The 72,089-nt window shown below is 40.3% G+C and overlaps 4 protein-coding genes across 5 annotated transcripts in view; 3 read left to right on the plus strand and 1 right to left on the minus strand.

Moving 5' to 3' along the window:
- The first annotated feature begins 2,202 nt into the window (after window positions 1–2,202).
- pparab (peroxisome proliferator-activated receptor alpha b) lies at window positions 2,203–36,737 on the plus strand. Of its 2 annotated transcripts, XM_017701190.2 has the most exons (8): window positions 2,203–2,380; window positions 17,136–17,384; window positions 18,689–18,846; window positions 24,601–24,739; window positions 29,072–29,271; window positions 31,159–31,368; window positions 31,689–31,932; window positions 32,521–32,765. In XM_017701190.2, exons 2-8 carry the CDS (start codon window positions 17,177–17,179, stop codon window positions 32,763–32,765), a joined length of 1,404 nt encoding a protein of 467 aa, XP_017556679.1. In that variant the 5' UTR covers window positions 2,203–2,380; window positions 17,136–17,176. The 2 variants fall into 2 exon arrangements, with proteins under 2 accessions (XP_017556679.1, XP_037398589.1); XM_037542692.1 differs by lacking the exon at window positions 2,203–2,380 and having other exon boundaries at window positions 17,177–17,384; window positions 32,521–36,737.
- A 7,442-nt stretch (window positions 36,738–44,179) lies between these two features.
- Window positions 44,180–50,196, plus strand: yars2 (tyrosyl-tRNA synthetase 2, mitochondrial). The gene is made up of 5 exons (XM_017701191.2): window positions 44,180–45,053; window positions 45,498–45,665; window positions 46,200–46,355; window positions 47,779–47,949; window positions 49,578–50,196. Exons 1-5 carry the CDS (start codon window positions 44,266–44,268, stop codon window positions 49,735–49,737), a joined length of 1,443 nt encoding a protein of 480 aa, XP_017556680.1. The 5' UTR covers window positions 44,180–44,265; the 3' UTR covers window positions 49,738–50,196.
- A 1,358-nt stretch (window positions 50,197–51,554) lies between these two features.
- Window positions 51,555–55,520, plus strand: cdkn1bb (cyclin-dependent kinase inhibitor 1Bb). The gene is made up of 3 exons (XM_017701192.1): window positions 51,555–52,326; window positions 52,807–52,945; window positions 54,135–55,520. Exons 1-2 carry the CDS (start codon window positions 51,927–51,929, stop codon window positions 52,932–52,934), a joined length of 528 nt encoding a protein of 175 aa, XP_017556681.1. The 5' UTR covers window positions 51,555–51,926; the 3' UTR covers window positions 52,935–52,945; window positions 54,135–55,520.
- Window positions 55,521–65,187: 9,667 nt separating this feature from the next.
- Window positions 65,188–72,089, minus strand: part of kcnq1.2 (potassium voltage-gated channel, KQT-like subfamily, member 1.2) — a 154,567-nt gene continuing 147,665 nt past the window's right edge. The window contains exon 20 of the mRNA XM_037542579.1: window positions 65,188–66,735. Coding sequence (XP_037398476.1) covers window positions 66,583–66,735 — 153 coding nt within the window. The 3' untranslated portion in view covers window positions 65,188–66,582. The remainder of the gene's footprint in view (window positions 66,736–72,089) is intronic.

Consider the following 72,089-nt stretch of genomic DNA (forward strand, 5'->3'; position numbering starts at 1 on the left):
CTATATCATTACACCTTCGCCTCTGTTAACATAATAATGTGTTTTATGTTTAAGGAGTTGCAATGAAAGTACCACAATCACACCTGTAGACACAGCTATGTAGCCATTTATCTACATAATGAATCTTGAATTCTACTGATTTTTCAAGTTTTCTGTTTAATACAGTTATTGAGATGTAAATGCAGTCAGAGTATTCTGATATGAGATTTTGGAGAGAAACTTGTGTCTGCAACACAAATATAGCCATTTTTCTTGCTATCCTAAACAACCAATCAATCTACATGTACATTACTATTATACATAAACTATGGCAAAATAGTGGTAAATATAAAAAAGTATGTTTCCTATTTAAGACCTTTTGTTGGGATTTTAATTATTAATGATTTTGCTGAAGTTTTGTAGAATTCACCTTAAAATTATGAGAAAGTTTTTAGTCATAAAGGTTATTAAACTTTGTAGTAGTAGTAAGTCATAAAGGTAGGGCTATATTATCATTAATCCAGTCACCTTGACAGGGCAATATTTCACTGTTTTGTATGCAAGAAAAACATAATAATACAATAATTAACAATATGCAGCCTTTAGATGACATAATTGTTTCAAGGAACAAATAATACATTAAATATTATTAACAGCATTTGGCTGACGCTCTTATCCAGAGCGAGTTACAATTTGATCATTTTACACAATTGGCCTAACTGCATGTCTTTTGGAGGAAACCCACGCAGACACGGGGAGAACATGCAAACTTCACACAGAGAGGACCCCGGTCGCCCGCCGGGGAATCGAACCCAGGCCCTCCTTGCTGTGAGGCGACAGCACTACCCACCACGCCACCGTGCCGCATCATACACAATGTGTGTTTGTGTGTGTGCATCATTTCAGCTTTCTTAATTGTTTTAAGTAAAAAATCATATACAATATCTTCATAAGGTTTTGCCAATATCATGATGGACAAACCAAAAAACAAATAAATAAAGGCATGCTTACAGAGCCCCTTGTGGCTTTGGGCATTTTAAGCGACTACTTTTTCCACTTATACCAAGATAGATAGAGACCTTCTGGTTACAGGTCCAATTTCCCTAATCTCCAGCCCATGACTGATAACTCAAATAAAAGTACCCGTAGAGAAAACAACGCAGAAGTACAAAAATAACAGTTCATGGGTGCTGAGTGTTTTATTGAAGTGCACTCTTTTAGCCTAGAATAAGACAATAAATTCTCCAAAGTGAGACATGTAATGCCAGAACATGCTGTCAGTACATGCTGTCATCAACGTAACATAATAAAATCAAACCGAGAAAGGCTTAGTAACTAAAAGCTAGAGTAACCCCTTAAATGGCCATGGGCCCACGGGCAGCCCCAAAGTTTTACTACACAATTCTATTACCTAGGAAAAGCTCAGCCAGTTTGCACTGGTGTCCTGTAGTTACTGAATAATAAGGCTTAGTATGTAATAAGACTTTAAGGGGTCAAAATGCAAATGGGCAGTAGATCACCTTTAACTCTAATACGTGAAAATATTACCATGTGAAAGCACAAACTTGTTCAAATCTATTAAGTGCCTGTAACTGAGTAAATGGAAAAAGCCCTACCAGCCACTGATCTGACCTGTGCATAAAAGGTGATTTAGATGAAACACTAGAGCAGTAAAATACAGGAAAAGTGAGAGTTAACAGTTTTTACCCACAGGCTGTCAGGCTGTGGGTCCTTTGTCAATATTATTATTATGTCTTATGTATCACTGCTATGGACAATAGCAGAGTCAGTTTAAATGTATATATTCTTCACAGATTATCACTTGATTAATATGAATATATTTGCACATAGCAGGGAGGTGTTTTACACAGGTCCCTCCTGTCTCTCTGTTTTGATCGTATTTAATGTATTTCAGTTTTAGTGTTTTGTATTTTTAGCGTGTTCACAGTCTGTAGAGTGATTACAGAGACTGTGTGGTCTACACGATCGTAATGAAGCGGGGGTCTCTGCAGTGTAGTCAGGGCTGTGAGCTGACCGCTGTCTGGCGGATCCTCCGGACGCTGCTGCTGCTGGTGGATGAGCTCGCCATGTCTGTGTTAGGGGGCGTCCTGAGCTCGGGAAACACGGAGCGCTCCCATTCGCCCAGACCATAGGTGTGTCAGGGGGTGTGTGATGGAGGCGGTGACGTGTTTCCGGTAGGGGGGGCTGCACTGCTGCGCTGCTGCGGGAGTTTGACAGCGGCGGCCGGAGCTGCGCCACACAAACAAGGACGTGTGAAAGAAAGGAGGCTGTGTTTCTGTCCTCGTCCTGTTTATCCCGGCCGCGCAAAAGCCCAGAGCCCCGCTGACCGGCGCCGCTCCTCCCGCCATGCTCACACTGCAGTGGCTCCTGCACGACAAAGGTAAAGTAAAGCTCCTCAGTCGGAGCCTTCAGAGCCCGAGAGTCTGAATTCAGCCGCACGAGTCGAGCAACAGCACAGCAGCGCTAGCCGCCGCAGGCCTGTGTACTCCGCGACCTCACTGACTCCCCACGGCAGCTCCGCAGGACGAGCGGTGTGATTTGAGCTCTGTGTCTGGGCTGGACTGTCGGAGCTGCTGTCTTAGCCAACATGGAGCTCTTCCCGCTGAACCGCGTGCGCTTATACACGCAGCCTCGACTGTCCTGAAAGTCCAGCAAGTCCTGTAAGGCTGCTGCCGTTGTTAAAGGGGAGCTCCACCAAATTTTCAAAATGTGTTCGATTAACTTGTTAGCTGGATACGTTATTCGGAGTGATTTGGCGTGAAGTGCTCTCTCGCAGACTCAGAGTTGTCCTCAGAGTGGTGGTGATAGTTACCAGAATTCTGACGAGTTTAATGCTTCTTAAAGCGGCCTGACCGAAAGCTCATACATGAAATGATTATGAACACACTGTCTGCTCTTCTGCTGTTTTGTTCAGGTTTTAGCCTAATATAGTTTTTAGTAAAATACATGTATGGACAAGGGGGTACATGAAGGTTGTTGTAGGGCAAAACAGTACAGTGCCCAGAGGATTTTTTTCCAGATTAAGCACTGTTTTAGCATCAACAACATAATCCACACGTGTGAGTTTCACTGGTTAGTTTGAATAGTGAGTTAAGTGCCTACAGAGCGCAATGCAAAGTTTTAACATTCTGGTCAAACACATGTTTAGAAAAACATCCTCTACAGAGAACACTTAAACGTGTCATTTCTCTGCACATTATAGTGCAATTTCATTTCTTTTGTTTAACTTACTGGAAAAACAAACTATTAAATATGCCATAACTTTTGCATGGAACATATTTTAAGTTTGATTACTTTCTCCAATATGTTAAGTAATTGAATAGTGGTAGTTCATGAATATGTGCAGAGGTGTACTCTGTTGAAGATGTGTTACTTGTTTTCACATAAGTAGCATTATTGTAGTACAGCAATGTAATTTGCACATGGGGAGCCCAGACTGTTACATACGACTGTATATGGACTGTTGGCATCGCAGCCCCTGGTTTCTGTCAGTACCACTGTAAAGAAATCGGCATATTTCTCTACAGCAAACCGTTTCACATCATTCCACCCTGAATGACTGTTTACATCTCAGTGACTGAATTTGGGAAAATCTGTGAAATTCCCCTTTAATTCTCAGCTCTGTAAACGGCAGCCTGGACTTATGTACTTCTGAAAGGCTCTGCTGTGGCCCAAAAATGAAAATTCTCACCAGTGTGTAGGAGTTTGTTTGTGCAGTCTTCCCTAAACCAGCACCTAAGACAGTTTAAAATGAACTTACAATGCCACAGGCTTCCTGCGTCTCAGCTGCCTTCAGCAACTGAAGTGCAGAAACATCAGCTTAGACTCATTGCCTGGAGTCATGTAATGATGCTGTGCAAATAAGAAGGTATTTCAACCTCAAAACTATTCCTGTAACTAGATATGTTTAATGTATAAGCCTATGTGTAATAAACCTATAACACCTATAACATATTAATAAAATAACGATTTACAATATGTTCAAAATGTCAATAATGATTATGAAGTGTATATGAATAGCACCTTTTATATAGAAAGAAAAGAAACAAAAGGTAGTCAAAAATAAACACTAAATAAGTACATAGTAAAAAGGCAAATGAAATGAAATTGTTGGTGCATAGACAAAGTGCTGCTTCACTGCTCTCTTTCATTTTCATACGTGTAGTATGTAGACGGCTGTCAATAGATGGTCTTAAGGGAAGATTTGGAACATAGTTTGTTCAGAGTTGGGGGCGCTGTACAATTAAGAGTATTAAAAACTGGCAATAAAGTAGTCAATTATAAAGGAAAACACAGCAAGTGGAGTGATGCTAAAACTCATGTAATATGGTCTTGTTTTCTTGTATGTGTTAATATTCTTGCTGCTGCATTTTGCACAGATTGTGGTTTGTTTGTTATAGTTGTAAGAAGCCCTGTGGGTAATGCTTCAATAGCTAAGTGAGAGAAGAATTTTGTTTATTTTTCACACATTTTTCAACTGCAGTAGGTTTGCACGTTGCAAATTGTTGGTTTTAGCCCTTACATTGAAAGTAATGCAAAACAAACTGCGCACTGTCTGCTTCATCTCCAGCATACAGTGCTGCTTGAAAGTTTGTGAACCCTTTGTCATTCTGTGAATTTCTACATAGTGTGGCTTAAAGTATGATCAGAACTTCATTTAGTCTTCAAGTCTTAAAATAGACAAAAAGAATCCGTTAAATGCATTTTTTATCAGTTTATTGAACAGAGTGATCCAGCATTAAATGTCTTTGTTGACAAAAGTATGTGAGCCTCTAGAATTATGAGTTTGGTATAGGTGTAATTAGGATCTGGAGGTTCAGTCAGTTGTATGATCAGGAGTGAGTGTGGCTGACCGTACTTTAATTAGAGTCTTCATCAACAAAGTCTGGCCATGCTCATTAGGCTGAAAGAGGTTTCTAAACTATTTCTTCACTGATCCACTGTCAGGCAGATAGTGTACAAATGGAGAAAATTCAACACCTTTGTTACCCTGCCCAAAAGTGGTCACCCAACAAAAATGACTCCAAGAGTAAGGCCTATAATATTCAATATTCTGGGAGATCACAAAGAACCCCAAAGTAATATCTAAGGATCTGCAGGCCTCGCTTACACTGGCTTATATCAGTGTACATGAGTCCACCACCAGGCAAACACTGAACAAGGATAGTATGTGTGGAATGATAGCATAGAGAAAGCCAGTTCTCTCCAGGAACAATTCTGCCTGCTTAAATTCTGAAGACCACCTGGATGAGTCAGAAAACTACTAAATAATGTAATGTGGACAGATAAGGTATGATTTGATATTTATGGCTTAAATTAAGATGCTTTGTTTGGCAAAACTGAACACTACATTGATAAGAACCTTATCCCACCTTTGGCGGCAGTATCACATTTTGGGGCTCTTTTGCTGTTCTTGGACCAGGACAGTCTGTCATCATTTGATGACACTATGAATTGTTGATTATATCAAGAAATTCTACAGGAGAATGGTAGCGCATCCATCCATGAACTGACCTGCAACAGAAGGTGGGCCTGGAGAAAGACAGCACCAAAAACACCAGGTAGTCTACTTATGCTTCGAATGGTCAAAGCAGAAGAAATGTCACATTTTGGAATGGCTACGTCCAAATCTTAATCCAATTGAAATGTTGAGTCAGAACCTAAGATGTGGCATGGTCCAAGAAAGCCCACCAACATAATTGAAGTGGTTCTGTAAGGAGGAGTGAGCCAAGATTCCTCCAAGTCAATGTGCAGGGCTGATCATTGTTGGGACATTGAGGGTCACACCATTTCCTAAGAGCAGAGGTTCACATAATTTTGCCAACAAAGATATTTAATGTTAGATTGCTTATTTCAATAAAGAAATGAAAAATAATATACTTTTAGAGAAAGTTGTATAATTGAGTTCTATTTTTCTATTGTTAGATTCGATCACATTTTAGGTCAAATTTATATAGAAATGCACAAAATTATGAAGGGTTCGCAAACTGCACTGTACATTTACAAAATACTGTAGCTGTATCCACCAGCAATCTTACTTCAAACTGTAGAATGTCACAATTGGCCCCTCCCAGTCCTGTCCATGTGCTTCTTTGTTTTGGTTTTCAGTCCTGCCCTCTTGTTTCGTGACTCCACCCCGATTGTCTCCACCTGTGGTTTCACCTGTCCCTCGTTTATCCTCATGTATTTAAGCCCTGTGTTTTCCCCTGTCTGGTCGCAGGTCTTTGTTTGAATTGTTGTTTGGATGTATGTTTGTTGGATGTACTGTTTGTTCTGTTGGAACTGTTAGTCTGTTTTGCGATTTCGTCAGGTCTGTCCTTCATTCTATCTGTGTTGGATCTATGAACCTGGACTGTCATGACCACAACCCTGGATTTGCCCTCAATAAAAGTCACTTATCTCAGCGTATGCATCCTCCTCCTCACTCTGCGTTACATAGAATTGCTTCTGTGTGAATGCAAAACTGTACAGTTAGCAATACATGAATTATGCTGCAGCTCATTTTGTGTAGTATAAACAAATCTATTGTAAACATTCAATAAAAGAACCAAATGTGCTTCTGTCACTCTGGCTTTAGTTATTGGTTCTGTAGCAACTTTACAAAAGTGACATTCCAGCACAACACTCCTCAAATGAATTAAATATAGGGTAGTGTGTTTCTTCTTTTGTTTGTCATAAACTCCACAAGTGCACTGACTAAATGTTAAAAGGTGATATTATAACCTCTAACATCCAATTACTGTGACTTATTAACCACAATAGCAGACGCTGCAAAGTCCTAAATGGATCATAATGCACTTTTAAAGTTTGGTTAATGTGAAACGTGTTGTTTACAACACAGTTTTATAGTCCATGTTCACCGCATAGTTTCATATTTTTCCTACTTAATTTACCTGATTCAGCTCAAGAACAGTTTGATCATTAGCTACCGATGCAGTAGGATAAAAATACGGGCCTGTTCAGTGAAAGTGGGTCTGGAGTTTGGAAACACTGGTTTGGAACTGGTTTAGCGCCTGACCCTGACAATATCAGGTTCTACAGGTCTGCTTTCTATTGAGACACTTTCTCTATAGTACTTTTCTGCATAGCACGCTGCAGTATGACACACCTGCAGTGCGTAATAACAACAAAAGTTAGATTTTTTTAGGGGGTTCTAAGAGTTTTGTATTTAAAGTAAATTTTAGTTCATTTTCTGAATACATAAGGCTTCATTTCTGAACATGCGGATGTGCACAATTGAAATATGCTAAGACACAGGAACTAGTATTCTCAACAAAGAGGCAAAATGTAGAAACAGAACTGCATCAAGTGTCCACAGTGGAATTAAACTCAACATTTTGAGGTCAACATTCTCAACATTTTCAGTACATTTGAGTAATTTATAAAATAATCCATAAATGTAGAAATGATGAAGCAGCTGTAAAAATGCTTTCATTACACAACCCTGAAGTTGGCTTATTTGCCAGCTTCTTATTCAAAATTTCCACTCCACCTTAAATGGTACAGCAGATACATTACAGAATGTAATTGCTGCACCATTTAAGGTGGAGTGGACAATTCAAATAAGTTGATGAGTAGGACGCCATCTTTATCACCATTCCAAATACTTGAATAAGAGTAGTGCTCAAGCTCACTCTGTTCTTTACCTGCACAGTGAACATGTGTACGTTGAGGTTATCAGGTGCAGTTGTGTTGTGGTATGAATGTCACTGTGATTCTTGTCTCGAAGGCTGGATGATCTTAAATGTTAATCTTCAGCCTGTGGAGCTCAATCAGTATACGGTATATACTCAGATAAAAAGCTGTATGTTTTTTGGTTGTTTGTGTTAATTATAGAGGTATAGAGCAGATCCCAGCTCTGTTGTTCTAGTGAGGGTAAAGTGAAGGAGTAAAGTAATCTGGACATGAAGCAGACATTTTCTCAGTGGGGTTCTGCTATTTAAATAGCCTGAACAGACATGCATTGCTCAGAGCCCTTACACTTGCATAAGCAGGTTCTTTCTGAATGCCTGGCAGTTCATCTCCGTCTTGACATTGTTATGTTGACATGTCTGTTGCTATCCACTCGTCCTTCTACGCGTTAGCTGTGTCCTCTTTTAAATCACTTAATAATTTGAAATGCTGTAACATTTGTCTTAATTACATGCATATAAAGTTTTTAAGTGTTTCAAAAGTCAGAGCACACCCTTCTTTCATTTAATTTCCAGTCAAAGCATGTACAATTATTCATTTTTCAGGAGATGTTTCTGAAGAGATTACATAATCCAAAGCAGGAGTTTCCAACTTGGAGTTCAACAGGTGATTAAAAGATTTAGAAAATGGGATTCCTAACAACTGCCTAAGAACTGGTAGACCACCAAAACTGACCATCAGATAAACAGCACTTAAAGCTTTCATCTTTAACAGAGAGAACTAAATCAAGCTCTACTCTTACTTCAGAGCTGAAAACATCCACAAGTGTTTCTGTCCCATCTTTCCTCTGTGAGAAGACAACTCAGCGCTGTGAGTCTGAAAGGTTGTGTGGCTAACAAGAAGCCCTTACTGAGGAAAAGAAGGAAAATTTTGCTGGTGGTCTTCTCAGAACAGTGGACTGATGCCCCAGAGTCCAGACCTCAACATCACTGAATGTGTTTGGTATTGTGAAAAGCAGAAAATGCAACCAACTTTTAAGAGTAAACTTTGGAAATGGGAAAAAATTATTTAATCTGCCTGAAAAAAACGTCATATTTTCTAACTCTGAAATTTTAGCTATATGGAGGTTAGGACAGTCATGTGAGTGTTCCATGGTAGAGTCTTTTCTGTAAAGTCCTGTATCCATTTGAACTCTTTACACTCACTTTACCTACAGTGTAATTAGAGACTGTACTTTGCTTGTGATATGACCACAGTGAACTGTAACAGAAGGAGAAGTAATCTGGTAATCTGGGAAAGCTGAGAAAAACACTTGCTGCAGTGAGACTGTGACAGTCATGATAAACGAAGATTTTCCCTAATAGAGCATAAAAATCTAAATAATCTGCATTTCCACTATTTTTAGCAAACTCTTTAAACAGATTTTCAGTAAACACACATCTTTACTCATTTACTCATGCCAGAACATGCACACTGTTTTTTTAGGACACCCTGTAATAGCGTGTTTACTCTCTCTCTCTCTCTCTCTCTTTCTCTCTCTCTCTCTCTCTCTGTCACATTCTCTTTCTCTCGGGCTCTTTCATTCTTTTGCTCTTTGTGAGACTTTGCTCTGGCAGGCGTGAGAGAGGGTGCTTCAGTGTGGAATCTGAGCTGTCTAATCAGGCACTGCTTTCTTAGCTCCCAACACCCCCCCCCCCAACGAGAGTACTTACTTGGTCTTTACTTTTTCTCCAAACAGGACTTTCAGGTTCTTCGAACTGCTTCTGTGCTTCAAATTTATTGCTGCTCTGTGTCTCTATAAACATGCATGTCAAACTCAAATTAGATGTTTCTTTTTGAAAATAGAGCAACATAATGCTCACATAATTGTACTCATAGTTGTACTTCGAATGCTGTCCCTGTTCCTCAACATGGCCAACTAAATGCTTGTTTGGTTGCGTTTATAATGAGAGATTTCTAAATTCACATATATTCAAGCATTGTTGGTCTCCTTCTGTCCTCTTTCTAAGAAAATCATTAGATTTAATAGATGTGATGTACATTTTAAACATAACTGACAGATGTTGCTCAGCCAAACATGCTGTATGACCTACTGAAATAAATTAGGTTATGGCAACAAATTGAGTCTGGGAACTCACTTTGTGCAAATCATTTGTGTAAACTAAGCTAATCAGGTTTTACAGTCTCAGACTGACATTACGCATCACTCTGAGTGTGTCAGAGGCGGACTAATTCTAAGCAGCTCTGGAAAGATTGTGAGTGAATGTTTAAAAGTGACACAAGTCGTTGGCTGAGCATCTTTGGCTCATGTCAGGAGTTATGAGTCTCCATAACTAGTAATAGGGTTTTAATTCTGATCCACAAGCTGCTGAATATTTTTTTTCTTTCTTTTCTTCAGAGAATATTAACATTTTCTGAAACCTTTCAGCAAATTCAGAAGGAATTTCCAGCTGAACACTACAAGTAGAACATTTAGAATAATCGTTAATCATAAATCAAGCATTAATATATATACTATATACTATATATATATTATACTGTGCTAGAACTGTTTATATGTAGATTCTGACAGTGGTAATAATCTTTTATGACGTTTGACTGAAGGCTGATAATGGAACAGTGTGCTTTTAAAAGCTTCTGCAAGTTACTGATTGTCTGGTTAAATGATACATTATATTGAAAGTGTGGGCTGATGCTGATATTCTATACTTTTCATCTACATATGCAGTGATTTCATGCACATTGATTAGCATTACAAAGAACATTTATTTCGGTCTTGTTCACGAGTGACGGGAAGAGGGATCGTGAGATGGCAACAGTAATGTGGTCACCGTACCGGACTGTAGTGGTGAAGAGGGAGCTGAGCCAAAAGGCAAAGCTCTCTGTTTACCGTACGGTCTACATCCTGACCCTCACCTATGGTCATGAGCTGTGGGTAATGACCAAAAGAACAAGATCGAAGATCGTAAATACAAGCGGCACAAATCAGCTTTCTTCATAGGGTGGCACTCTATTTGATAGAGTGAGGAGCTTTGTCATCCGGGAGGAGCTCAGAGTAGAGCCGCTACTCTTCTGTATTGAGAGGAGCTAGCTGAGGTGGTTCGGGTATCTGATCCATATGCCCCCTGGACGCCTCCCGGGGGGGGTGTACCAGGCACGTCCTACCGGGACAAGACCCGGGGTCATCCTAGGACCCGCTGGAGAGATTATATCTCCAAGTTGGCCTGGGACCGGCTTGGGGTCCCCGGGATTGAGTTCAGTGAACACATTATCAAATAATAGTTTGAAATAGCAGTTGAGTGTAAACATCGTTCTAATACCGTTTTATTGTTTTTAAAGGAAATATGTGCTGATACTTACATGTTTCCAATGTCATGTGCATCTGTTTGATTGTTCTACCAAGCAATGACCTCCATTTCCAGATCTGGTGTACTTCACTACTGCCCACTTTAGTGTACTTGATGCAACGACCTACAAAGTACTTGATAGCTAAAAAGTTTGGTGTGACAAGGCATGGTGGACATTAAACTGTGGCCCTTCAGGACTGCTTTAGATGGCCAATGAGCTTTAAAGAATGTGTTTTGGCCCCTTGTCTCACATGTGAGCAAGCACAGAATGTTCAAGTGACCAGTAGAGCCGTCTAAATCTCATCTACATTCAGAATTCACAATCAAACCTCTAGGTAGATCTATAAATGTTAATAATGATAAGTAATAATAATAATAATAATAATAGTAATAATAAAGCATGCATAGAAGGCAAAAGATGTATACACACTGATTACTAACATATGCATGCTCTTAAAATGTATAGGGTTTAGTGCAGATTGTCACTGTACCACAGCAAAGTAGCTCCAGAGTGCATTAGTGATGTCCCCAACACTGGATGATGACACCCCCTTCCCAAGCATGGTGTTGCAGTTGAGTAGTGCATTGGAAAATGTAACAGGACCCTCACAGCTGTCAACAGTCCACAGCACTTGCCACTACACTTTGCCCTTGTGATCGTTTTCATCACAGAACCAGGCAAATATAAATGAAATCACATGAGAGAGCAATGCCTGTATTTTGGCAGGTTTATGTTTTGTTTTGACCCTGCCCTCATCAGGCTAATCCAGCTAGGAGGAAAGCTTTTCTGGTTTGTTTGCTATTGTTTTTCCAGATAACCAGACTCTAGTGACGAACAAGCCTAAAAAAAGTTAATGGGTGTGAAATGGTGCTGGTGTCCTTCAAAGAAAGGACAATGTATGCAAACAGTCATTATCATAAACTCCACTTCATGAGTTTAATCTGTCTCAGCTATTCACAGTAGAAAGCACTGCTAGGAACAGAGAACTGAAGCCTTAGAAGTGATCCAATAATCTTAAAGCTAATGGCTACATTATTAAAAATAAGGGTGTCAGAAGTGTCTTTGGAGCAATTCTGTAAAGGAACCACTTTTAGTTCTCTAAAGTACCTTTCAGCTGGGCTTTCTAAATACCTAAATATATGAGTTATAACTGCTTTCTAACTTTTTTATACAGCAACTGAGGCTAACAGCCCAATCATTTATCCAGCTTAATTGATCTTAACAAAATGTATCTAAGTAATTAAGGCTTATACAAGAAATAGAAAGTGTTACTAGATTTACATTAGTAAGTTCAACAAATAAATGCAGTAAACCAAAAAAGTAAGTTGTTCTGTAAAACAGAATTCAATTCAGTTGTAAAGAAACATTGAACTGAGCAGCTCTTTAAGGAATCAAAAGTGGCACAGCCCTGTAACATCTTAGCTTTTTTAAATTTCTGTATTGTTCTTGACATGTAAGCTGTCATTATTTGGTCTTAATGTTTTCTCTTTCTAAACATTTGCTCTCTTGGTGACTAACTGGCAAAACAGGTGAAAGCTTTGCACAGGCTGTAAGTCTGCAGTCACTGACTGTCCTCTGTGCTGATGAATCCATAGTGCATATGAAACGTGCCAGAGCCAAGCCCCTGGACTGACGGTGTAGAAGAGCAGCTGTCTGATCTTAGTTGCTCCATATAGCATGTTTGAGTGCTGTATGTCCGTCAGCACAGGAAGTACTGAGGCGTCAGGTATGGAGAATGTCACACTCAACATGGTGGCCAGGCTTGTGTTGTGGTGCTCTGCTTGCACACATTCAGAGTTACATCATACATCACGTGTGATAGGTCTGCTCAGTTTTTCAGGGCAATATCTGTGTCCTGTGTATTGTTTGTTAATCATTACTGCAATAGCTTCAGCAGTTGCAATACACAAATGAGCACTCTGACAGATCACTGTGCCGTTTTCCCCTGTGCTGAGATTGTGACATTCACAGGGTTTAACAGCTGTACATGCTTTTTGTCAAGACCGTGCACTTTGTAATGTCATATCAAGTGTTCATTTGTTTTCTTTATGTTGCAAGTCATCTTGCAACACAACCACAATATGAGCAAATCGCAATATTTAGCAATATATCGAACACTGTAATCGCAGTATGATCTGTGGTCTTACAGGAAGGTGAATAAAAGTGGAGTCTGCTATAAATGACCTTATAAAAATACAGGTTGTGAGACCAACACTTCTGTCTTCTGCCTTTTCTGTCACATTTTTCCTATATGACAAACTAGTTCCCTAAATTCTGTCCACCACTCTCCAGTCATATGACCCAACATGCTGGAAAAGATTGCTGAATGGTCACCTTAACACAGTTTAGAGATTGGACTGCAGTCTTTCAGAACACGCTGCTCTCTCCGGTCAGTCCACCCTCCTTACAATATCAACTGGTTTACAGTAATTTACAAGACTCTAATTGGCCATCACTACAACCTATAACACCAGGCCTTCTGTCCGCGTTCTGTTATTGTTATTCTGATTAATGGAGAATGTGCTGTGGATGCTTCTATATAAAACCTTTTTGAATATAGCACCAAAAAGGGGGTTCTGTTGTTGTTGTAAGCTTGTAAAACAGTTTGATGTAGTGTGTAAAGTATGTTAAAGTTTCAAAATGTTTCATTCACTCAATAGTCCATACAGTCCATAAAAAACAGTATTCACTGTTTCTGTGATGGCACAGAAACACATTTACATCTATCCACCTCTTCACCCTACAGCATTTTAGCTCCATGCATTCACACTGAAGTTATAAGGAGTGCTTAAGCCTGAAATTTTTAAACAAGGCTCAATACAGGACAGCCAGTCAGAGCAGAGCTTATTTGCATATGTCTGTTATAAAGCCACAGTTTCATTTTCAATAGATAAAGAGAGGACATGCACACTGAATTATGACTATTATTGGTATGTAAAATGGCACAAATGTAAAGAAAATAGAAAAAAGAATATTTGACTAAAGTGGAATATTTTTTAATAAAACTGGAGCCATTTATCTCAGTTTCAAGAATGATATAAAGGACATTTCTACTGGTATATATACCTGCTTCTGTATGAACTGATTATATTACACCCCTCATTTGTCTGTTGCGGTTGTGTTAAGATTTGGTGTTATTTGTTTTTGTTTTTTTCAGCTTATCCAAACTATTCCTCTTTTATGTTTCTGTTCCTAAAATAGCTTCTGCCGCCTGCTTGACCACCATTATAAATAAGATTATATTCTTAATGACTGGTTAAATAAATAAGGTTGTGGTCGAAAGAGGTTTGGAAACAGTTGACTGTATTGCATTCTGTTGATTTCTCAATAAGTCCAGTCGCTTAATTACTTATATTCCCGGGCTTACAGTTATTATTATTAAAATCAACCTGAATTCTTTTTTTGCCTCATTAATTCATGTCCCATATTACCCAATCATTTAAAAGAAATAATTTTTGTTTTCCTGTAATCTTTTATTGATATGTAGTGACTTTTTACCTGTCTCTAAACTTTTGGAATGGAAAACAATTCACTTATTATTATCAAGTTATAGAAGTGAGGCAGGGAAGCCTGGACCCACCTGCAGATTCTGAGCATGTAAGTGGGTTTATAGAGGAAACAGAATGAGACTCTGGTCTCACAGATGGGTTTTTTTGTACTTTTGTATGTTTCTTGTTGCTTAAGAAAATATTTATTTTAATCTTCAGAAGACAAGAAATGGGACTGAGAGGTTGAATTAGGAAAGTGTCTTCATGAGGGTGTGTGTGGAGTTGTAGCATGCTCCCCCCTGTGTAACGTCTGCCAGCATTACATTTGACTGTGCAATTTAGGAAGATTGAAATCATTTACAAAACTAAGCTAATGTTTAAATACGGTCATTACTCATTTGCTGTACCAGTCGCCTGTTAGCAGAGGTGAGCCACTTGTCATCTGTGGAGATTAAGGTTAAGGTTTAAAGCTGGTTGTATACAGAAGATTCATCTTCTGTATACATTTTAATGGAATTTTAAGAATGTGTTAAAGGGGCAAATATTACTGATTGATCTGGAATCTCTTTATAAAGGAACTTAGATTTGAAGTTTAGGTGGATGTATTCCTTGGAGACTGATAAGCTATCAGCAAAACCAGAGTTGAGTCTAAAGTCCAATGAAGATAATGCATTTACACTGTATGTATTACAAAACAGAATAGGTCAATATGGAATACTACGTCTTGCTTATGTAACTGAGTTGAAGACTGTAAGTAGTGGGTGAAATGTCAGCTGTGATGTGAGTCTACTGAATAATACTGTAGTCCGCTAATTTCATTTCATCAACGTAAGGAAAGGAATAATAAAAGAAAGTCAGTAAAAGTGGTGTACTAGATGATCAGGTTGGCAATATGTGGGCCTGACTGTCATGCCAGTTTTCATTATGTTCATGTGAAGACTAAAATGACATAGGAGCATGTTTCCATGACGTGTTTGTACAAGTCAAGCTAGGCCTGGGTTCAGCAAGTTTATTCACCGTCTGTCAAGCTCAGTAAATCAAAGTAGACCATAAAAATCAGGCATTCACATCGCCTTTATTAATTTCGTGCAATGAGAAAAAAAGCATAAAAAATCGTTTGTTTCCTTTGGAGACAAATCTTACATTACCTTTGATTATGAAACGTATTGTTGTACATGTCCAAAAGTTCATTAACATCTCTGATGTTATCTCTGAATTCAAGCGATGTATAGAACAGAACCTCATATCTCCAGAACATTAACTTTTTCTAACTAAGTTTCCTAATTGGTCAATCTTCTATTAGACGTTCTATTTTATGTATGTGTTATGTATTATGTATATGTGGTTTTTGCACCACGATACAATACATTGAAGAATAATAATTTTAAAGAATCAAAAATCATTTAGCTTATTATTTGCTTCTATTTTAATTGATCAACATACCACAGTTTTTATTGAATAGAATCTGAATGTATTTGATTCAAAGTGAGTATGTCTCACAAACCCCAATTTCAGAAAAAAAAGAATATTAATAAGCATATTATAACACCACTAATATGTTCCAGAATATAAGTAGATTTGAATGTATGGCTCTATTCACTTCTTCTCAGTCTGTGCCCTTGCTGCCTGAGTTGATGACATTGTCTATGCCTGGCTTGGAGTGTTGTATCCTACTGAGTCACTTTGACCCCTGGGACAAACAAAGCTCTGTTGTCTTCGCTGGAGACCCTGAATCCCCTCCCCACGCTCCCCTATGCTTTTATTATATGTCTCTTTCTGAACCCATCTCTCTCTCCACATTCTTTTACTCTGTATGCCTGCTGCTCTTTCTCTTGCTCCCTCTTTCTCTTTCTGAAAGTAGCAAAAATAATAGTACTTTACTGCTGTTATGTTATTTGGCCTTGCATTGTTCCAGTTCCTTCGCACCCAATTTCCCTGCCTCCTCCATCTTTGCACCTGTGCTGTTAAAGTACCTCTGGTATACAAAGCTTGTGTTATGCTCATGCCGTTCGCGTGTGACCTACTGCTCTACTCGTGAACTATTTATGATGTTTTGTTGGCACTCTTCAGTAGTGTAACACTTACAGAAATGTCTTGTGTGCATATGCTTCTTATAAATAGACTGGATGCCAGATGTAAATCTAGCTTACAGCTACAGGCAAGTAGGCTGGATATGTCATGTTGGGGCCCATAAACTTCTCCTTTAAGTGCATATTGACTATTGATAGCTCTGTTGGCCTCATTTGCTTTGTGTGCTTAACCCCCCCCCATCAGGCAGACACAACACAGACACTTAGATAAGGCTATTTTTGAGTGATCCCATCCCTGTTTGATACTGATAAGAATGGGAGTAAACGAATAAAACTCAACACGCTTAATGGGTCACCAGTTTTGAACATCAGTGTGATTAACAATTGCTGCTGTTATTATCAAGGCTTTGCTGAGTAATGCATAGATATATCAGATTTGATTAATGTGTTAAAGAGAAGGAGGCTTCTTCTAAAAAAAATACTGTGTGTACTCTGAAGATCCCACTCTTGCCTCCTCTAAAAGTGTCCTAGTGGCTATTTATACATGAACTGTAGTGGTTCTGGACTCTGCTTAATTTCATAACAAATGTCAAAATCTAACAGCCACATCTCTTGCTGCTTCTTTCTCTGTGTCCAGTCTGATGCGTATGTTGGTCTCAGGCCCTGTCCACCATCATCATGGTAGACATGGAGAGCCCATACAGCCCTCCTTCCCCTCTGGAGCACCCGGTGCTGGACAGCCCGCTCTGCAGGGACTTCATGGGCGGTGTGGCGGATATGCAGGACATCTCGCAGTCCATTGACGAAGAGGCACTCAGCAGCCTGGACATGCCTGAGTACCAGTCATCCAGCATGTGCTCCAGCTCTGAGAGCTCCACTGTGATAGGTAAGCCAGCACTGACATTACGCTACACTGTTTAATACTATTTATGGACTCATTAAAAATCAGACAGTCACTGTGGTCAGAAAATCTCCAGAACAGCATCTTTACATTTTTGCAAACTTGAAAAAGGTTTAAAAGAAAAAAGTGTTTTGTGTCTCTGTAGTTTTTTTTTTGTTGTTGTTTTGTTTTGTCTCTTGTGCTGGATTTTGTGTCTTTTGGCAGATTTTTTCTAGTCAGAGTTCATTTGAAGTGATTTGTAAACCAAGGTCAGGTGCAAAGCTTGTGAAATTGTGAATGTGTTTATAATCCATTACATGACTGTTACCATGACTTTGTTTAGTGGGGATGTCCCGAAAGCCAAGCTGTTTTGAGTTTCCAGAATGTGAAATTTCTTGTGATCTTAGGGGATTTTATTATAGTAAAAGTGAAATACAGTGAGGGGAAGCAAATATTCAGATATGTTTGTTTTTTTATAATTTAATATACTTCCAGGGTATATGTCCACCGCAAAAGTACACAGACAGTGTCTTTTGACTTTTTGTATGTGTTCAAAAGCATATATAAAGACCAAGAAAGAAAAACAAAATTAACAGATGAAAAGTATTCCACAGATTATTTACATTAATATTTACTTGCAGAGCTGTTGACATTGTCTTGCATCTACAGTAAGAAGTAATTTGCTTTTTGGAAACATTTAAATATAAAATTTAAATATAAAAAAACATTTATATAATATAAAACATTTAAATATAAAAAAACAAACCTCAGCAATAATCAGCAATAATAAACAGTAATTGTGCATAAAAATGTGCAGAGATGTGTTATTAATAGAGATTGACAACATATTTTTACTTATTTTTACTTATTTTTCACATTTTGGCTGGTGACAAAATGCCCAGAGCCCAGTCCTCAGACACTGTGCCATCACAGTGAGAGTAACACAATTACTAACAACTCATAGCTGTGAATGTTTAACTGATGAATCTCTGTGAGTGTCTAACTAATCCTGTTCTATCTTGTCTTTCCTGATTCATTTCCCTTTACCATTGTAATGAAATCCAGCACTGTGTGATTTCTTTTTGCCCATTATTAGACTAATTAGTTGGATTTCACTCTGCGGTAATACAATTTTAAATTCCAGCTTAAATCTGTGTGGTTGGTATTATTGTAATTTTTACATTTTATTCTTATGCTAGACCTAAATAAAACTACCCCTGGGGTATCTGCACCCACATGAACACATTGATCTTTTTGCCGCAGCTAAAACTGCCTGGGTATAAAAGTTCCTTTGCTTTATTTGTGTGTAGATGCCCTGACTCCAGCGTCAAGCCCATCATCAGGTGTGTGTGGGGCTGGAGCGGGTCAGGAGGAGTTCACCTCTGCCTCTCTGAATCTGGAGTGCCGTGTTTGTGCAGATCGAGCCTCAGGTTATCACTACGGGGTCCACGCCTGTGAGGGCTGCAAGGTGAGCTTAGACAAGCATCACATGAGGGCTGCACGATGAATTTAACTTTAGTTATGACGCAATTTGGCTTCCTCACTTATAAAGTTTGGGCGGCCCTGGTTAAATGACGTTTTGTTGATTTTCTATGTGAGAATATATTAACACGTTCCTTTAGAGAACACATCTGCACTTTCAATACACAGTTATTGTTTATTTACTGAATTTAAAATATGGAAAAAAACTAAATGTGGTCTGTACATGTTTTATTTTTTTCTGATGTGTTTAACTCAGCAGATAAATAGAAGTTGTACACTAACATTTGCCGAAACAGTTTTAAGTTTGTTCTGTGTAGATTTGTGTTCATTTATTTTCCCTTCATCAAGTCATATCATTTGACCAGGGGTATCCACACTCTTACATTCGAGTGCATATAGCATTTTTTAACTATTCCTTGTTGCTTACACTTACTCCTACTTATATTTAGTAACTAAGGACAGATCTTTTTTTCAAAGGTTTATACATTTAGAAAGACAAGGGGTTATAATTTACAGTGTAAAAATGGTTAGCTGTATTATCCTTCAATTGGCTCTGCAGTTGTGAATACAATATTGAGCTAAATAATTGTTATTATGAATTAATCCATCATAATCCAACCCTAGGTCTGTATGTTGTCATATTACTTTTAATTTAATTTGCCTCTTTTCACATATAACAAACCCCATTTATTTTGTTTTGAAAGTAGTTGTTTGAATGAAAGTAGGAAAAACTGAAAGTTAATATGCATAATGAACATGTTAGTCAGTAAGAGCTTACAGGAAATTTCATGACAGCTAATTTTCCAGATAATTTTCTAAAATTAAAGTCACACTTCCAGTTAAATGCCATTAAATGGATTCCATCCATCTCAGGGCTGAATGGAATCATCATTTAGTTCACCTCTTAGGTGTAGTTAATTATGCTTAGCTAGCACATCATGCCATTAGTGTGTTTTTGCTGAGTGTGTACTTCGTCCCTGTCTGGCATATGGCCTCTGGCCTAATATAGACCCCATATGGAAGACTAAGTGGGCAGCCACTCATACACAGGCAGTACAGTAGCGTGTATGGAGAGTGTTTTACTGTAATGCTGAAAGAGAACTTCACTCTCTCCTCCCTTCTGCTGTTCCTCCTGCCTGTATTTCAAGTTGTGTTTGGAAAGCTGTTGGCTGTCAAGTAGTCACAGTTTTCATAATTTTAACACTTCATTTCTGGTGATTTAAGGCACTCCTAAATTTAAAAGGCTTTACTACTCAGAACTCCTCAGCTCGTCTCCCTAAATGCCTTCTAGCACAGACCACAGTGTAAGCACGCCACCACTGTCAACTGATACAAGGTCAGAGTCAGCTTTATTGTCATTCCTTCTTACAGATGTGTTGAGTGAGGAACAAAATATAGTTTCTCCAGGACATGGTACAACATTAAACACAGCAGCAGACAACAGTACAAACAGATACAAAATACAGCACAAATAGACAATAAGCTGTGCAAAACACTATGATAAACTTTGCAATAGACAATAAAGCATAGACCATTAAAGACAGGAGAGTAGAGACTACGCAGCAGACAATGGTACAAGCAATTCTTGCTTGGACTTAAGTAACTTACACACACATTATACACAGCTTCATTCTTTTCCATTAGAGCAGGCTCTCACTGTAGCCTACCCTGCTGTCAAAACAACACAGTGTGCTCTCAGAATCCTATAATAGTTTGTAGCCACTTGCAGGTCTAACTGGTTAAATTCAAATCAATTAATTAAAAATTTCAAACTATGTAAATTAAATTTAAATTCAAATCAGTTCAGTTAAGTTTATTTTTATTACACTAGTCGTGATCAAATGTACACTGCTCAAAAAAAATAAAGGGAACACTCAAATAACACATCCTAGATCTGAATGAATGAAATATTCTCATTGAATACTTTGTTCTGTACAAAGTTGAATGTGCTGACAACAAAATCACACAAAAATCATCAATGGAAATCAAATTTATTAACCAATGGAGGCCTGGATTTGGAGTCACACACAAAATTAAAGTGGAAAAACACACTACAGGCTGATCCAACTTTGATGTGATGTCCTTAAAACAAGTCAAAATGAGGCTCAGTATTGTGTGTGGCCTCCACGTGCCTGTATGACCTCCCTACTACGCCTGTGCATGCTCCTGATGAGGTGGCGCATGGTCTCCTGAGGGATCTCCTCCCAGACCTGGACTAAAGCATCCGCCAACTCCTGGACAGTCTGTGGTGCAATGTGGCATTGGTGGATGGAGCGAGACATGATGTCCCAGATGTGCTCAATCGGATTCAAGTCTGGGGAACGGGTGGGCCAGTCCATAGCTTCAATGCCTTCATCTTGCAGGAACTGCTGACACACTCCAGCCACATGAGGTCTAGCATTGTCCTGCATTAGGAGGAACCCAGGGCCAACCGCACCAGCATATGGTCTCACAAGGGGTCTGAGGATCTCATCTCGGTACCTAATGGCAGTCAGGCTACCTCTGGCTAGCATATGGAGGGCTGTGCGGCCCTCCAAAGAAATGCCACCCCACACCATTACTGACCCACTGCCAAACCGGTCATGCTGAAGGATGTTGCAGGCAGCAGATCACGCTCCACGGCGTCTAAAGACTCTGTCACATCTATCACATGTGCTCAGTGTGAACCTGCTTTCATCTGTGAAGAGCACAGGGCGCCAGTGGCAAATTTGCCAATCCTAGTGTTCTCTGGCAAATGCCAAGCGTCCTGCGTGGTGTTGGGCTGTGAGCACAACCCCCATCTGTGGACATCGGGCCCCCATACCATCCTCATGGAGTCGGTTTCTAACCGTTTGTGCAGACACATGCACATTTGTGGCCTACTTGAGGTCATTTTGCAGGGCTCTGGCAGTGCTCCTCCTTTTCCTCCTTGCACAAAGGCAGAGGTAGCGGTCCTGCTGCTGGGTTTTTGCCCTCCTACGGCCTCCTCCATGTCTCTTGGTGTACTGGCCTGTCTCCTGGTAGCGCCTGCAGCCTTTTCACGAGTGTGAAAGCACCACCAACATTCAAAAGTGACCAAAACATCAGCCAAAAAGCATAGGAACTGAGAAGTGGTCTGTGGTCCCCACCTGCAGAACCAATCCTTTATTGAGTGTGTCTTGCTAATTGCCAATAATTTCCACCTGTTGTCTTATCCATTTGCACAACAGCATGTGAAATTGATTGTCAATCAGTGTTGCTTCCTAAGTGGACAGTTTGATTTCACAGAAGTTTGATTTACTTGGAGTTATATTGTGTTGTTTAAGTGTTCCCTTTATTTTTTTGAGCAGTGTATATGTCTATGTATCTGTACAGTGAAGAACTAACAATTTGCCCAGTGTGTTTCCTGTCTTCTGCGTAATGACCGCTGGGATAGGCTGTAAATTGTATACATCCATCCATCCATTTTCCAAGCCGCTTCTCCGTCAGGGTCGCAGGCGGGGGGTGCTGAAGCCTATCCCAGCAGTCATCGGGCGGAAGGCAGGATACACCCTGGACAGGTCGCCAGTCCATCGCAGTAAATAAAGTAAAAAAACTAAATTGTATACAGGGTTGGCAAAATGGGGAAATAATGTTCTGAAATGAATTCTTGCTTGAATGCTTTGTAAACTATACTTACACATGCAGGAATAGCTGCCCCAAACTCATATATAGAGAAACTGAACAGGACTTTTGCTAATTTGAGTTATACTTGGGTCAGTTGGCACTGAGGCCAGCTGTGTGTGAGGCCTGTTAGAACAGCACCTGACTCACAGGCGACAGACATAGTTCTGTCTAGTCCAAGCACAGGTTATGTGACTGAGCCAAGGGACAAAGCAAAGCCATGAAGGCAACAAATGACCTCTAACTCATGGGTTTCCAATGTCAAAGATTACAGACATTAAGTTAGAGTGAAAAGTGAAGTGAATACTTTGATTTTTTAAATTAAGTTTAAGTTTAAAAAGTTCTGTTGTCTCACAATAATGTACACATATGTGCTGCAGATAACATTGTGGTACGGATAGTTCTGATTGACTGAGTCATGTTTGCACCCGTTTTAAAATACTCTGCATACACGCATGCATGACAGTGCATATCAACCATGAAAAAATCATGTGAAAAAAATGTCACTGTTGCACTGCTTCACTAACATCACCCCTTTTCACTGGTAAACTGCTATAACTGCTTGTGGATTGTTTAGTATTAAGGCATTAATGTAAGTATGTAATGACAGTCTCTCAGAGATGACAGAAAGACATACTGTTTTAATGCCATTTCACACACACACACACACACACACACACACACACACACACACACACACACACACACACACACACTTTCATGCACAATCTCAGACACACTCTGTCCCTCCCTGTTTCAGCTGGACAGTCATGCCCGAGGATCATGATTAGGCCTTTCCAGCCACGTGGCTCTGTTCGTGGCTGACGGCACGCTGTCTCCCTGGACTCACACCCCCAACCCCTCTGTCCTCAAATCAACCCACCCCCTCCCACTCCTCCTGCTGTCCCCCATGGAGCTTCTGCCCTCACCATAATCTGCCTTTCGTAACTTTGTGGAAGAGTCTCAGGACAGAATGGCTAAATAGAAATGAAGCAATTCGTGTTTAATGGCCCCTCATCTCACTGCCAGCCTCCCTTTGAGTGTCCACACTGCTGGCACTGCTCATTGCTGATTGACTCTACTGTTTATCCAGATTGTGCAAGTTAACTGATTTCAGGTTCGGTACATCTTTAGGATCATGTGGTCTGATAACTTGCACTTGTCTTAGTTGTGGATACAACATGAAAATACAGTTTTGTCATTGATGCTCTGCGTAAAATCCCAGTCAAGAATCTCTGCATATTATTTTCAATTATTGTTAGAAATGCTCACATTTATTATATAGTGGCTTGCACATGAATGTCTGCAGTTTATTTTTCCTGGCACAGGAAACATATACTGTTCCCGTTTACTATGTAAAGTCTTTTTCAGTGTACAAGAATGCAGAATTCTTTAGATGATTTTTAAAGAGGAAACCTAAGGCAGGGACAAGCTGGGACAGATACTGCTCTGTATGTTATTCCTACTGTTAAAACTTTAAAACTACTGAGATTTCATTGTGGTCACACACATAGTTATGATTGCTGTCAGGATATAAAATATGCCTAATTATCAAAATATTGTTTTATATATACAAACAATAAACTAAACCAACAACCACAGTTGTTTATTATACATATAAAAATATATAAAAAGGTGCCAAAAAGGTATCTTGGAGCAATGTCTTAGAAGAACCACTATGGGTTCCCTAAAGAACCTTTCAGTGTATGTTGTTTGGGGAAACTTTTTTGTAAATGAGATGTGTGAATGTGTGAATGTGAAGAACATAATGTGAAGGTTTTCAGAAGAACCTTTAAATTGGTTATATATGTTATATTAAGGCTCTTCAAACCTTTCAGAAGGTTTTTACACTCACAAGTCTTCTTCATGGTTCTTAAGGAAACCAAAAGTGTTATCCAAAAAACTCTTTGGAATGCTATATTTGGAATGTGAAAAGATAAATAAAATAATTAATGAAGTATATCCAAGTATATAAAAGCATTTAGTTTTGTGAACATCCTCCATTCCCCGTTATGGTGTTTATCAAGGATGAAGGTGTTTGCTGGCACAAATATTATGTTTACAGGTGTTCTGTGTGTTGTCTTTTTTTCTCACAAGCTTCTACTTCTGTCACCTGTAGGGCTTCTTCAGACGAACCATTCGCCTCAAGCTAGAATATGACAAGTGTGAACGCCACTGCAAAATCCAAAAGAAGAACCGGAACAAGTGCCAATACTGCCGCTTTCAGAAGTGCCTGTCCGTGGGCATGTCCCACAACGGTGAGTGTTATGGTATCAACATAATCCCACACACATACAAGCAGGTAACAACAGATTAAGCTGTTGCTGTTCATGGGCCCTGTTAAAGTTTAATGATCTATAAAGAATAGAGCCTGTGTGGATAAGTCTGTGAGGTGTAGTTTGGCCGGTAACTCATGATTTGATAGGATAAACTGTGTACCATGTTGGCCACTGCCTGTCACGAGTAGTAGACAACCATTCACTCTGGTTTTCCTCATTGAAATGGATGATTCTACTACTATACATGTTTTATTTATATCTACTACAGTGGGTAAGGTGAGATTTACTGGGCCTGCTTGCCACCATTTTATCAAATGACCATTAGTGGTCTTCTGTTACCATAGAAACAATGTTAACATCATTCAAGTTATCTCAGCCCTGCAGTGCAAGCATAATAATGTATCCAAGATACATAAACTGTGTAAAGCTTCTACTCCTGAAGATGAGTTATCAGCTTCTCAGCTGAATGATTGTCTTATTACAGTGTCTACCAAGTTAATCCTCAATGATGATGTCACAAAGCACATTTAGCGGAGTTTGCTATCCAAAGAGTGACCCTTTCATAGTTCTTGATCATATGTCAGTTTCCATATAGTCCACATCTGTATGTAGAGCTCTCTGTCCACATGCTCAGCATTCAGAGAACGCATGCTTCTAGTCATGTCCAGCTCAAAGTCCATGACCCAAAATGGTTTCTGTGTACCAATCTCTCTTTTTATGTACACTTACAGCATGGCATGCTGACCGTCAACCTGCCTCTGCAGAGCATCGACCAATCTCTCTTTTTATGTACACTTACAGCATGGCATGCTGACCGTCAACCTGCCTCTGCAGAGCATCGACGGTTCCGCACTAAAAATAGCAGAGAGGGCAATGGTAGTCTAAATGACATCATGGAACAGTGTCAACACAGGGTTCAGGAAACATGCGTTAGGTCAGACTGCCAGATGGACAACCTGAGCTTAGCAGCAGATACGTTAAAAAGAGAAACGATTTAGCTAAAAGCAAAGACGTGGGGTTGATTATGTTGAGGTTGCCATAGATATAGTGACTTTAATTTAGACTGATTCTAAATGAATTATTAGGGCTGTTGATTATATTAGTATCTGGAAAATGAATTAATCTAATGATTATTTTGACAATTACTTGATTAAAATGGGCTTTTGCAAAATTAGATAATGACAGTTTTACTTTAATAATGTGTTAAAGTTTTCAAAGCTGAAAACGTTTTTTTCCTTCTCCTAAGGAGCTGCCATTTTGGACATATGAGGTTTTGTTGTGAGAGTGATTTATAAGCTTTATAAATGGATGTGTAAATCAAGCTCTATTTCTTACTATGAGAGATGCCAATAGGAGTAATTAAATATACATTATCATCATGCAACTTTCCAACCAGACATTTGCAATTCATTGAGAAGTTATCATGACAGCCATATTACTTATCAAAGCAATTTAATTAGATCTTTCACAGTAGATTCAAGAATTGATTAGTGTAACACTGGTTTGTTTGCATGTACTTCATCTATGTTTTAGTGATCGCAATTGAAAACACAATTTCTTCAATTTTTGTAGTGCTCTCCAACTATTCTCTGAGCTGCTTTTGGCTGCCACGGTTATAACAGGTTTAGAGTTGGAGTAAGGACATGCTATTCCCATATACTAACGTAGTCTGGCAGAAGTGCAGTGGTCACAGGATTGAAACTATACCTCCACTTCTTCATTAGGTCACTCCATCTGTTCTCTGTGCTTCAGCCAGCAAGGCATTACTTTAATCTGTTCCTCAATACAGCACGTGGGCATAGAGACTACCCAGTGTTACCAGTATGCATTTTTTCAATGTGTTTTCAAAAATCTCAACATTTCAAGGCATGTCAAGACTAGAGTGTAAAAGGTGTTAACAGATTTCTTATATACATTAAAAGATTTCTGTGTGTTTTCAAAAATATTTCTACATTGTCCCAAGCTTAACAAGCTGTAAAAAGTTCTACACTGAGAATTCAAAGATGATGATTTCTGGTGCAAAACTAGGTTTTGATATACATTTGCAACATGCTCTCATGAGTTCTCCATAGGACTGAAGCTGAGACATACATCTTTTTCTGATAAGGTACAGAGTACATTTGAAAAGCACTGGGCTCCGAGTGCATTAGTAAGGTGTGGTAGTGCCTAAGCCAGACTGACCAAAGCCTCATCCTCTCAGAGCCAGCTTAGCAAATGTGCTTACACTGAGCTGTGTCTGACACGTCTGCTGATGCTTCTCCTGCATCAGCGTCATACACACTCTGTTTCACTCTGCTGAATGGTGCAGCTCATTATCTGTAATGGGTGAAAGCTTGATTAATGTATTTCACCTTTTTGAAATGTAAATAGTCAAATTAGAATGTTTTTTAAATGAGCTCAAGCTAATGGGTTGAATAACATGTAGTGTAACATGCAGTATGCAGGTAACATTGTATCATCTTGTTCAAGTTCTGAGGTATGTGTGTGTGTGTGTGTGTGTGTGTGTGTGTGTGTGTGTGTGTGTGTGTGTGTGTGTGTGTGTGTTTAAGTGGGTTTAAGTGTGTGGTGGCCTTTGCTTCACAGAGGTTTACAGCCAGTGCAGACTTAATCTGATTAGCTTTTGAGATTTTACTGTCTAAGTACATTATTGAATCACTTTTCATATCCTAATATTCATATTGTTTGAATGGACTGAACACTACAGCAAAACTTGGCCTAATATATTAAGCCACTGAGTTTAAAAGTGTGTCATAAAGTATAGGGACTAGTTGCAGCAAGTCTGGCTACTAATGTGAGTCATAGACTTTAACAAACAAAGTCATTACGCACCTAGGTGACATCGGTTGATGGATGGCTTAGAAGAGCCTGTCAATAAGTTTCCATTGGTGATAAAATGATTCTGAAACGCCAGTTCAAATCTTACATCAGCCAAATACAGGGTCTTGACTCCCTTGTCAGACGATAACATGCAATGGTTTCCCCATCTGGACAGAATCCATCTTGAAATTTGAGTTGCCCAACTCCTCGGGGTCTACTACCAAGACAACAGACATCCTGATCTTACTCATGATTTGCACATAGTTCAGACTTGTAATCATGTTCCCTCAAGTTTGCTTAATATCTCCAAAGTGCAGAGGGAATTCCCTATGTGAAATCATGTATCTATACAAGTAAATCTTTTTGTATTTGTCTTTGTTCCATTGTTACCAATATTGAAGTCTGCACAGAAGATGGTTTCATTTGTGTAGTATTCTAAAGTAAGAAGATTGTGAGAAAGTCCACCCACCATTTTATTTAATTTCCAGTCATACAGACATTAAATAGAAGTTTCAATAGACATTTATGAGAATGGAATATGTAAGGTAATTGTAATGTGCTGACAGAAAACCAGACAAGTGCAGATAAATGAGAGGATGGTTTAATGAAAACCAGGCAACCAAAGTAAAAAGGGGCAAACACAAATCTTAGTAAGAGTCCGGGAGACTGAGAGCGATGATAGGAGTGCAAGCTGGAGTCCAAAGTCACATGATCTCCCAGTGTATTCTGGGAGTTGGAGTCCATGTCCTTGTCAGAAGGGGCAGAGTATGTGACAGTAATCCACAGAGGAAAATAAGTGAAATACAGGAGTTTCAAATAATAGAGTTTTATTATTTTAAATTATTATTAAAATTATTAACTATTAACTAATAACTATTATTAAAAGATTTAGAGAAAATGGGATTCTTAACAACCATGTACAGCCTGGTAGACCACCAAAACCTTCCCCATCAAGCACACAACTTAAAGCTTTCATGTCTGAGAGAGAGGAGAAAATCTAGCTCCACAGTTGCTTCAGTTCTGACAAAATTCACAGGTGTTTCTGTCCATCCTTCCACTGAAGACAGCTGAGCACTATGAGTCTGAAAGGATGTGTGAGTGTTGAGAAGCCCCTACTGAAGAATAGAAATAGACAAATAAAGGAAAGTGTGCAAATTAAAAACGTTGCTGATGTTTTCAGAATAATGGACTGACCACCCCAGAGTCTTGACCTCAACATCACTGAATGTGTTTGGAATGACTTGGAATGTGAAAAGCAAAAAATACAACCAAACAATAATAAAGGTAAAGGGTGGACACCCTAAATACTGAAAAATGTAATAATATATTTGGATATTGAGTCTTTGGCTGTTTGGACTGGAAATTAAATAAAGTGTCCTTTCTGACTTTTGTACAGTACTATACCTGGCTGTCCACTAGCAAAATGCTAAAACCTCAAATGAGAGCAACACATACAACACATACCTAACTAAGCATTGTATATTTTTGATACAGCTATCCGCTTTGGCCGGATGCCACAGTCAGAGAAGCTGAAGTTGAAGGCCGAGATACTAACAGGCGAGAAAGAGGTGGAGGATCCTCGGCTAGCTGACCAGAAAACCCTGGCCAAGCAAATCTGTGAGGCTTATCTGAAGAACTTCAGCATGAACAAATCCAAAGCACGGACCATTCTAACGGGCAAGACAAACACACCAGTAAGATTAACCTGCACAGCGTTTGTGTATGCGTGGGCTATATTTTATGCATGCTCCCCCTGTTATCAAGGAGTAAAATACTGAGAAAATATATGTGAGGCCTATAAATCATCAACAAGGAGAGGCTGAGCTTATGGGTAACCCCAAATTCCAGTGTCTTCATTCGCTGGGTGTGGATAAAAGCCAGAGAGAGTAGGTCCACTTCACAAATGCTATCTCTGCTTGTATCTGCAACACTAGCGTGATTGTTGGTTGCATTTGGCTGTAGATTTCTGTGCTCTCGAGTCCCTGGGACATTAACCAGTTGGGTGTGATCAAGGCTGGGTTAAAGAATCTCTTTCATCCTAGCATGTTCTCACAGTGCACTCATTCTCTATTTAGAAAAGGATGTTAAGGTGTAAATTGTATCTGCTATAATGGAAGTTGGAGACTTCCTAGTGCTTTAATCCCATTCAGTTTCTTCAGATTTGCTGGGTGGTAGGTCGCAGATGTTTAAAAGTGAGGACACGACAATGCTGGCAAGTGTGAATGAAGCCATATTTCTTGCAGCTGCCAAAAGTGTTCCTTTTGGAGCTTATTGCTGTGTTATTGGATCACTAAAACTCAAATACACTGTTACTGTGCAGTTTAATGCACTTATTTAATGGGATTGTTATCTTATTTAGATTGTACTGTTATGAAAACATGCTTCAATGGCTTCATGTAGCCTGCTTATCATCTCAGGGTTAAGCGTGGCCTGCTACAACCTCAAGCTGACAGACAGCAGCAGGTGGTAGTGTAATTTCTGTGGGAACTGGAATTGCTTTTGCCCCCATCGTGTGAGGTTGGGAAGCACAGCTTTGAGGCAACTCTTATCCTCAGTACTGTTTACTGTACAGCCTATTCAGTCAGGCATCTGAATGTGTGGTTACCTGCGTTATTCATGTCTGAGGAAGTTCATTGTTTTGGAAAGCTTTGAATCAATGCCCAAGACCAGAGAAGGAATAGGAGCTTGTTTGTTTGGATAGATTGTTCTATGCTTTACTCTTTCGTTGAGTATCTCCTGGATAGATTTGTCTGGTGTAGTCCTCTTCTGCATTGTCCTTCTGACACAGACAATGAAGCAAGACTTTATATTTATATTCTATTGTTCTATTGGTCTATTGTTGCAAATGGAGGCTTTATGTAAAGTACTGTTTCCTTTGGGCAGTAACCCTTAGAAGTGCTGCTGTTTCGCTTTACTACTTAAACATAGTTGTACAGTTGCATTACATTTATATTTTATTTACATTCTGCATCAGAATAACAAGTTAACATCTGCACTTTGACTTTTTTGTTTGCTCTGATGTGAATAAATAAGAAACTTGTGGCAAAAATGTAAAGGATATACAGTCATATGCAAACAGTTGAAAACCCCCAGTCAAATTATATATTTTGTTGATTTTACAAGTCAAAGTAAGTTACCTAAAAGTTTACAGGTAGCATACTTAAATATGGCATTTTTTGCAGGCCACATTTTATGTTTGTTCCCCCAGTATGTTAAATTCAGCAAATAAGCAGTAATTATACATTAAAATTTATGATTATTAACTCATTGTCACTTAGAAAATCAACAATACATGTTATGTGATCAGGGGTGCCTAACCTTTGCATACAACTGTATTTTTACACAAAAGAAAAATTTACTCAAAGCAATATCCTTTAATCAAATTCTCTTACAGGATTTAACTGCTTAGATCAAGTGAGAAATGATTAATATCACATTACACCCTACTTCTGTTATCACAAGTTATAACTGTGATTTTTTTTTACCCAAAACATTTAGTTTCTCAAAACTGAAATTATGTCAGTCAGACTTGTGATCGTGATCTTCTCAGTCATTGACTCTTGATTCTCTTTTTTTTCCAGCCTTTTGTCATCCATGATATGGAGACTCTACAGCTGGCTGAGCAAACTCTGGTAGCTAAGATGGTTGGTACCTCAGGAGGGCTGCTCAATAAAGAGGTGGAAGTGCGCATCTTCCACTGCTGCCAGTGCACATCAGTAGAGACAGTCACAGAGCTCACTGAATTTGCCAAGTCTGTGCCAGGCTTTTGCAGCTTGGACCTGAACGACCAGGTCAGTGTTATGTCTTTTGACAAACTTAAAGCAAAACAACATGAGTGACTTGAAATTATTGCATCATGGGTGTTAAGTATTTGTATGATGTTGAGATTAACCAGGGAATTTCATATAAAACAAGCTTTCAGTGTTTTATTTCAGAAAGTCAAAAAAGTAAAGTTACTTCACTCTTGTATATCACTCTCGTGTATCTGTTGTAGTGAGTATTGTTATTTAAATAAAAATGCTGAACAGAACTACATTATATTGCTTTACCCCAGTTATTTCCATGGCATGTTTCTGAGCCCTTCAATGAACACAGATTTATGCTTCATTAGGTAACGCTGCTGAAGTATGGTGTGTATGAGGCGCTGTTTGCCATGCTGGCCTCCTGCATGAATAAAGACGGGTTGCTGGTTGCCTATGGCAGCGGCTTCATCACAAGAGAGTTTCTCAAGAGCCTGCGACGGCCATTCAGTGACATGATGGAGCCTAAGTTCCAGTTTGCTATGAAATTCAACTCCCTGGAACTTGACGACAGTGACCTGGCTTTGTTTGTGGCTGCCATCATCTGCTGTGGAGGTAAGTTGTCAAATGTGAGAGCAACCAAATTCAGCATCCTGAGACATTGAGTTTAATTCCTTTGTATCAGGGGTGCCCAATCCAGGTCCTGGAGATCTATCACCCTGGAGAGTTCAATCCATCTCTAATATTCACATGCACCTAAAAACCTTCATTATATGGTTAAAGTGTGTTAAATTACTGTAGGAGCTAAACTCTGCAGGGTGGTAGATCTCCAGGACCAGGAATGGGCACCCCTTCTTTGTGTGATGCCAAAAATTTGGCCATAGATATTCATAATTGGTGCAACTCTGGTTATAATTGATAATAATAACATTATTCAATATTATATATGATAATTGTTTGACTAAAATAAAATTATACGGCTATTTTCCTGGTAAATGTCTTTATTCCACTACAGTGTAATTAGTTTCTTGAGTTCCATTTGTGCATTTCATGTACTTTTGACAATTGAGAATTCATAATGCACAGAACTGTTTCCTAAAGAATTGAGAATAAATATTTACATCCTTATCATTGACTTCATTTGAGTAAACAGGCTACGTTTTGGATAAAGTTCATGTAAAATCTTGACTTCTTGTCCCTCAGATCGACCAGGTCTGGTGAACATCCCTCACATAGAACGAATGCAGGAGAGAATCATTCATGTGCTTCAGCTACACCTTCAGAACAATCACCCAGACAACACCTTCCTCTTCCCCAAATTACTGCAGAAGCTAGCAGACCTGCGTCAGCTGGTGACAGAGCATGCCCAGTTAGTGCAGGAGATCAAGAAGACAGAGGACACGTCACTACATCCTCTTCTGCAGGAGATCTATAGAGACATGTACTGAAGGAGACTCCTGTGGCTAGCAGCTGAACCCTTGGCCCTTCCAGAGGGACGTGCTAGGGAACGGAAAAAGAGAGAAGGGCGGAAAATTAGCCCTTCCCCAGATGACTGAGGGCTTGTCCAGAAATGGAGAGGTTCACGTATTCCTCGGAAAATAAGGACATGCTCTCAGGGGCCTCCTGAATGTGTCCTTGATAGACACACTGTAACCTATCTCAAGGATTGCCAATAAACCACTTTTCCTAAAGGACAGTGTTGTCCAGGACAAGGCACAAATCAGCTGACTGTACAGAAGGGATGGTTTTGACTGGAGCTGTCAGATCTTAGAGGGATCGTCTTTGGAAAGAGTCAGTTTCAGGACAGTGCTCAATCAAACTGGACTACTATGTCCCTCCGCTTTTAGGACGTGGTTTCTAAAATGTGCGCTTGCCCACATGGATTTCATCATGGGCCATAGACTGAAAAACAGGCCTGGAAATCAGACCTCTTGATGCAGCAATATGTCTTTTAAACTGAGATAAGGGTGCATTTGGCACTTTTTGTAGCCTATGCTATCTGTACATAGAAACACATAAAATGACTGACATAATAATGGTTTATGGTGCATCAAGTACAGGCACATGTGCGTGCAAGAAATTTGTATTACTTGAATGCATTAAGAGCAAGCATTTGATAGATTTACAGCAGAACACCCAAGTGACTTCAGAGCAGACCTCTGTTTAGTACTGCATTGGACTCTCTTCTAAGAAATCAACAGGGATTATATGTGTTTTCTGAACAATGCTTCCAATGTAATCCTCACATTTTTTATAGAGCGCCTCCCTCTTGGTTAGTACTTGGCCCTTAAGCCACATACAACAGCAAAATGACCCTTTGTTATCTGGATGTATATGTCACTTTAATCGCATCATTTGTTGGCACTGGGGTTTCGATGTATCCAACCTCTCATAGTAAGAGTGCTGAGTTAGGGTCTGCTGTTGCTTCTGTTTTAAGGGCATTTTCACATCTGGTTAGTTTGCAGGTCCAAACTAGTGCTTGTTTTTGAAAATGAAGTATTTTCACTAAATGTCTGCTTTGCACCACCGGCCAGACACTGATCATGCTGTACAGTGAGGCAAAAGTAATTTTATCACACTCCTTTTTTGTGAGCTAAACTTGCTGTCTCACAAAAAAAGTCAAAAATTATGGCTTTTCTTCTGAAATTGCTGTTTGCTTTCTCACTTCCAGCAAAACCACCTCAGCTCTCAAGAAAGAGATCCCATTGCAGGCAGAACTTGGTGCACACCATGGTGCAGCATGCACAACACTAACGGTCCCAGTTTGAGAACTTGCATCTATGCAAGCACAAGATGCTCTCCTGCAAAATCTAATATCTTATATACCTCTCTACCAATGCCTTTAGACTAAGCACACCTGCGCTTCTGACCAGACTGTGCTGTCTTTATAAAAACTATATAAAAACTAAGCTAAAGGTTTATCTGAACCTTAAAGAAGGCAGGCCTTTCTGGACACATATCTACTTGCTGTTTTTCTTGCAGTATCTGTCAGCCTCTGTTTCTTTCCTTCTTTCTTTTTCAGTATTTGTCTGGTGGTGACTTACAATATTCAAGCATCCTTCCTCTATTCTATGCACGTTTTGTGAAAGTCCCAGTTGAAGGAGTATTTAGTCACCATATGCCAATCTAATTTTGCCCTAGAAACTTGCACCTCCAGTGGTTTAATCCCAGGTTGCTTTGTGCATTCTGCCACCAGCCAGTCAAGCAAAATCCAAAACATGAATGCTGGAGAACAGTAGTTTTCTAATGGCAATTGAGAAGATTTAGTATAACTTGTGACTGAAATGAGGTGGGTGAAACTGTAATAATGGGTTTAGGGGGTCTTCCCTAAGTCAGGTTATCTTGAAAACCACAGTGCCTCATCTTGCCTGCATTTGTGATAACTGTCTGTCATGTAGGGAAAGTTTAAACACTTCTTGCTCACAACCACAGTGGGTTTCATTGTTACTGTCATACATCAGCCATATCAAAAATCAGTGCAGTAAAACAAGCAATTTTTACATTGTCTTGTGAACAGAAATAAGGTGGATTTAAAATATAACAAGCTTCTGCGTGTTGTGGTGTGGTGCTAAACTATCAACAAAGTAGACTCGTATATATTTTTATGGGTGTGGGCAGTTTGCAGCAACTATTCAATCAACTTTTTTGTGGTTGTTTGCTTAAGCCTGTGTAATTTAGGAAGTATTAATGTTAGATTAGCAGATAGTACTGATAAACCAACCAAGTGATCCCTCAAAGCTCTAGCAGAAGGACTATAATTAAGAGTAGGTGTTAACCACCATTTTACCTGCCTATAAAAAGCAAGTGTTACCCACAATTGTACTGAAAGAAGAATAGATCAATGCATGGATGTCCAGTTGCACTACTTTTGTTTAAACACCTTTTCAACAGATTGAAACTTAAGAAATACATTTTCAGAATCAGTTTGAAAGATCTAAAATCACAGTGAGAGCTTTTCTACACAGTGTGTGAACTTTAAGCATGCACATCACTTACGATGTCTCACAATCAGAGCAGAGTAGGCAAACCATGGACCTCTATCTCAAATCATGATGTATAATAGATTCTGAAAATGCTTACCATGTTGTAGATTGTTAAGAATGATTGTGAGACTTGCTGTAGAGTCATACCATGTCAAAAAATTATAAAGTTAAGAGACGTTTAAGAGACCACAATAAGACAAAGTCAAAAGGCACTTTTCAGTGGAAACAAATGGAAAGGAGCATATTTAGGTAATGTCATCATGTGGCATTTAATACTCAGCAATTTCTCAACCAGTCATCAGATTTGGCCCAAACATGGCTGTCATGGTGCTTGGTCACATGGCAGATTTCACAAACAGATATCAGAAAAACATTTAGTCCAAATCAAAATAACTCCTAGTGGGTGATACCTAGAGATTTGACATGGAATGACCCAAAAGCTTTTTGTGGTTTGTACTTTGTCTCATATTGTCAATAGTTGCATTGCACAAATAACTTATGAATGCATTTGAAACTGTAACTTGCACTGTTCATTAACATTTCCACAAAAAAAAAATTAGGTAGCAAAACCAAAGCAATGCAGTTGTGTTGATTTCTGCTGCGCCTGTCTACCACACAGGTTTTGCTCTTAACATGGTAATAGCCAGTGCATGCTTATACTTGTTGCATCTCAATATTTGCATCTCTCAGAGATCACAGGTACTAGAAATGAACTTCCCACTGCATCACCAGCTGTCCCCTCTCCTTTATACAAGGGCTCAGTGTAAAAGAGAGAAACCATTTTCATAACAAGACAAATAACATATGCTCACATTTCCATACTGGTTTCTTCACACTAGATCAGAAACTGTGACCAGAATAGAAAGGCACTACAAGTTAGCATAGATAGTGATTTCCCACCACTCCTTTCAAAGGGACCTGAATGCAATTAAAACTTTTTTGTTTGTTTTTACAGCTTATCTTTGCTCTTGTGACAAAATCTTAAATCTCTAGAATGGTAGCTTTATAGGAGAAAAAAGAAAGACATTCTTAACTATAATGTACTTTAATGTATTGAGATTTTTTTCCAGGTAATTATGGATCACTTCTATTGGTCCATTCATCATGAAATGTTCACACAATGTAAAGGGCAGCTGGTCTTTTTAAATTGTGCAAAGAAGATGAATAAAAACTATTTACCTGGAGTTATGAGGTTTTGATATTACAGTGTTGGTATATAGTCTGTATGTTAGAACTACTCTGTATGTATATAGTCATATTAACGTCTTCCCTCTTAAGAGCTCATTGCTCCTTAATGATTCAGTGCACTATTGGATAAATCCTTCTAAGTGGTTTGAATATTGTTGAAATCTTGAGACACTAGAGACAGTGTGTGCACCACATGCAGTTTTTGAATAGTGTAATATTTGTATATTAAAGCTAAGCTAATATACCAAATGCTATAAAATAAATGAGCGTCATTCTTTTAAAGCAGTGGAATGGTTAACCAACTAACATACTGGATTGTCATGGCAAGATTTTTGTGATGCCCATCTTCATTCTGTTCCGCAACTTTCAGGAGATGCATACAGGTATTCAACCAGGAATAGAATAACAAGAACTGATCTTACTACTCCACACCCTCTCTTATTTAAAAACTCTGCCTTGTGTCTTATTAGTCTTGATTCTGCCTGGCTTAGTTTTACACTAGAGAGCTATGACAGAAATATTTTGTTCCTATTTAGACTTAGTCTACTGAGTATATAGTCCTGGGTATATACAGATTCTACTGAGTATAGTCCTGGATATATACTAAGTCTACTGAGTATATAGTCCTTGATATATACTACGTAAGTCTACTGGGTATATAGTCCTGGATATGTACTAATTCTACAGAGTATATAGTCCTGGGTATATACAAAGTCTGCTGAGTATATAGTCCTGGATATGTACTGATTCTAATGAGTATATAGTCCTGGGTATATACGAAGTCTACTGAGTATATAGTCCTAGGCATATACAAATTCTACTGAGTATATGGTCCTTGATATATTCTAAGTCTACTTAGTACATAGTCCTGGAAATGTACTAATTCTACAGAGTATATAGTCCTGAGTATATACTAATTCTACAGAGTATATAGTCCTGGATATATACTAAGTCTACTGAGTATATAGTCCTGGGTATATACAAATTCTACTGAGTATATGGTCCTTGATATATTCTAAGTTTTCTTAGTATATATCCATCCATCCATCCATCGCTTCTCCAGGGTTCGGGTCGCGGGGGCAGCATTCTAAGCAATGAGGCCCAGACCTCCCTTTCCCCAGCCACTTCCACTAGCTCTGCAGGGGGGGATTCCGAGGCACTCCCAGGCCAGCTGGGCAATATAGTCATGCCAGCGTGTCCTGGGTCTTCCCCGGGGTCTCCTCCCTGGTGGACTTGCCTGTGACACCTCATGAGGGAGGAGTCCAGGAGGCATCCTAACCAGATACCCGAACCACCTCAACTGGCTCCTCTCGACGTAAAGAAGCAGCGGCTCTACTCCGAGTCCCTCCCGGATGACCGAACTTCTCACCCTATCTTCAAGGGAGAGTCCAGACACCCTGCAGAGGAAACTCATTTTGGCCGCTTGTATTCGCGATCTTATTCTTTTGGTCATTACCCAAAGCTCATGACCATAGGTGAGGGTGGGAACGTAGATCGACCGGTAAATTGAGAGCTTTGTCTTGTGGCTCAGCTCTTTCTTTACCACAACAGACCGGTAAAGAGCCCGCATCACTGCTGACCCAGCACCAATCCGCCTGTCAATCTCCCGCTCCCTTGTAGTGTAAGAAAGAGCGTATCCACCCTTTTCTGCCTGAGAACCATTGTCTCGGATTTAGAGGTACTGATTCTCATCCCGGCCGCTTCAAACTTGGCTGCAAACCGATCCAGCGAAAGCTGAAGTTCATGGCCTGATGTCCCCAATAGGACCACATCATCTGCAAACAGCAGTGATGTGACCATAAGGTCACCAAACTGGACACCCTCCGCCCCCTGACTGCGCCTAGAAATTCTATCCATAAAAATTATGAATAGAATCGGTGACAATGGGCAGCCCTGATGGAGTCCAACTCTCACTGGGAACGAGTCTGACTTACTGCCGGCCATGCGAACCAAGCTCCTGCTTTGTACAGGGCCTGAATGGCTCGTAGCAAAGAGCCATGTACCCCGTACTCCCGAAGCACCTCCCACAGAATACCCCGGGGACCACAGTCCAATGCCTTCTCCAGATCCACAAAACACATGTGGACCGGTTGGGCAAACTCCCATGAGCCCTCTAGGATCCAGTGTTCCACGACCAGGGCGGAACCCACACTGCTCCTCCTGAATCCGAGGTTCGACTATAAGCCGGACTCTCTTCTCCAGTACCCCTGCATAGACCTTACCAGGGAGGCTGAGGAGTGTGATTCCCCTGTACTTGTAACACACCCTCCAGTCCCCTTTTTTAAAAAGAGGCACCAGCACCACATTCTGCCAATCCAGTGGCACCGCCCACGATGTCCACGCAATGTTGAAAAGGCGTGTCAGTCAAGACAGCCCCACAACATCCAGAGCCTTGAGGAACTCGGGACGGATCTCATCCACCCCTGGAGCCTTGCCACCAAGGAGCTTTTTAACTACCTTAATGGCTTCGGCCTCAGTAATGGAAGATCCTATTCCTGTGTCTCCAGACTCTGCCTCTTCACTGGAGAACGTGTCGGTGGGATTGAGAAGCTCCTCAAAGTATTCCTTCCACCGCCCAATGACGTCTTCAGTCGAAGTCAGCGGCACACCATCTCCACTATATATAGTGCTAGTGGTACACTGCTTTCCCCTTCTGAGTCGCCTGACGGTTTGCCAGAATCTTTTCAGAGCCGACTTAAAGTCACTTTCCAAGGCCTCACCAAACTCCTCCCACACCCGGGTTTTTGCCTTGGCGATGACTCAAGCCGCAGATTGCTTGGCCTGTCGATACCTGTCAGCTGCCTCTGGTGTCCCACAGGCCAACCATGCCCTATAGGACTCCTTCTTCAGCTTGACAAAGTTCTGACGGAGGTGTGAGTTGAAGATCAATCTGGCAGGTTCTTCTGCCAGACATTCCCAGCAAATCCTCACTATACGTTCGGGTTTGCCCGGTCTGACCGGTATCTTCCCCCACCACCTGATCCAACTCACCACCAGGTGGTGATCAGTTGACAGCTCAGCACCTCACTTTACCCGAGTGTCCAAAACACATTTCCGCAAGTCCGATGACACGACTACAAAGTCGATTATTGAACTGCGGCCTAGACAGCAGTCAGGAACCATTCCCCAACCCGAAGGCGTAGGGAAGCTACCCTCTCATCCACCAGAGAAAACCCTAACATACAGGCGCCGAGTCGAGGGGCTATGAGAAAGCCCACACCTGCCCGCTGCCTCTCACCATGGGCAACCCCAGAAAAGAATAAAGACCAGCCACTCTCAAGGAGAATGAACTAAGAGCCCAAGCTGTGTGTTGAGGTGAGCCCGACTATATCTAGCCGGTATCTCTCAACCTCGCGCACCAACTCAGGCTCCTTCCCCGCCAGTGAGGGAAGTGCTGAGTATATAGTCCTGGATATATACTAATTCTACAGAGTATATAGTCCTGGGTATATACTAAGTCTAGTGAGTATATAGTCCTGGGTATATACAAATTCTACAGAGTATATGGTCCTGGGTATATATTAAGTCTACTGGGTATATAGTCCTGGATATGTAATAACCCTACTGAGTATATAGTCCTGGGTGTGGTGACATTAGGAGTATATAGTCCTGGGTATATACTGAATGTATTTAACCTGGGCGTGATGTTTTCTGTTCTATGTATAAATGTAGTATAGGGTATGAGGGGGAAATTTTGATTTTACTGACCGTGTAAAGTTAAGAAATTTGACTGCTCCTGAAGACATTAATACGTAGATGTTAAAAGATGAATCACTTTTGATAGGATGCTATAGTTGAATACATGTTTTAGTACTCCAAACACTGTGTGCTCATCCTACCCCGAGTGGCATGAACTGAAAGAAAATTGTCCGTTTTATCTGTCTGACTAAGAAATAGGGAATAGTAAATGTGTGATTGGTTAAAAGTCGAATACTTGAAAGTTACACCTTGCTTTGGAATTAGACTGTATGTTTCACCAATGATGAATTTTAACAACATTGTGTCACATAAAAATTTATGTTGTAGTCTTCCTGATAGTACCATCATCATCACTTTTATTTATACAGAGCTGTTCCCATGCTTAAGGACACTTTAATCAATCAAACAGTTAACAACAAAAGGACAATACGGGTAACCATTAAAGTACGTATAAATAGAACCACAATAACATAGTGAAAAGAAGCAAAGTCTTCAACAGAGATTTAAATGAAGAAAGAGAAGTGTTATCCTAAATAGACTGGGAGAGAGCTACTGTGTTAAATTATTGACCACCCATAGAAGTCAATTTAAACCTTGGAACATAATTTTTGCCATCTTAAATTGGGATGTATAGATGAAGCAGCTCAGCCCAATATTTTGAGGAGGCTTTGCAGAGCATTATATGTAAGAACCTTGTACTGAACATGGAACGTATAGGGTAACCAGTGAAGAATTTGAAGGCCCGGGGTGATATGATTATTCTTTGAAAAGGTGACGATCCCAGCGGCAACGTTTTGAACACAGTGTAACCTAGTGAGGGTTTTGACAGGGAAGAAAGAAGAACATTGGAGAAGTCTAGCTATGATGTCACTAATGCGTGCACAAGTGTTTCTACATCAGCTTGGCTGAGAAATAGTTGGAGACGAGCAACATTACGAAGATGAAAAAAACCCTGTCTTAACAACGGAATTGATGTGAATGTCAAAAGAGAGTGTAGGGTCAAAGATAACTCTGAGCTTGTGGACATGGGGAGAACGTGTTACCAGAATCAGTATTGATGCCAAGGACAAATGAACTAGACATCAGTGCTTTTGAGACAATTAAAAGCAACTCACTTTTGCTTATGCTGCTTACAAGTTCATACTCATCCATGACTTTGTCATGAATACAGTCAGATAACGCAGATGGTGGGAAAGTGTGAGCACCATAGTTCAAGTCAAGTCTCTAATACCTCATTTAAAATCCAACTGGTATTCAGAGGCATAATTTTATATCTTCTCTGACAGCAGAAATCTCCAGTGTATTTACTTTTGTTAAGCAGCAATAGCTTTAATGTTTGAAAAAAAGTATGTGATTAGTAAATTCTGTAATGTACTGTCTTGTATAAAGAAATAAATTTGATATTATTGTCTTTTTTTGTCAAATATGCTTTCAGTTCATAAAAATAGACATCTTTCAACTTGTTAGTTCATGCCCCGGGTCATATTAAGCATTGTTTGTCATAAGATTCCAACAAAATGTAGCAGCTTTTGCTTCCCTATAAAACATCATTGAATTGTGTTTATATCACTGTGCACCAGCAGGTGGGAGAAAATAATCTGAAACAATAATCAATATCACCCCCCCCCCCTCCCAACATACATGGGAAGATACGCTTCACAGTTTCTATAATGATAGACATAGTAACATAGACCATTTATGTGAACTGGCATGAAAATATTGTTTTATTTTTTATGTCTCTTCTTCTAGGTTCTTTGCTCCGCCATTAACAACCTCTTCTCTTTTGTGCAGGCTTTATACTAGATGTAGAAACCTTGCTATGAGGATTTGATTGCATTCAGCCATAAGTGAGGCCAGGTACTGATGTTGGATGATTAGATTTAGATCACAGGTATCACTCCGAGTCTTCCCAAGCTCACTTTCTCCACACATTTCCACTGCACCACAGTTCAATGCTGAGGGGCTTTATACCCCTGTTGCTGATTTGGACATGGTGACATTAGGCTCATGTGCAGCTGAGAGAGTCTAGCTCTACTGGCAACACTTTTCTAAGGCGAGTGTAAAGTGTGTGCTCAACTGAATGTCTGTGTTAGCAATGGGCAAACCTTAAAGTAGCTGAATTCACTAAGTAGGCAGAGTGTCTGGATACATTTGGGTACATTGTGGCCATGGATGTGATTTTTTTTTTGTGCCTCCAAGCTAGTGTATTCCAGCTTCCAACTATAGAGGGAATGTGGCGCCACCTTTTTAACATACAGCGGTAGCTACACTAGAGTAATTTTCCATTTTACTCCAGCCTCACCTCGTACACGCCATAGTTTTACAAACGTGGAGTAGGCAGAAATATAATAGAGGGAACACAGCCCAACTGCTCCCGAAGGAAATGACTTCCTCCTCTACACTAAGTATTTTTATCAGCACAGCTTTTCCCAAATTCAGTCGTTTATTTTAATGCATTTTAAACAACAAATTCAGAATTAAAAAAAAAATACTATAAGTGCATTAAGCTTAAAAAGGCAGAATTCCTTACATAGGGACTTTTTGGCTTTATGCTTTATACAGCGTTTCAGAAGATTGAAGTAAGATGTTTGATATGCCTTAAACAACAAAGTCTGGATTCTAATTGCCATTTAATAATGTCAGATAAGATTTTATTTAATAATTTCATTTAGTGTTTTTAATAGTTTCATTAAAAGTCAACCACACAAGGTAAAGCGATATTTGAGGAGATAAAGAAGGGTTGCTCTGAGAGGAATTTCAAGCACAAAACGCACCCGCAGTAGTTATTTTGAACCCGGCTGTAAACAGTTTGATAGTTTTGTTAACCCTGTATCTCGCACATTGCTGCCCTCTGCTGGATATAAGTAGGAGTCACCATTTGGTTGTTTTCCTACTCCAGCGCTGTGAGTCCACCTGCCCTGCACCGTTTTCGTGTTTTAATGATAATTGAGACACCATATGTTATTAAACCCTTGCACGAGCTGAACCAGGTGCGTCAGCGCGGGGAAAGATGGGCCGTGCAGATGGGCCACCAGAACTGGAGCTGAGAGAGAAATCAACCGTTGAATTCCACAGTTCTCCAGCAGGGGGCGGTAGAACCAGTCATTGGTTCATTCAGAAATGAATCACTCAACGAAATGATTCATTACGTCGGATTCGTTCAGCATCAGTGAGAGGGTGAAAGGTCACAAAAGGCTGAACACACACACACACACACACACACACACAAGTTACAGTTCGTCACCACACAACCACTGAATAACCTGCATTACACAAACGTCCAACAGCACCTCCTCGAACTAACCAACACTTGGTGCCCTGTTCGCTAATCCCTGTGTTCCCTGCCAGTTTTGGGTGCTGGTATTCTGGTCAGCCAGCACGATCGTGTTGGGTGACCAACCCTCGTGCTGGATTCAGGTCTCTCCAATCAGAATGACTTATAGATACAACAGCACTGACCATGAGTCTCATGACTCTGTTTAACTGACAAAGGTCCACGGAAACTGTTAAAACTTGCAGTTAAATATTATTAATTATCAGAGACTACACTTACAATTATTTTATGTTTCTTACATTTTCATATTTATATTCTACACAACATATCAAGGGTTCTGGCCTCTGCACAGACTAGGGCTTGGCAATATGACTATATATATGGTTATCATTATTATTAGAAGTAGCGCTGGGAAGTGTGACCATATATATTGTTATTATTAGACGTAAAGCCGGCCAATATGACAATATATATTGATCACTATTATTAGATGTAGGGCTGGACAATGTGACAATATGGATAACTATATTTAATACCACAATACAACACAATAAGCTCTTATGAACACGTGTGTGTCGTCAGTACTTGTAGATTACTGACCAACTGCACGTTTCATTATCAAGAGCAAAACCGACCCCTAAAAACTAGATTTAGTGCAACACATTGTGGCAAATGTTGATCAAAAATCGCTGTATCGGATCAGTTGATTCATTCCTCTGAATGCCTCGTATGACTCGCTGTGATCCTCACTGGCACTAGGGGGCAGCAGTGAGCTCTCCCGTCCTCAGCCCGCCTCCTCCTGACATGGCGGCGTCCTGTGTGCGGAGTGTGTGCAGAGGCCGGCGGGTCAGATGGAGTTTCGCTGTGAGAAGCGCGCCGCTGTCCGTGTCTGTCCGCGCTCCGCTCCACTCTCCTCCGGCCGCCGCGGACTCTCTCCTCTCGTCGCTGCACCGACGCGGTGTGCTGAAGGAGTGCTTTCCGGAGGGCGCTGCTCAGCACGAGCTGCCCCGGCTGCTGGAGTCCGGCCCTCAGACCGTCTACTGCGGCTTCGACCCCACAGCCGACAGCCTGCACGCGGGGAACCTGCTGGCCATCATCGGCCTGCTGCACTTCCGCAGCGCTGGACACAACGTGCTGGCTGTGATCGGCGGGGCCACGGCGCAGATCGGCGACCCGAGCGGTAAGCTGAAGGAGCGGGAGCGGCTCACCGCCGACACCGCCGAGACGAACGGCAGGAGCATCGCGGAGAGCCTGTGGCGGATCTTCACCCACCACGAGCTGCTGTTCTGCCCAGAGCCCGCGCGCCTGGGCACCGCGGCCGTGCTGAATAACGCGGGCTGGTACCGGGACTGGAGAGTGGTGGACTTCCTGAGCGAGATGGGCCGACACTTCCGCATGGGCACCCTGCTGAGTAGACACAGCGTGCAGGCCAGGCTGAGGAGCGCGGAGGGCATGAGCCTGAGCGAGTTCAGCTACCAGCTCTTCCAGGCCTACGACTTCTACCACCTGCACCTGCGGCACGGCTGCAGGGTCCAGCTCGGAGGAAGCGACCAGCTCGGAAACCTCATGACCGGACACGACTTCATTCACAAGTAAAATACTGAGTGACCTACACGAGGAGAGACTTCATTCTCTCTCTCAAATACTCTCTCTCAAATACTCTACTTTCTCTATTCCCTTTTTCTTTCTTGTTTACTTCTGACCTCTTTATCTCGTTCTTTTTTGCTTTTTCTCTCTCTATCCCTCATTTTTTCCTGTTTCCATGTCTGTTTCTCTCTAGTCATCTTTCCTTCTTTTTTGCTTTTTCTTCTTTTTGTGTTCACCACTTTTCTTTCTTTCTTCCGTGGTCCATCTCTGCCCCCATTCTCATTTCTTCTTTCTTACTTTTTCCCCAATTTCTCTCCCAACTTTTCTCCGTTCCCCTCTCTCTATGTTAGTATGAGGGATCTCCCGTTTGAGCTGTGCCTCCTTTTGTAAGATGATCTATGTGATGAAAGCAGGTTTTCTTATTATCCCTAATTCTTTCTCCCCCATAGAATGACAGGAGATGAGGTGTACGGACTGACCGTCCCACTGGTCACCACTTCAATGGGAGATAAGCTGGGGAAGACTGCGGGCAATGCAGTGTGGCTGAACAGGGATAAAACATCTCCCTTTGAGCTCTACCAGTACTTCCTCAGGCTGCCAGACACTACAGTGGAAAGGTGGGTGAGTGAGTTTACACGGCTTTGACTGAATGAGATGTCTTAAGAATACCCGAGTTAAACACACGCTCAGTTTTAATGTAAAGCTTGTGTAAGGTGAACAGCATGATCACCTTTTTTTTTTTTTTTTTTTTTTTTTTTTGACCAAAAGGCGTAGACAAAGACGAGAGGTATTTCAGGGCTGGTTTCCCAGATCAGGATTAATCCTGCAGCTAGACTAATAAGGATTTCCAGTGGTGACTCCCCACTGATATTTCAGTTTAGCTCAAGGCTCAAGACCAGCCTACATCCATGACAAGGAGTCAGCCCATAAAGGTTTGCTTGGTGCATATATACTTTTGCATATTAGACTTGATTAATGCAAAAAAGAGAGGCATTTGGACCACCAGTGGTCTTCTTATATTATTGACGTTATAATAGAAAGCTCTAATATTACTCAACATCATTAGTATGTTTTAAATTGTGAAAGTTATATAAATTCACATTAGGTCTATAGTGCATTTATGGCACTAAGCCACTGGGTTTGCTTTGCAGCTACCTGAAGCTCTTCACCTTTCTGCCACTGGCTGAGGTGGAGAAGGTAATGGAGCAGCAGAAGCAGGACCCAGGCAAGAGAACAGCCCACAAGCGATTGGCTGCTGAGGTCACCAAACTGGTTCATGGGAAAGAGGGTCTTGAAAGTGCCAAAAGGTGAGAGTGATCTTTAATATCAGTGTGTACGGTGCAGTATATAGCAGAGCACATCATATGGTTTAGAGCAGGCATGTCAATCTGGGGACCTTCTGGGTCAAAGTTCTGTGGAGATCAGCATTTACCCTCATCTAACATTCTGAATTCAGTTCATAAAGGCTTTGCTAATTAGCTGATGAGCTGAATCGTCTTTGTTTGCCTGTGTTTAATTAGGCAGTGTGCTGAAGTCTGCAGTGTTTTGGCCTGTGAGGACTGGAGCAGACACGTGGTTTAGGGGGAGCCTGCTCACTTCCTGTTCTTCCCTGTATTCCAAAAATATGATGCCAAACGCTAGAAGAGGTGCATGAAACGGTTCTCAGTGAATGGGGAGACTGGTTAGCTTAGTGCTAAGTCTTGTCAACATGGCCGAAAAGCGTTAAAATGACGACAGTGTTAAAACATTGTATGCTGTACCATGTTGTGAAAATGAGTGAATTTGTAAAAACGATTACACATGCACCATACATAGTTTTTAACAAAAGGTATATAGTGTCCCATTAATTTTGGATTCTCTCCTTAGTTCCCTCTGGTGTCTGGTCCATGGGGAAGAGATTCTTCACTGAGTAGTTTTTTCTAGATTTTTTTTAGGTGTGTCATCAGCGTGTCAGTGCAAACAGGAAAAAATACATGGACTCTGACATTTTCAGTTCCGATTTGAGACACTTTCATATGTGGTACTGAAATCTGGTACGTATCCAGTATGCAGCAGTGCAACTATGATCGGAGCCAGATCGGACTTCGTCATTTGGTGATGTTTTTGTACAAAGCAAAAAAAAAATTAGAAGAGACTTATCCAGAAACCCTCAATGTTCAAAGAAATGTCAACAAATGTCAAAAAATGGCCACAGGAGAACGAAGCCACCATGTCAAAAAACAGTCTAAAAGCAAAGTCTAAAGAATCCAAGAGCCCAGCTGTTAGTCAGTGAAGCTTCATGATTGCTCCTGTGACGCTGGCAACTGAGCCTCCCGTTTATTGACAGTTATGATTGTTTACCTCTGGATTAGTGCATCACGTAATGCAGTGTTGCGATACATTAAGCATTGATCTTTTGCGCATGCAGGTTAGTTTAGGAGAGTGAACTGTTCACAGACTGATGTTTAATATAGATCACCAAGAAAATATGAATAGTCAAAAAAATGAGCATTTGGTGAAAATCATATTTAGGTCACTCTTTCTGCTGTGTGAAGGTAGCTGAAATTCACAGTATGTAGTCTCTCCTAGTGTTTCATGCATCTTTAGACTAGGAAGGCAAACTCCTCTAAACTGTAGGAAGCCATGTGGTGGAAATTTGTTTTGTAATGGTGAACAATGTTAATGATCAAGTAAGAACACACAATGAATTATGTATTGTAACATGAACATTTTGTGTGTGTGTTTGTGCAGATGCACCAATGCTCTGTACAACAGTAGCACTGAGGCTTTGGAGCAGATGGATGATGCTGAACTGAAGGAGTTATTCAGAGAAGCTCCATTTCAGGAGTTTTTTCTGGAGCCAGGCACCACAGTACTGGATGCATGTCGGAGGGCTGAGGCCATCCCTGAAGGACCCAGAGGGTATTATTCATTCATTTGTTTATATTCCATTGAATTTCACTGTAAAAAGTAACTGATACTTCTAGTGCGTGACATCATCCCCTTGGAATTATAAGGTTCTGTCTGACATTTCTGGAGTTTGGCATTTCCACAGTCAAACTCTAGCGTAGTTCTATAAGGTTCTATCTGTGAGCAAGTTAGCACTTTGAAAACATACAAGAGGACCAATCAGGTTCTGCATCTTTTTCATGTTGCCGCACTGCTCAGTGACCGTGGGGAAAAAGTATGAAACATGAAAACACGTTGCTGAAACTTCCTGTCTTCTTACAGTTCTTTAAAAAGTCCCTTTGTTTTTAATTTTATAAATATTAAGGCTTAAAGGTAATTAATTAGTATACATTTGAATTGTGGGGTTATAATTACAAGATAAACATCTTTTTCTTCTTTCTCCTAAAATAAGACATTTTGGTGCATTAGAGACAATAATTCTGATATAGAACGAAACCTCATACTGCCTTTATTCAGAAGACAAGAATAATAATAAATGCTATAAATAATAAATACATAATACAAATAAATATCATGAAAATGTCACAGAAAACATTAAATGTAACATGATACATGTAGTTACAACAACTTTGTTTTGAACCAAATTATGAGTACATTATTTGTGTCTTTAAAATCATTTATTTCATATTTTGCAACTTTATAATTCCAAGCAGAAAGTGAATTCTTAGGATTAGAAGGTTCAGTCTGCATTTGACCTGTTCCAAAAAAACAGATGTGATAAGATTTTGATGTTTCACATCTAGAATAAATTTAGTGTGACTGTCATTGCCTAGTATGAAAGAGACCTGTTCCACATATCAGTTTTGCTCAGCCCAGTATCTCAAAACTGCTCAGAATGCTGATAGAACCTTATAATTCGAAGCGGACAAGTTATCAGCGCCAGGTTTATATAAAACAAACCTGCATTTACAGTTAAGCCTGCATAAAGTTTGTAGATCTTTGTATTTGATTGGCCTCCGCAACTTTTAATAACAGCTGTGCTTCTGTTTTCTGTGTGTGTGGTTAAAGAGTTGACTGAATACAAAGATCACGGCTTGTTCCACCTTTGATATGAAACAGCAGAATGTTTTTACTGTGCAGCTCTCAGCTTTTTTAATGCCTCAACCCTGGGTTAATATTGAGAAACTAATCCCATTAATACAAGACAAACAATTACTTGGCTTATAGCAACTCAGATGTTTTGACCTGGCAGAACAGTTCATGGTTTATAATTAGCTACTCCCACAAACCCACCACTCTTTTTCTCATTTAATAGGCAAAACTCTGTTGTGAATACTCCATTTTATTCCCCTGAAAACATTGTTTAAAGATTAAGGTTGGAGGATGTAAGAAGCTGATCTATGATGCTGCGCCTACATAGCAGAACATAATTGCAACACTATTTTTTCTCATTATATGAATTCATGTGAACTCTCAAAGCAAAAAGAGCTGTGGCCATGACTAACATGACATGGGCTTAAGAAGATATAGATTTCCATTCGTCTTTGCTGAGCTGGAGGAAAACGTAGCTGGAAGTGATCTTTAAAATGAAGCGTGCTCTGACTGTGAACTCTTGCTTAATGACTTTCCCTGTCTTTTAGGTATCAGATGATAACTGACGGTGGTGTGTGGTTTAACCACCAGAGGGCGTCCAACCCAGAACAGGTTATGGTTCCTGGACAGCACATCCTCTCTAATGGACTCAGTCTGATCCGAGTTGGCAAGAAGAACTTTTATATACTCAAGTGGCTCAGTTTGTGATTTATCTTTGCAGACTGCAGACTAAATCTGCCCGTTTTTCACAAGAACTTGGATAAAAGAGGAGTGTGCTGGACATACACTAATGCTCCATACCATACAATACACAGATCAGTAGGTATGGAACCACAGTGTTGGTGACTCTGGGGCTCGTTGGATCACTGGCAGATGGACAGGAGAAACTCCACCAAGACCTGAGTGGGTATCAGGGAACAGGAGATACTACACTTGCACAGTAATTCATGTCAATCTGAGAAGGAAGAATAAAGAATGTGCACAGAAGGAAAACAGAAGAACGTGTGCATCTGTGTGTCTGGGCACATGTTTGTGTGCTTTTCTCAGGAGTTGCGATACTTAGTTTATGCACTAAGAATGTTTGGACATTTTTTTTTTTCAATGGACTGGAAATAAGTGCCATTCTGAATCGTACCACCAGATGTCAGTAAAGGCTTTTTTTTAATATGTTGTGTTTTTGTTTTGTTTTTTTGGATGCACTCAGACTCATTTACTCGTTTTAACTTCTCGTTAGAACTCATTTAAAGAAAAAAAAAGTTTTCTTAAGCAATTCTTCATTATTACATTAATGTCACTGACACTCATTTTGGTTACAGTTACATTAGTTACACAACAATAAGGTTACATAACAATTGTAAGATCAGTCGTTCCACCTCTGTAAAGAATATTACAGTGCATACCAAATAAACTGGAATATCCAGTTTCATTTTTACATGAGTGCAATACTTCAATGACCTAATTTATTTGAACATTATATAAAACACTTAATTTCAAGTACATGCAGTGAGAGAATCTGGGTCCAGATCATTCTTACTGTAAATATCATTAAGATTATGGTGTTCCAGGCTGTTAATACTGAAAGTTGGAAAAGGCTGAAAGAGAAACTGCACCAGAGTTCATGCAATTTATAAAGCATTTGGATGGCCTGAGGATATGCTGAACACCAAACATAGTAATAAAAAATCATTTAAAAACTCAATAAAAACCATGAGCAAAAATGCCGTGACTTTATGTTGCTGTGTTAGTGTAAGCTGAGCTTGCTTCATTCAGGCACATGCATGTCCCAATCACTGTAGAATTATTCCTGGAAGTGTCTTTTCACTGGTGAACTTCTCACTTCCAGGAACAAACACAACTAGTTGCATTTTTGTTCTCTCTCACTCTTTCTCTGAAATTACACCATCTTGTTTTTTTTTTCAGATAGTAAATGAATTGTGCATCGCAAGTAGCAACAATAACTGAAAATTTTGCATGTTTTTCTTCACAGTTGATGTGAAAACTTGTCCTTTTATTATGTGTCCATTGTGTGTACATGGGTTCTTAAACAGAAATCAGTGGATGAAACTTACACCACGTAAAATCCCTATTGTGGAAAATCACCCATGTTCACAAAAAGCAGTAATGAAAGTGTATAAGAATTCCGGGAAACTTGTACTGTGTTGTTTTTTCTAACTTTTACTGTTAATTGGTGTTAATGAAACACATTTGGCGCAGTGTGGATTACTTTAGAAGAGAACTGCCCCTGTTTAAGAACTGCAGTTGTTCACTTCTGGTTGTTGGGAAAAGAAATTAGGCTACATGACTCTCATAAGCCGTGAAACTGCTGTAGCGGATCCTGAAGGGTGGCTTTGTGCGGGTGCACTACCTAGTAGAGCCCCGAGCGTGCGTGCGTGCGTGCGAGTTGTTTTGTGCCTCTTCAGGGTGGGGGAGGTGCGCTTCGCCGAGGGAGCGCAGCGTAGAGTGGGCGGGGCCGAGAGCGCACAGCCAATCAGCGGCCGCCTTCGTTTAAATAGCTCTTTGTGTCAATCATTTTTCTCTCCACTCAGCCTCCCCTCTATCGCCATATTGGGCACCGAAAAGCCTCCTGTTATTTCTTGCCTTTTACTACGACGCGGAGTTGACAGGAGTGGCCATCACAACTGCACTTTGTTTTGATGATCCGTAGAAGGAAATTCCTCTGTGCCTGTTGTTGTTCTCCTCGCTCTCCGGCTCCGGCGGTGCTCTGAGTCTCCCTCCTGCATGGCATGCACGCGTCTGCGGCCAGTGTGCGTGCCTGTGCCTGTGCGTGTTTTTCTTGATGCCTGTTGTTGTTGTGGAGTGCGTTGAGCCCGGAGAGAGTGCCTCTTTTGAGTCGTACGGTTGCTGTTTGTTTTCCTTCGTACTCCAGAAAAATCACCATGTCTAATGTGCGTCTTTCGAATGGGAGCCCGACTCTGGAGAGGATGGACGCGCGGCTGTCCGACCAGCCGAAGCCGTGCGCCTGCAGGAACCTGTTCGGGCCGGTGGACCACGAAGAGTTAACGAGGGAGTTAAAGGGACACTTGAGGGCGATGGAAGAGGCGTCGACCGAGACGTGGAACTTCGACTTCGCCACCTACACGCCTCTGGCGCACGGCCGGTACCTGTGGACCGCCGTGGACACCACGGACTTACCGAGCTTCTACAGCTCTACCGGGAATAAGAGTGTGGATGTAAACGGAAACCACGAGCGCCTGGCCGAGCGGAGTGAGAGCCAGACGGAGCGGAGAGAGCAGCAGCACGCCGCCAAGGGCCAGAGGAAAAGACCTGCGTGCCACGGTAGGCTGAGTCCGGTCTTGTAGCCGGTGAAGAAATGAAATGCCTTTACTTCATTATTTGAAGCCGCTTTTCTTCTTCCACATTAAGCTGCGCAACAGAACTTGCCGTTAACTGCGGCACTCTTTAAGGTGGAACGGAAAATGCAAATAAAGGAAGATCCAGCCTCGGTGGTTTGGTTAGCTTGCATTACTCGTAACGTTAGCTTTGAGAGCTGGCTCGCCTCGTTTCAATCCAAACTTTTCCCATTAGGCGTAATGGGAAAAAAACACAAACGACGAATAGCGTTTCTCTAGTTAACTTAGCGTTGCTCTGCAGCATAGCGAGGCATACACGTTAACCTATCTTACTTACGTAAAGCGATAACCTTAGGAGCACCCGCTGTAACCGAACTCCGCTTGTTGGACAGGTTTGCGTATTTTCTCCCGAGGCGAACCCCGCGTCTCTTAACCGTGCGCTCCTGTTGTTTTTTTTCTGTTACAGACTCCTCATGTCAGAGTAAACGGTCGCACACCTGTGTGGAAGAAGTCTCTCGTCACCCTCCGGCTTTGGCCCAGCAGCTCGACCACCACACACCCGTGAAGTCGAGCCCCCAGCGGCGGCAGACGTGAACAGTGTGGAGGTAAGAAACACCCTCGCGTCCTCCTCACCTCGGCTCGAACAGAGCTGCCTGGAACGGTTAACGGGTCGATTTGTTGCTCGTTATTTGATTTTAAGCATAAACCGTTGATGTGTGTTTAGCTACTGCTGTTGTTTCACATTTGGTTGCATTTAAAGTGTAAATCAACCGCATTTTTGAACCGCTCAGGTCTCAGATGCTAACCGCCCGCGGTGCTCCTGTGTGTTTTGGCCGTTGGGAGTGCGCTGTGTGCGCATGCTAAAGGGTTAGCATGTTTTCTCTCCGGCGTCGTCTGTGCGAGCTGTGCTCGGACTGAAAGCCGGAGTTTCCCTCTGACAGCAGCAGCAGAGCAGAAAACCACTTCCCTCCTGAGGAGGTTTAACCAGCTAGTGTTTAGAGTGGGATAGAAGATCACACACACAAAAAAAAATAATAACGTGTGGTGTAACTAACTCTGTTTCTCATATATTACACAGAGCGTTGTTTTCACATCACTTTAAACCAGCACGATACCACAGCGTTACTCAGTAGCACTTACACTCTATTTCTTTAAATCTCGTTTTATTCATAAGTTGTGAGTTGTGTAGCTATAAAGCTGTTAAGGCTGTATTTCAGCTCATTGCCACTGCTGCTGAACTGATGTAATGTACTGTCTCTAGGTTCTTGTAATCTCAGGGCTGACGTGGAGGGACTGTCTGTCAGTTTGAGTATTTACACAGACGTGCTAGTCAGGGTGCAGAGATTAGGGCAGGGTGTGCTAAAATAATCATGTAATCTTTGAAGCGGTGATGGTGGTAGTATTGGATAGTTGTGGCAAATTGGACAAGGCACTGTGGTTTCATCACCTCATCAGTGTGAATACTCTTACGGCAGTTCTAGGCCTTTTTTGTTGTTGAAGTCACAGATTCCGTCTGCCACCTGCCACTGCATGGCTGACATACTTTTGTCATTGTTTTGATGTTACGCCCAGTGGATGAATATGTGTGCTTATATATGCACATATTCCTACTGTGCGTGTGTGTGTGAATATATATATATATATATATATATATATATATATATATATATATATATATATATATATATATATATATATATATATATATAGGTGTGTGTGTGTGTGTAAATAAGTGTCTGTGTGTACAAGATACTAAAATAAACATAATGCAATTTGTGTCTTCCTCTTTTACAGAACTGAAGACATTCTCTCCCTTCTGACGGCTTCAGTGCTTGGTGAATTCAAAATTCAAGGAGAGAAGAAAGATAGGAAAGTAAAAGCATATCAGCTCAAAGAGTGGAGAGACTGCACAAGCACTGAAACAAACACAAAAGTTCTGGCACTAAAAAAAAGCAACTGCCTCAAAAGCAGTCTATGTAGCAGTGTGCAATTAGGTTTAATCTCCTTTTTTGCTCATTTTTTTTCTTACTACCTGTGTATATATTTACTTTTCATATGTAGCACATAATACATATTATGTTGGATTTTTAATTTTTTTTTGAGTAGGTGTGAATTTGATTTGACTTGAAGAGTTACAGTTGTATAGGTTTCAAAATATCTCCAAAATGCTGTTTGTTACTTCTCTCTATTTTAAAGGCAGTGTGACCCATCTGACTTGTGTTCTCCTCTTGTTGAAATCCATTGTAGTATCTACAGACACCCGTATAGTTGTGCGAACACCTATTGGGTGATGTGTGGTACATAAGTTGCCTTGTCTCCTAAAGATCACTTTTGATCCTAGCATTTCAGTTTGCAATCTCGAAACAACACCACAGGTAGATTACAAAATTGCATTATACTCTATAGAGGATGCAGATCTGATCTAGTGTCTGTATTTAAATTTAAATGACTCTATGTAACTTATCTGTCAGATTTTGACTTGGCCAGCTGACTGATGTTCAGTTCAGTACACAAGGTCAAAACACGTAGCATCAACCAGTATTAACACCAGGCGAGGCACTTGCTGAGAGACACGTGTCGATCGCTTATTATTAAATTATTTTTCTTTAATATGTATCTGGGTTATTTGTATTTTGAGTGAAACTTTCTACTGATTACCTATTTTAGATTTTCTGTTCCATTTCACTCCGTTGGGCTCCAGCTCCCTTTTTTTTTTTTTTTTTCCTCTTCCATTTGGTGTAATATCAGGAAAATAGCCTCTCAGCTAGCTGCACCTACACTCCCATTTGATTCTGTGGTTAACTCTGAAGTATATTTATAGAAAAAAGTAAATATTAATATTTCAACAATCCACACAGCCTGTGTATTTGTTTAAACTTTGAAGTGTACCTGTGTACATAACTTTGTAAAAACACTGAGAAAATTAAGACTAACTTATTTATGTCAAGCTTTTTTTTAATCTAAAAATGGGTTTGGTCATGGTTATCCAAAGTGGCATTTGAGTTATTTTTTTAAATGCTTTTTTGGTAGTTTCTGTTTTATTTTTTTTAAAGAAATTATTTTAACAAATTGTGTAAGGTTGCAAACTGAGCCTGATAAAAAATTTAAAAATATTGCGGTTTTTGAAATGTGTGGTTAAACATTGTGCTGCAATCAAATTAAAAGAAAATTAAATTATTATATCTGGATGTGAGTCATTTGATCAACAGGTGTGTGTGTGTGTGTGTGTGTGTGTGTGAGAAGTTTTATGCATTGGTTTTAAATGAGAACTTTTTTTTAATAGTGCATGTTTTTTAATATAAATTAATTATAAAAATAATATTTATGTGGCATGCTAGAGTCAGGTGTTGGAGCTTGTCTGGAACATCAGTGCTGATGCTGATAAATGTCTGAGTAGATTATTAATCCTGGGCTCTGGTTCGCGGATCCCCTAAATAAGAGCCTTTGTGCTCTGACACTTTCAGCTAAACCAGATTCTGATCAGACAGAAGTAAGTTGAAAGCTGAGTCTGACTTAAGTTACACAAGTGTGTGTGTGTGTGTGTGTTTGTTTACTACAACCTATACAGTGCATAGCGTGGTGTTAGCAACTGACTTCCTTCCTTTACACACTTCCGCTAGAAAACTAGCTGTAAAGGAAAAAAAACCAGCCACATACTGAATAGCACTTTCCTGAACTAGAGCTGAATAATGACATTTTGTCAGTCTGATTCACTTTGCTGGTCAGAAGCTGAAGTTTACAGGATCTAAAGAGCTGACAGGAGGAAGGATGTGGCTGGCATATTAGGGCATAATAGGTTCAATAGCAAACAGGTGCGTTGTCCTTTTCTGATAAGATTATGTCATTACATTCTTAAGACAATAAGGCTGTTATATTTCACTTTGACAGAAGTATTACTTCATTAAGTATGACTGTAAAAATAAATCAGTACTTAGAGCCTGATTTATAGCTTGCATGTTTCGGTAAAGCTCTGTATTTCAAAAGGAGGCTAAACAAATGACATCAGTGTACACACAGGGTGTAGTAAAGTTGTGGGTTCGCCTGACGTTTCACCACTGTGTCAGGCCTTACTCTCCTCCAGGCCTTGCTCAATCAGACCAGTGTTGTAATACTTGCCAGAGGGTGTAAAAATCCAGCCACAACACTGTAACAAGGCTCAAGTCAGTCAGTCCGAGAACAGAGACAGTGGGTTTCTGTGTCTGATATCAGCTCATCTGCCCTAAAGCAACCAGCAGAGAGTTTGTTTTAATCAGCTTTCTTACATTGTGATTTATACAGCTGACCCTTATTAAATATGAAACTGTCAGCAGGCAGGCAGAGACTTGAGTGCTGTTTCTCAATTTTATCAGACTTTTCCTTTCTGAAGTCACCCATTTATATATAAATATATATCACATTTTTAACTTGACATACCCATATATTACATTTGCCAGAGTATAAACCTGCAGTTTAGGCCTTATGTGAACAGTGGGCTCCGTTAAATAAACAACATAGCCTAAAAGAAAAAAATCAACATGAAGACACCTGCATCAGCTCTTTAATGGCTCTTAGGGTGCAGGTGCGTGACCTCAACCCCTCCCCACCCACCTCTTCCGCCTCCTTTAGAGATGGTCACATTGTTCAGTTGTGTGTGGCTTTGTGGGCTGAACCATTGTGAGGGTGTATGGTTCTGTGCGCTGTTGTGTCTGGGTCTCCCACACAGACAAAAGGCCTCATCTGAGAGAGAGAGAGAGAGAGAGAGAGAGCTGTTATGAAGAAGCAACCACAAGGTCTGGGTGGAGTGCATATGTCATTAAGCCACTGAGTGGAGGCTCTTTCTCATAATAAGGTAACAGAACAGTGACAGCCAAAATGAGTTTCATGAGTTTCTTAGGTCCACTACCTTCACGAACCTAATTAAAGCCGAATGTTTGAATGAAAAAGCCAAGACGCTGGGCTTTAGTTAATGTGAGCCTGATATGTCACTTCACAAATCATATTTTCATGACAGGGAATTTTAATAGGGCAAAGTGATCACTTTAAAAATCTGCATGATTAAATAATAAAGATATAAACAAAGTGGTTTGATGTGTTCTAAAGAAACCTACTGAATGAGAATTGTTAACAGTGGTGTGATAGGAACCAGACATCTGAAGCAATTACATCTCTAAAAGCACTCAAGATAGTGTTTTACTTTTAAGAAGATTTTGGCCATTTATAAAAAAAAAAGAAGATTTTTAAAAATACATTCATGGTGGAGAGAAACATGTAGAGTGTTGTGAGGCAGTTGTAAGCATGTGAAAAATGTTTTGGATGGTAAATAAAATGGCTATAGTTGTGTTGTAGATATCAGTGAGTTATGCAAATATACTAAAAAGTGGTAAAATTACAAACTCAAGTCAAACTCTTGTGAGAGGGACTTAAAAGTTCAGTTGAAGACACAAAATAAATCAGCATCAGGAACAAATCAAAATGAAACCCTAGAGCGCCTAAAGGACTGAAAATGACCTTGAAAGTGACTCATACTGATATTTCACTGTGCAGCACCAAGAATATTCACACTGTTTATTTACAAAATTGCAGTGAGTTCTAGCTGCTCCTGTTCAAACTACTCAAACCAGCTGTAAGCACAAAGCTTCAGCTCATGAATGTGTTGCAAACGATTGACTCACTCATCACCTGAATACACAAAGAGCAAGAAGCTGCAGATCTTGCTGAAAAGTTCAGTTTGCTCAAGACTTCTAGGATGATTTGTCTACATCCTTAAATGTTTTTGTAAACTAGCGTGATACTTTATTTCCTGTTCAGAGTCATGTTATCATCAGAGGTTGATCTGCTAGTGTCATGGTGTCTACTCATCATTTCAGTACTATCAATAAAGAATTAAAGTGGCTTAATACAAAAAAAGTAGCGTACACCTTAATCTGATTTATTCACCAAAGTAGTAGAAGTGACATTTCCTAAGAAAAAGTTTGAACGCTGAAAGATTTGGTCTGCTTACGTCGTCACTACACAGTTTGATGGTAACACTTTAACATAGCTCACAGTGAGCCTTCAAGACAAGATGAAACTATCTCCTACTACTGTATTTACCTAAACCAGCAAGTTCATATTTCCGTGGTAGTCTATCTATCGGAGACCACAGAACTGCACCCTTTCCTGTAAATGACAGTCAAGCAGTTCATTGAAATCTCAGAGTTCCTCCCTCTGTTTCCTCTAATAACCACAATGCACGTCATCAGTGAAATTCTCAATAAACGAAAAGACTTATGAATAAATTCAAAGAACATGTGAAAGAGAGACTGATAAGAACTGGATGGTGCCACCATTAGGCTGCTTGGGTTCATTTATGCATTTTATGGCTGACTGTATAGGGGCTATGCTCCCTTTTCTACTAAAACAAGGGAAGCTGAAATTTCCTAACTTTTATAGAATAAAAGTGTCTGATATAGTATATGGTAACACTGTTAAACAATATGTCATTGTATTTATACTCATTCATCTAGAGGAGCATTTGTGAGGTCCGACACTGATGTTGGATGAAAATGCCTGAAATGTCTGAAGGGGTTGAGGTCAGGGCTCTGTGCATGCCAGTCAAGTTCTTCCACACCATACTCACCCAACCATCCTGGTTTATGCCGATCTGGTTCTGGTTTAGTTGGTCACCCCAATACGGTCATGCTGGTTGTCCAGCATACCAGCATCAAAAGACAATATATGCTGGTTTTGCTGGTTTTTCTAGCAGGGAACTCTCAGAAGACTGAACTGAAAAAATGATGCCTTACCCGTGCGCTTGGGGCTGTACAAACTGTTCACACAATCTAAACCACATCTCAGTCAAGCACCTTTCACAGGTAAGACTGAACAACAAAAACTGGTTGTATTTGGCTCACACTGTGTTGAGAGTTGACCAGTCGGCCACCAGATTCAGACTATTAATAACGTTACCAATAATGCTAACTAGCTATGAAAGCTGAGACTTTATGAGAAGTTATATAAACTAAATTGCCCACAATCTAAGTTTTTGGTCTATATTTTGCTCCAAACCCATTTTTGTGACAAGCTACTCATGCATATATATATATAGAACTGTGTGTGTGTGTGTGTGTGTGTGTGTGTGTGTGTGTGTGGCTGACCATCTGACATTTTATGAAAAACAACACAAAAAGATGTCTCCGCAATGTAAAAAACTTCCTACGCATTTCATGTACATTAAATTATATAGGGATGTCTCCACAAGTATTAATGAAGGAAAATAAGCCAAATCACATAGAACATAAGTTTCTGCAATTACTCAAGAAGATTTCCTTGTGTTAGTATTTCAGTTCAGTTCCTAGTTCCTAACATACTCCTTTCTTCCATGCCTAGTAGAGATTATAACTATTGAGATTCAAAGTAATTGCAGATACAACTTTTTTTTAACTCCATGTAGATCATAAGTTCCACACTTGTGGCTTAAACAGTAAGCTGATTGGCTCTTTTTCATGAAAGGCGAGAGCCGGGTTGTTTTACGTTGTCTAGGAGATATCCAGTTAACAATAGCACATATGAGCTCAAGGTGAAGTTCATCTTAAGTTCAGTGCAAATCTTAAATCTTGACCAACTGTAGCTTTTAGTGGTTTGGTGTTTGCCAGTACTTATTCGAATTTTCCACTCCACCTTAAATGGTGCAGTAGTCACAAGCGCTAGAATGCAACTGCGGCACCATTTAAGATCGAATGAAAAACTTGAAAAAGAACCTGGCAGATAAGAAACTAACTTCAGGTTTGTCTAAGTTTGTTCAGTAATGGAGAGATTCTGAATGGATAGTACTGGAAGTCACAAAAAAGGTTTTGAGTTTGTGGACGCTGTTCAACTAGACCCACTGGGGGCCCATAGGGCGCACAGCTTCCTCTAGCCCTACAATCCCCAAGCAGGTTAAAGTGCCCCTGAGTCTTGAGTCTGAGACTAGTCTGTCTTGATTCTTAGGGGGCTGCCACCCCATCCTTAAAAGCTCCCTTAGTAAATCCTACCGATTACTGAATAGCATGCAGTGTGGACGTGTACTTTGTTGTCTTATCATTCATTTCCACCAGCACTCACATCCTCAGATAGCAGCACTTGTGCGCTGTGTGATGTGGCCTGAACTGCATGTTTGCTTTGGTCTTGTGGCTCTCATTAGGTGGGCCCACCTGCAGCCGGTCAAAAGCTCTTTATCAGTGATCATAGCAGCTCTCCTGAAGCACGAAGAGCAGAACATCTATAGCAGCCCCTCACTTCTCATTATCCTGCTGTGCTGTAATCTGTTCAGCTATGCGTGAGGCCACTAAGCATGACGCACACACCAGATACCAGTACACCAGTGGAGCTGAGGTCTGTACATTTATGAAGTCATGTGAAGTGAATATTTTATTAGCATTGAATCACACACTTGCCTTGAATTGTGTTGTCATTGTTGTGTGTTGTTGTCAGATTTGTTTTATGTGTATTCTGACACAGTATAGCATAGTTATCAGTAAAAATGGAAAAAAAGTACCGCATGTGGCTGAAAACTGCAGCAACAACAATCATCAAGCCTGAACAATGTGTTTTACTCAACAACTTAATGAAGTTTTTCATTATTTCTTTGGCTACAGCAGCCTCCAGTTCAAAACCAAAGAACCCATCAAACACCAAGCATGTTTTGACTACTTCACTACAACCAGTATAAAGGGTTAGATTTAATTTTTTTTTTTTATTTGGATTTACATGAATTTGAGCATTTCTCACATGCATAATGTTTGTAGAAAGGTATGAATTTGACTATTTGAAAAAATAAGCCTTTTATTTGCAGATGTAAACGGTTCCTCTCAGTGTTTTCTGATGAAAAGGCCAAAACATATGCAGCTTTTAAATCTGGGGGATGACCGGACTACCAGTGGAGCTTTAAACAGCTTTAGATACAGCAGCTGGGGTGCACAGCTCTGCTAAGTGTGTATGTTGGTCAGTGCAAGCATATGTTTTGTCTGTGTGTGTGTGTGTGTGTGTGTGTGTGTGTGTGTGTGTGTGTGTGTGTGTGTGCGTATGCGTGCCCAGCCCAGGCGTGACGTGGCGTGGTGTAGCTGCCCCAGTGCTGCAGTAGCAGCTCTGCTGCAGCTGTCTCTCCTCATGCCTCACATACTGCCTCGGCTAGCCAAACCAGCGCTAGCCACTGAAGTGCTTCCAGCGCTGGCCAGGAATTCTCCCTCCGTCTGGAAGAAAAGTCCCCCGCATTGTGACCCACTTCATCCCACCATCTCAGCTTCTCAATAAAAACCTAATTTGAGCACAAACACGCATAGCACATTCACAGGTGTTGCACAAAACTAAATTTTGGTTTGAATTTTCTCGCTGTTACTTTTCAAGTAAGACAATTTGTATACAAAGGTTTTGTGAACATAAAACAGCTCCATGGTAGTATTTATGTACCTTTTGCAACACTGACTTTTATGTCCCACAAAAATCTTCCTTGGTATGAAGCAGATTTTGCCTAAATATTGCTGTTTTTTTAAACTCTTGTTAAAAGCACACATTGGAACTCTTTTGCTTCAAAGGTGGATTAAACATCTGAAATGTTTGAGTGCTGACCTCAAAAAAAAGAGGATAAAATGTGCAGGTTTTGCCAGTATTACCCAAAGTGATATTAACACAAACATTCAAATTTGAAATTTAAATGGTCGTTGAAATAAATCTGATTAACCCTTTTTCACAGAAGCCATAAAATGCAGTTTGTGCTTGTTTTGGGGGTCACTATGCATTTTTTCTTTGGTAACATTGATGACATTTAATTAGACCAAAATGTGCATGATTTCCAAAACTGTAAACAAAGTGTCTTAGAGAACCAACAGTGTCCCAGTTATTCTGATAACAGAGTTACAGGGGAAAATATTTTATTTGATTATATTAATTCCCACGAGCCTGACGGAGATGCGGCTTAGAAAATGGATGGAGGGATTATACTAATTAAAATGATTTGAGTCTGATTTTATTCTGCCAATGGAGGTGCCACAAAGTGAAATGCAGAAAGAGGCCACTATGCTAGGTTATTAAAATAACAAAGAAAGCTTGCTTATTTGTAATAAAAGAAAACATTGAAAGTCTAGGTGTTTTCAAATGCAGAAATGATATGCAGAAATTTGGATGGAAAAGGGGATGTGTTGAAAATAACCTGTGCCATGTGTGATAAACCAGTACTACAATTCTACAGTCTTTAACCACCCAGTTTGTCAAAAGATTCCCAAAGCCACATGACTGGAGGGTGATTCAAACACTGAATGTATCACGCAAGGTGTGAACTGTGAAATTTTGGCTGAGCTGTGTTCAAAGCCACTGTAAATTATACAATATGCAAACACAAGTGGCATGAGGCACATCATTTGAATATCGGTTGGTATTACAGCACCAATTATTAAAAACATTTTGCTCTTCATCAAATAATCTTTGACTGCCATGTTGCTTGTATCCTACTGCTAACAAACGACACTGGTAAAAGTGTTGCTTATTGCATCAGATGTTGCCTTCCGCCCAATGATTGCTGGGATAGGCTCCAGCTCTCCCAGCAACCCAGAAAGATAAGCAGCTTAGAAAATGTGTGTGTAGATGTTTTTTGTGATTTTATTTTGCTTAGCATTGTGCCCTAAAACCCTTAACCTATAAAATCACTGTACCATACAGTCTCATGTGGCCATTCCATTTATTAATTTACTGACCCGAGGAGATGGCCAGTGAAAATTCTTCGATTTCTAGCAACCTCGGAAAATAAAAACACTAAAGACTGGGTGAGGAATGTGGTGCTTATAAAGGGATGACAGTGGTCCCCAAGACAACTGTTCTGGGCCTGCTATTTTGAGAGCACAGGAGTTCAGGGCGTCAGCTGCTACACCGTTACACCCGCCTCATACACACCTGTTCTTACTCATATCAGCTTTCATAGGGGACCACTGGTCCTTCACAGTGCCCTGAGCCACAGGTGGCCCAGTAATGGACACACTGCTCAGGGCTGTCATCAGGTCAAACAGACTCCAGCGGCAGAGAGGTGGCTCAGCTAAAGGACAGCTCACCAAACTCAGCATGGAGGTCAAAATAAACGTGCAGACAAACTGAATGAGTTTTTAGCATGTTTAGGTATTTGTACACAAATGTTAGACATTTGTCGCATTAGACAATGTCGCACATTAATGAGGTTTCATGACCAGAGGTCGACAGTACTCTATGGTTGTCTGTGTAACTTTCCTCAAATTTTACATAGTTTACCCCAGAAGCAGTTGATGACATCTTCCGTGTCTGAAGTTTGCTTTGTTTAGTTTGTTTAGTGGAGGTAAAAGGCTAATTTAGCCATTTTACAGATGCAGCCTTCAAAAATGACCTTTGCCTAAATCACAGCTGCCCAAAGTTATAAATGAGAAAAGAATTACTGTTTATTTGCTGTATTTAACATTTTGGACTAAAAATAAAATATTGTAGCAACCCAATACAGGCTGGCACTGCCTCAGAGAAGCTTGGGAAACCTGACCATGTGTGCAGCCACGCGTGAAGGCTCACGGTAAGTGTATGCCCTCTTAAAAGGGAACATTATTGTTGTTTACATGTCATTCTTTTTTATGGTTTATTGTCTGGAGGTGTGAGTGTTTTGTGTTGTGGGTTGGTGACCATGTGGTTGAATCCTGTACAGGTGGTGACCTCCTCTATGGGTTCAGTGCTTTGTATGTGCTTTTATGCCCTAGTGTTTCATAAAGAGCACTTTTTAAGGTGGAATTCCCCCCACACCCCTGGCCTAAATCACCCCACACATGGCAAGTCAAGTTATTAAGTGATCTCAAATAGACTTGCTGATGTGATTTCTTACCATGTATGACACTGTATCTCATGTAAACATCATCCCAAAGCCTGAATAATTTTTTTGTCCATACTTTTGCCCATTTTTATAAATAACAGTTTCTATAAAATACTATAAGCTATATTACTTTTGCTACATTTGCCTCAGAGCTCAAATGTAAGACTAAAGAAGCAAACTTCAAACACCCATTGTGTCTTGGCTGAAATCAATCTGCAAATTTAAACACCTCCTGAGCAGGATGGGGAAATATTGTGGTGGAACTTTCGTTGATTGCTTTAGATGCTTTTTCTGTCCCTGCTGGCACTTAAGGCAAAGACAAGAATCAAGAATTTCTGACGTTGTAAAGAGTGTTTGGAATTGATTTTCTCATTGATGTCAGGATTTTATTGTTCCTCCTTAATGTCTTTCCAGAAGCCTGATCTCCAATAGTGAGTCATAAGCAAGCTCTTCTGCCATCAAACAGTCTGTGAAACTGGGGGAGTCTCTCTTAACTCTCCACATGAAAGTAGCACAGTGTCTTGATCACACAGTGCTGGCTCTGTAAACATGAGCAGAGGTCTCTGTCAGAGACATAAAACAGGAGACAAAAGCAGAATAACAGCGTGCGTATAGATGTGGAGCCACAGCCCTCTGTAATTGAACATGGCTCTAGACCAGACTTCCTCCTCCCAAACTCCATCCCTCCCCCCAACCGTTCCTCTCTCCCTCTCTGTCTCCTTGCCTGGCCTTGTTGATCTTGGGACATCCATCGTATTTTTTGGCCTTTGAAGACAAATATAATTGCGTAGAAATTTGAGACCCATTCTTTCTCCACTTGCACTCCACTCAAAAACTTTGTACAGCGGCAGTGCAGCATTGAGAGAACACATAAAGAACAGTGTACAAATGAAAGCTTAATAATAAAGAAAATACATCTTCCAGATTTTCAAGGCAATCAACATTTTTTGGGTCATTTCTATAAATGTGATCGTAAGAAAAACCCATCATTCACAGTAGTAAACAAACAACACTGACATGTAAAATGTAAAGGCATGTTTTATTTACACAAGTCTCTTATGAGATGAATGAATATATTACAGTGCTCGTCATTCAATAAGTCCAGTTGTCTCTGTAAGTCACAGTCCAACAGCCTGCGCTCCATGATGGTAAATATAAGGCAATGCTACTATATGTACATCTCTTATAAAACTCTACAACAATAGTTGGTCAGATATTCACTGATTTCATTTTCTCTCACCCCTTTTGCACCAAGCAAATCGTGGGAGCCTCCAGACGCAGTGAATGATAAAATGAAGGGAGGAAAGTGGTTAGACCTGGCTCTCCTTCACTATTCCCTCTGTCTCTTTCCTCTGAGCTCTCATCTCTCTCTGCACATTGTAGTAAATGTTAGATTAACATGTGAAAAAAAGAAAACCACCCAGCAATTTGTTCTGGACTAGGCAAAGCGCCAGCAGCTGAGTGTGTTTAGTGAATGGAGTGCAGCCGTCTGAGTTCGACATACATCTCTCTGTTCCCCCTCGCCCTGCAGTTCTGAAAACAAATTTAGATTTTATGTATTTACTATAGTTTCCTTTCATCAAAATGGTGGCATTAAGCCATCTCACCTTACCAGAAACCTTGCATTTAATTAACTAGAATGAGAAAAATAATCACAGGCTGAATGGAATAAGGCTCTCTGAAATTCTCTGAAAATGAACACGCTGTTGAAAACCTTGGCACTCCTCACCGACTCCACAACCTCAAATAGTTCTCCCTCTTCCTTTCTAATATTCCATTTAAGTCCATTAAAGCCCATCAGCAGTGTTTTGCTGTTTTGATTAGCCCTGCCATAGCTATTTATCAGTGGTGGGTTTAACACACAGACAATGTGTTCGCACTTACTAAATGTGAGGTGTGGATTAACATGGGGAACGGATAATCTGTGTCGTGCTTCCTCTGTGTTATGTGAGCTGAGCCACTAGTTCAGAAGCTTAATAATGTTCTTGATGGATATGTGATTGTGGATCTTGCCTTGGTAGCATTTTTGTGGAGCAGTGGTTCCTAAACCCAACAGGATTTACATCTCAAACAACCATGTCTTTAGTGCCGCTCCTTCTGTACCGTAGCAAACCAACGGCAATCGAATAAAGAGAGGAATCTATGAGTGGCTGCCCTTTGCTGAAAGCTAGTAAGGTGTTAAACACGTAGCTCGTTTTCTTTGGAAGAAACAGAGAAACAATCTTTCAAAGCTCTTTTTTGCCTCTCCTGTTAGCTTGGCCTACCAGTCCATCATGCTGCACATTTCCACAACCTGAGCATCTTACTTTCACATGCTTTCATTCATTCTAAAGTTGAAACACGAAGCAGAGAGAAGAGATAGAACCTTTCCTCCTGGACAATCTTTATCCACAGATGTGTCTCAGTCTTGACCCAGTGTGGCTGTTTCCTGTCTCATTGTCCCTCATCCATGCTGACACCCAGGCGCTTCATGACAGTTACGCGGGAGTGGCTGTGGCTTGGTTTCTGAAGCAGCTCAGCTTTGAGCTGGAACTGCTCCACCAGGATCTTCAGGATGTTCTCCATCTTCTGATCCATCTGAAGCACCTACAGAGCGGAAACATCAGACAAGTTCAACAGTTAGGACAATGTAAGGGGGGAGATGCTAGACTTGGATCACCTCCACATCATCATATTCATTCAGGTACATAAAGAGAATAAAAGTTACTGTAGAGTGAAATTTTATTTTCCTGTTATATAGGGATGATTTGACTGTCTAAATGATAATAAATGTGTCATTAGACAAGTTTTTTTAGCCAAGTCATTAGGCTGTGTTCCAAGTCATTCAAACAGCAGTCTGGACTGTCCTCTTCTTCTTCTTTCGGCTGCTCCCTTTAGGGGTCGCCACAGTGGATCATCTGCCTCCATCTTGCCCTATCCATTGCCTCCTCTACTTTCACACCAACCATCTCCATATCCACCTTAACTACATCCATAAACCTTCTCTGAGGTCTACCTCTTCTACTTCTACCCGGCAGCTCCATCTCCAACATTCTTTGCCCAATATATCCACTATTCCTCTTCAACACATGTCCAAACCATCTCAACCTGGCCTCTCTGGCTTTATCTCCAAACTGCTCCACCTTCACTGTCCCTCTGATCTGCTCATTTCTAATCTTGTCCATCCTTGTCACTCCCAACGAAAATCTCAGCATCTTCACCTTTCCACCTGCCTCCCTCTCATTCACACACATGTATTCCGTCTTGTCTCTACTGACCTTCATTCCTCTCCTCTCCAGTGCAAACCTCCACCTCTCCAGATTCTCTTCCACCTGCACTCTACTCTCACCACAGATTACAATGTCATCTGCAAACATCATGGTCCATGGAGCCTCCTGCCTGACCTCATCTGTCAACCTGTCCATCACCATTGCAAACAAGAAGGGGCTCAAAGCTGATCCCTGATGTAACCCCACCTTCACCTTGAAACCATTTGTCACTCCAACTGCACACCACTGTCTCACTATCCTCATACATGTCCTGCACCACCCTAACATACTTTCAGCTACACCTGACTTTCTCATACAGTACCACAGTTCCTCTCTTGGCACCCTATCATATGCCTTCTCTAGATCCACAAAGACACAATGCTGCATGCTCCTTCTGACCTTCTCTGTACTTCTCTACCAACACTCTCAATGCAAAAATTGCATCTGTGGTACTCTTTCTGGGCACAGTCTGTACTGTAACACTCCTAAAACATGAAAAGTTGGGCTAGTTTACTATAGGCTGAAGAGGCCAATATGTATACTTTCATTGTTTTTTGTAACATTACAAAAACAATTCATTCAAAATGAGTTGTTTTTGCTGCTTAGTAGGACTGTGTGGACTGAGGAATGAATGCTACATTAATGTTGAAGCACTAATCTTGTTTTTGATCCAAAAAGTTGGATTTCTATGATATGGGCCCTTTGAGCTGAATAACACAGGATTTAATGCACATATCAAAAGTGGTATGTAAGGCAACTGAAAATATATGATTCTTCTTGCATAATCTTCTAAAGTTGAGTAGATTTCTTTAAAATATACATTCAACTGAGACTCGAGACCCTCTGTAAACAATGTGTTAATCATGTTTTTCTAACATAAATTCAGCTACACTGGGATATTTATAGCAGATAACTAAGATCTGTTTATGCCACCATATCAAGGCACTTTCCTTTATAAATTATGCTGCTTACACACACACACACACAGAAAGAAAACAAACAGTGAGTGTAAAAAAACAGCTCTCAAAAAGGCCTGAGTCGAGCCAGACTCCATTAACAATGGACTGACATAAATGTAAGTTCGTAAAGCAGGAGAACATACCCCTCTGCTTGAGGGGAAGTATAAATCTGTATCATAAACATGCCCCAAGTAATCTACTGCATTATCAACATTCCAGCGCCATGACTTTTACTCAGATTAGGAATTCCTCCTGACGTATGAGCTACAGCACCCCGACCCATGGACATCTCTAGAACATCACAAGCAGATCATTCGGACAGACCATGCCCAAAACATACTTTCACCAGCAAAAGGGGATGCTTATACAATTTTAAGAGCTAGTTTTGGCCAAATGTCACTTCTGAAGGCCATAGAATACAACACATTGCGGTTAATAAGTACACACTAAAGCAATTTTCGTTGTTTTCAACTATCAAAATGTTTTTAATTCTGCTACATTGAATTTGTAATGACACAATGACTATGAAGATAAAGCGTCAAGCTAAATGTGACAGTATTTAGTTTATACAGGGTGAACCATTTAGGAATGAGAGCTCCTTATATAGTTCTCTCCATCTCCCTTAAAAATCCTTTCGCAGTTGATCACTGTATTCAGAAAGTGAAACACATGCTCATGAGGGTTCAGGTTGGGTGACTGACTTGATCAGTCAAGTATAGTCAGATTTTTGGTCCTGAAAAACTTCATAGTTTTAGGTTATTATCCTGCTGCAAGGTGAAAAGCTGAGGTAAAATTACAGTGGGAGCCACACACTCCCATATCACAACATTTCACAGAGAAGGAGGTATAGTTTTGGATTATGAGCAGTTCCTTTTTTCATTTTAGTCCATACTTTCACCTTTCCATAACTCTACAGCTAAACTCTGGAGCCAAAACACCACAATATTGAGTTACTGTCCTGTTACAAACAGACTGCACTATATATTGCCAATAACTTTATTTAATAATAATAAAATCATATTTTCCTCTGCAAAACCATCTCTCTTTCTTTCACAGCAGAATTTGAATGTGGAAAGCCAGTCCTATATAAGATTTAGTAGATATAAGCCTTTTGCCAGAATCTTCATCAACCATTGATGGTTTTATACAGAGGAAGCTGACCTGAAATTCTAGCTTGTGCTACAATTTGACATAAAATGGCCTCTAGAGTGAATCAGCCATGCCTGAACACAAGCCAGGGTGGTTGGCTGTGGTGAAGTTTTGGCACATTTAATGTTTGGGGACACATGATACAAAGACAGGTGACACCTCAGCTGTCCCCAACACATGGACACAGCGACTGCCCTGACAAACCTCCCAATCTCCCCCACACATACCCTCACCCAATCACAGTTTAAGTTACTCTACATCACTACACAATAATTGTGCATATTTCAATCATAACAGTTTTGAAGATGCCATCTTGCATTTAACTTGCATTCAAATAATTATCAACTAAATTCACCCTAATTTCCTTAACCCTAACCCTGGCCCAACCCCAAACCTTAATCTAACCCTGGCTCTAATCCTGAGCTCAGCCTTAAGGCTGATGAGAATCAGCTGGTTAACTTTCACCACATAGGTTGTTAACAATTTGAACATCTATATTCAGTATCCTGATATCCAAACAAAGTGGGACCAAAAATTGTTTATCTATGATACTCGACAGGTCAGGAGCACATCTTTTGCTCAGTTGCGTGTCAGCCAGGGATTAGTGGTGGATGTCCCTAGGCTGTCCCTTTGTGTCCTCTTGGCTCAGGGGACAGGACAGCTGCTGTGAGAAAGACACAGCGTCCACGTTGATAATCACACACACTTCCCTTCCTGACTCCAACACAACATGCCCTCCAAAACAACCCCACCCTGTTACCTACCACACCCTCCAGCCCTTTGTGTTTGTGTTTTTGTTTACTGTTTAACGATTGTTTCCTTGTTTGCCAGCACACTCACAATGCACCATGGTAACATTTGGAACTTGAACTTAAATGAGTACATGGAGCTAAAAGCAGCACTGGACTTGTGTGAAACAGTACAATAAAAATATTCCAGTATTTCTGTTAGAACAGAACAATAAAACTGTCAAATTCACGACAAACATTTTATAACCAAATTTAAAGATACAGAACACAGGTAAGAAGTGCTAAATACCTGGCTCTAGAGCTAAATACCAGGAGCACATAACAATTGCATATGGTTAGAATTTTATAACCATTTATAAAGATTCCAAACTTCTAACTTGTATTTCTTGTTAACTTTATATTCATTGATTTATAAGCCCACATATATAAACACATATGCATCCTTATTTTTATTATAAAAGCTCTAGGTAATAGTTTGGGAGGAGGACTTTCTTTTTCCACAAGTCATTTTGAAAATATATAACACTGCATGTATTTCAACACATACTGGATCAGTTTCCCTAACAGTGATTAAATCTAGTGCTTTTCCTGAATGCTGTGATTTACAATACACAGCATCCTGAATAGAAATTCTCCACTGAAAGCAGAATGTAGTCCAGTGCTGGGTATAATCTCTGTCTGGTAAACCAATCCATGGTGCAGTGTACTACATATACTCCTCAGCGTACTGACAGTTTACAGAATACAATAGTTTAACCAGTAACACCAGAGAAACTTTTGAATTTTTTAAAACTAAACTTATTCTAGGTAAGCTTCTAGGCATTGATTTACATATACATCCATCTGAACCTATTTATTTTTTATCACACCATTCTGTGATTTCTAAACAGGCTCCAGATGAGTGAAGGCAGTATGTGTGTTTATGTGCATCTGGCTCTGCGCATAGTGAGTAGAAGATCCAGTTGGCAGACAGAGAGAGAGAGGCAGAGAGAGAAACATTAGCTGAGATATCTTGGCATCAATAGAAGGCAGTAGAGTATGAGATTAACTGGCATTTTAAAAGCTGAGACAGAAAAGGGAAGAGCAGAAAATATGTAGAAACTAAAACTTGATTGATAAAGAGTATGCTGTCTGAACACAAACATGTAAACTTGGATAGAGTGAATGAAAAAAGGAGGAGGAGGAGGAAAGAGAGAGATTTAGGATGCCTTTGACGCACCAGCTTACTGCTTTATATCGACACAAAGTACATTATAAATATATATAAGTATAAGTGTTTTGTGAGTTCAACCTAAAAAATTACTTAAATGCTACCAAGCATTTAAACCGAAAAACTGATTGATGCAAAATGCAAAAGTATTTGAAATGAACAAAAGCAACATTATATCACCAGGTTTTGACTGAGTTCTTTTTGAATACTTTTTCAACGCAATCAACAGACTCAATCCTTCGGGGAAACGGACTGCAGCCCGACCCATATTACAAAATGATCTGTTAGGGGCCTTGAAGAGATCTACAAGACTCCAAATCTCACATAGTGTAGCTTTAAGTGAAGCGATTCAATGAAAATAGCCCATTTTGCAGCTTAGTAGTTTTTAAACAAGAAATATTCATACATCATGGGGGCAGTCGTGGGCTGGAGGTTAGGGAACTGGCCCTGTGACTGGAAAGTTGCAACTGGAAAGTTGCCTGACAGCACATGACTGAGGTGTCCTTGAGCAAGACACCTAACCCCCAATTGCTCCCTGGGTGCCGTGGATAGGGCTGCCCACCACTCCGGGCAAGTGTGCTCACTGCCCCCTAGTGTGTGTGTCTATTCACTAGTGTGTATGTGG

This window comes from Pygocentrus nattereri, chromosome 11 (genome assembly GCF_015220715.1).
Source record: "Pygocentrus nattereri isolate fPygNat1 chromosome 11, fPygNat1.pri, whole genome shotgun sequence".
Taxonomy (NCBI): Eukaryota; Metazoa; Chordata; class Actinopteri; order Characiformes; family Serrasalmidae; genus Pygocentrus; species Pygocentrus nattereri.

Bases quoted from the DNA above. Each gene is read 5' to 3' on its own strand.
- pparab (XM_017701190.2), top strand. From the start codon at position 17,177: ATGGTAGACATGGAGAGCCCATACAGCCCTCCTTCCCCTCTGGAGCAC. The intron at 17,385-18,688 runs GTAAGCCAGCAC...ATTTGTGTGTAG, and splicing joins TGAGAGCTCCACTGTGATAG to ATGCCCTGACTCCAGCGTCA. The intron at 31,369-31,688 runs GTCAGTGTTATG...ATGCTTCATTAG, and splicing joins GCTTGGACCTGAACGACCAG to GTAACGCTGCTGAAGTATGG.
- yars2 (XM_017701191.2), top strand. From the start codon at position 44,266: ATGGCGGCGTCCTGTGTGCGGAGTGTGTGCAGAGGCCGGCGGGTCAGA. The intron at 45,666-46,199 runs GTGGGTGAGTGA...TTTGCTTTGCAG, and splicing joins CCAGACACTACAGTGGAAAG to CTACCTGAAGCTCTTCACCT. The intron at 47,950-49,577 runs GTATTATTCATT...CCTGTCTTTTAG, and splicing joins ATCCCTGAAGGACCCAGAGG to GTATCAGATGATAACTGACG.
- cdkn1bb (XM_017701192.1), top strand. From the start codon at position 51,927: ATGTCTAATGTGCGTCTTTCGAATGGGAGCCCGACTCTGGAGAGGATG. The intron at 52,327-52,806 runs GTAGGCTGAGTC...TTTCTGTTACAG, and splicing joins GAAAAGACCTGCGTGCCACG to ACTCCTCATGTCAGAGTAAA.